At 43.7% G+C, this 71,486-nt stretch overlaps 1 protein-coding gene, 1 long non-coding RNA gene and 1 pseudogene across 3 annotated transcripts; 2 read left to right on the top strand and 1 right to left on the bottom strand.

The window, feature by feature from the left end:
- Positions 1 to 12,061: 12,061 nt before the first annotated feature.
- LOC123850515 (uncharacterized) lies at positions 12,062 to 42,074 on the top strand. Of its 2 annotated transcripts, none has more exons than XR_008506809.2 (3): positions 12,062 to 12,548; positions 35,141 to 35,216; positions 41,761 to 42,074. It is a non-coding gene; the product is annotated as an uncharacterized LOC123850515 (long non-coding RNA). The 2 variants fall into 2 exon arrangements; XR_006792363.2 differs by lacking the exon at positions 12,062 to 12,548 and adding an exon at positions 24,835 to 24,958.
- A 6,273-nt stretch (positions 42,075 to 48,347) lies between these two features.
- On the bottom strand, positions 48,348 to 48,627 carry LOC123850514 (large ribosomal subunit protein eL43-like; annotated as a pseudogene).
- A 5,940-nt stretch (positions 48,628 to 54,567) lies between these two features.
- EPCAM (epithelial cell adhesion molecule) lies at positions 54,568 to 67,772 on the top strand. Its single transcript, XM_045885047.3, has 9 exons — positions 54,568 to 54,917; positions 57,196 to 57,303; positions 57,587 to 57,833; positions 58,795 to 58,860; positions 60,532 to 60,595; positions 62,293 to 62,394; positions 63,623 to 63,823; positions 65,700 to 65,744; positions 67,319 to 67,772. Exons 1-9 carry the CDS (start codon positions 54,842 to 54,844, stop codon positions 67,358 to 67,360), a joined length of 951 nt encoding a protein of 316 aa, XP_045741003.1. The 5' UTR covers positions 54,568 to 54,841; the 3' UTR covers positions 67,361 to 67,772.
- The last annotated feature ends 3,714 nt before the right edge of the window (positions 67,773 to 71,486 follow it).

Below are 71,486 nucleotides of genomic sequence, written 5' to 3'. Positions count from 1 at the left end.
TTTGGGTTTTCCACATAGAGTATCATGTCATCTGAGAAGAGTTTGACTTCTTCTTTTTCAATTCAGATGCTTTTTATTTCTTGTTGTTGTCTGATTGCTGAGGCTAGGACTTCTAGTACTATGTTGAACAATGGTGGTGATAGTGGACTTCCCCACTGTGTTCCTGGCCTTAGGTGAAAGGCTCTCAGTTTTTCCCCATTGAGAATGATATTCACTGTGGGCTTTTTGTATATGGCTTTTATGATATTGAGGAATGTTCCCTCTATCCCTACACTGTGAAGAGTTTTAATCAAGAAAGGATGCTGTACTCTGTCAAATGCTTTTCCTGTATCTATTGAGAGGATCATATGGCTCTTGTCCTTTCTTTTATTAATGTATCACATTGATTGATTTGTGGATGTTGAACCACCCTTGCAGCCTTGGAATAAATCCCACTTGGTTGTGGTGAATAATCCTTTTAATGTATTCTTGTATCCTATTGGCTAGTATCTTGGTGAGAATTTTTGCATCCATGTTCATCAGGGATATTGGTCTATAATTCTCCTTTTTGGTGGGGTCTTTGTCTGGTTTTGGGATCAAGGTAATGCTGGCCTCATAAAAAGAGTTTGGAAGTTTTCCTTCCGTTTCTATTTTTTCAAACAGCTTCAGAAGAATAGGTATTAATTCTTCTTTAAATGTCTGGTAGAATTCCCCTGGGAAGCCATCTGGCCCTGGACTCTTTGTTGGGAGATTTTTTTTTTCTTCTTTTTTGATTACTGCTTCAACTTCCTTACTGGTTATGGGTCTGCTCAGGTTTTCTATTTCTTCCTGTTTCAGTTTGGGCAGTTTATACATCTCAAGGAATGCATCCATTTCTTCCAGAGTGCCTAATTCATTGGCATATATTTGCTCATAATATGTTCTTATAATTGTTTGTATTTCTTCGGTGTTGGTTATGATCTCTCCTCTTTCATTCATGATTTTATTTATTTGGGTCCCTTCTCTTTTCTTTTTGATAAGTCTGGCCAGGGGTTTATCAATCTTAATTCTTTCAAAGAGCCAGCTCCTAGTTTCGTTGATGTGTTCCACTGTTCTTTTGGTTTCTATTTCATTGATTTCTGCTCTAATCTAATTAATTATCTTCTCCTGTTGGGTTAAGTTTTATTTGCTATTCTTTCTCCAGCTCCTTTAGGTGTAAGGTTAGGTTGTGTATTTGAGACTTTCTTGTTTCTTGAGAAAGGCTTGTATTCCTATATACTTCCCTCTTAGGACTGCTATTGCTGCATCCCAAAGGTTTTGAAAAGTTGTGTTTTCATTTTCATTTGTTTCCATGAATTTTTTAAATTCTTCTTTAATTTCCTGGTTGACTCATTCATTCTTTAGTAAGATGCTCTTTAGCCTCCATGTATTTGAGTTCTTTCCAAATTTCCTCTTGTTGTTGAGTTCAAGTTTAAAAGCATTGTGGCCCGAAAATATGCAGGGAATGATCCCAATCTTTTGGTACCAGTTGAGACCTGATTTGTGACTTAGTATGTGATGTATTCTGGAGAATGTTCCATGTGCACTCGAGAAGAATGTATATTCTGTTGCTTTAGGATGGAATGCTGTGAATATATCTGTGAAGTCCATTTGGTCCAGTGTGTCATTCAAAGCCCTTGTTTCTTTGTTGATCTTCTGCTTAGATGATCTGTCCACTGCAGTGAGGGGGGTGTTAAAGTCCCCAACTATTACTGTTTTAATTTTATTACTAATTAGTTTATATAATTGGCTCCTCCCATGTTAGAGGCACAAATATTTACACTTGTTAGATCTCTTTGTTGGATAGACCCTTTAATTACAATATAGTGTCCTTCCTCATCTTTTATTACAGTCTTTGGTTTAAAATCTAATTTGTCTTATATAAGGAGTGCTACCCCAGCTTTCTTTTGATGTCCATTGGAATGGACACTTTCAATCTGGAGGTGTTTTTGGTCTAAAATGAGTCTCTTACAGACAGCAAATCAATGGGTCTTGCTTTTTTATCCAATCTAATACCCTGTGTCTGCACCCTGTTTATCTCTCTTTTTCTCAGCTTCTTTATTCTCCATCATTTTGTCTTCTGTATCACTAATTCTCTCTTCTACCTCATTTATCCTAGCAGTTAGAGCATCCATTTTTTATTGCATCTCATTAATAGACTTTTTTATTTAGACTTGATTAGATTTTAGTTCTCTTATTTCTCCAGAAAGGGATTCTCTAGTGTCTTCTATGCTTTTTTCAAGCCCAGCTAGTATCTTTATAATCGTTATTCTGAACTCGAGTTTCAACATCTTATATTCATACTGATTAGGTCCCTGGCAGTCAGTACTCTTGTTCTCTTTTTTGAGATAAGTTTTTCCATCTTGCCATTCTTGCAGGAAGTGGTTGCTTGTCTATTTGTAGAGTTGCAGCTATTCTTTTCTTGGATCTCTGGTTGAGTTTGCAGGTGTTCAGAATGATTTGATAGCTATCTAGCTGAATTCCTGGGATCAGACAAAACTAAGGTCTCCTACTCCTCTGCCGTCTTGGACTATCTCCTCTCTGTGCCTTTAGATGGAGGATGGGGCAGGGTATTAATAAGTGGTTCAGGAGCAACATCACAGGTCTGGGAATCAGTAGGCCTGAACTTTAGTCCTCTCTTGGAGCCATACGACCCTGGCCCAGTCACTTGCTCCATTCAGTACCTATAATCAGATGGGTCAGTTCTGAGTTTCAGGGAAATTAATAAATTTATGAAGTGACCACAGATGCCTCTGGTCCCTACCATGACTTTGTACAAATCCAAGTGAATTCTGAATTTTAATAGTCCCTCAGCTGCCTATTCTTATGCAATGAACAACCTGAAAAATTACACCTGGCCTGAATGAAACACACCTTAAAGGAAATTTAACTGGCCAAGAGAACACCGGACTGGGGCACCTGGGTGGCTCAGTCATTAAGTGTCTGTCTTCGGCTCAGGTCATGATCCCAGGGTCCTGGGATCAAGCCCAGCATTGAGCTCCCTGCTCTGCGGAGAGCCTGCTTCTCCCTCTCCCACTCCCCCTGCTTGTGTTCCCTCTCTCACTGTCTCTCTGTCAAATAAATAAATAAAATCTTAAAAAAAAAAAGAGAGAACACCAGACCTGTACCTTCACCTGAGATGAAATGAAGGGTCTGCAAATGGAAAGAATGGGGGACAGAGGAGGCTCCGAGAGCTGCTGCAGCCTCAAATGGCCCCCGTAAAGGGCTGGGACAGGCAAGAAGCAGACCACTCAGCGTGCATGCTCTCAGCCATCCAGTGGGGCTGAAAGCTGGTTTGCAAACCTAGCAATACACGCTTACATGCCCACAGTCACACTCTGCAAAAAGAAGCTGTAAAATTTTTTTTTATTTTAATGAAGATTAAACAGAATCACTGAAGCTATAGATGTTAATCTTCCATCTGAACATTTGTGAAATTAGGCAACTTTGAGATACTTCCATGCCCACTCTGCTTTTTTCTCCCCTTCTCTGTGCCCACTTAACTTTTTTTAAGATTTATTTATTTATTTGAGAGAGAGAGAGAAAGGGGCAGGGGTAAAGGGAGACAGAGAATCTCAAGCAGACTCCCCGCTGAGTGGGGAGTCCAATGTGGGGCTCTATCTCATGACTCAGAGATCATGACCTGAGCTGAAACCAAGAGTCCAATGCTTAACTGACTGAGCCACCCAGGCGCCCCTGCCTGCTTAACTTTTTTACGTGTCCAGCATCCCCTGTTCCCTGTCCTCAATCACCTCACCCTCATCCCATTCCGATTCTACCCTTCCAGTTAACATGAAAAGTTATTGAAGGGGCGACTGGGTGGCTCAGCTGCTTGGGCATCCAACTCTTGGTTTCGGGTTGGGTCATGATCTCAGGTAATGATCTCAGGGTCATGGGATTGAGCCCCACATTGAGCTCCATGCTCAACGGGGAGTCTGCCTAAAAGATTCTTTCCTTCTGCCCCTGCCCCCACTCAATCTCTCTCTCTCTAAAATAAATAAATAAATCTTTTACAAAAAAGTTATTGGAAAGACTACACACTTTGCAGTCAGACAGATCTGGATTCAATTCCCAACTAATTATGTGTACTTGGGCTAGTTACAAAACCCATTTGAGCCTCAGCTTCTTCATCTATAAAATGGGGATAATGATACTTAGCTGATATAATAGCACATAGTGGATAGGGTTGTTGTGATAATTACCCAAAAATCTGCACAGAGTATCAGGCATATAGTAGGTGTTCAATAAATGTAGATTCCACTATTTTTCTCTCTGGAAAGTGCTGCTTTCATTTATTTAAGTCCTAGTACAAATTTGAATCATATCTCCTTTTCCTTTATGTCTGGGCATTAACACTCATATTGTTGTTGGTTGTGGTTGTGAAGCATTGTTGTATCTTGAGCAGCCCCAGGAGGGCTTGTTTCCTGAAATGCACTGATCTTAGCAAATGCTCAGTCTTGGAGGGGCAGGCAGCAGGGAGGCCAAGCTGCGTGAAAGAGAGCAGGGTGCCCTGGCTTTATGCACACTTGACCAGTAGCCTGCTGGGACAAATGGTGGTGAGTCCTGGAGACACAGGTATGGATGCCTCCTTGGCATCAAAGGCACAATAGGATGCAGCCACCTGCCCTTGAGCCTAGCAAGCCAGGGTCTCCTGCCCTGCCCACCACTGAAGCTCCTCATTATTCTTCAACACCCCTGTTCTTGGGCACCTGGGTGGCTCTGTCATTAAGCGTCTGCCTTCGGCTCAGGTCATGATCCTAGGGTCCTGGGATCGAGCCCCGCATCAGGCTCCCTGCTCCTCTGGAAGCCTGCTTCTCCCTCTCCCACTCTCCCTGCTTGTGTTCCCTGTCTGGCTGTCTCTCTCTCTGTCAAATAAATAAATTAAAATCTTTAAAAACACAAAACACAAAACACCCCTGTTCTTTCCTGAAAAGCTCGGGCCACCGGTTTCCCACTGACTTTTTCAAGTGAGCTGCTGTCCCAGACTTCAACACAGAGGGAGTGCTGCAGCCTCCCTGAGCCTGGCATCCCAGGCCTTGCTAAAGGGAACAGCAGCATCTTGAAGCCACCAGATGAAGCAGAAGTGCCACGCAAGTGACATGGGCTTTCCCCTGGGGCAGCTGTGGCTCCCAGGTCCGTGTGAACACCTGCACCCTTCCGTGGGCAACCTCTTCTGTGTCTCCATTGTCTACTCTGCTTATAACCTCAAACTCTAAAACAGGACCTCTTAACTCCTTAGCCCTTGTTTGGAAAGAAAGTGTGAAATCTCTGTGCATTTTGAAGCAACAGAGCTGAGTCATAACCAGCAGAAAGCTCACTTCTTTCTGTCACACAACCGACCATAACTGTGAAGCCCCAAGGCTTTCCTCCCCCACCAGCTTTCACAACCTTTCACAACCAACCAGTCCGGCTTTTGAAGCTCAGAGTGTGCAGGTCAGAGCCTGCTCGATGCTATGGAAGGGGAGTAGGGGTGTTTGGTCTTTTGCTGGGGACAGTGGTTAAAATGTTTGAGAAGCTAGCTCTCCCTAAGAGGAAAAGACAGTTTCTAAAAGAAGAATCCAGGGGGGCCTGGGTGGCTCAGTCAGTTAAGCACCGGACTCTTAATCTCAGCTCAGGTCTTGATCTCAGGGTTGTGAGTTCAGCCCCGTGATGGGCTCCATGCTGCGCATGGAACCTACTTAAAATAATGATCATGATAATAATAATAACAATAATAATAATAATAAAAGAAGAATCTAGATGTCTTTCCCTGGTCCATCAATAAGTCATTTTTGTAATAGCTCAAAAGCAAATGTGGGTGTTAACACTTTTATTATCAAAAATCTTTTTTACTACAAAAGCAGTGCATGTTAATTTTCTGAAAACCCAGAAAAGCAAAAGGGAAAAATAAAAAACACCACAACCCCCCCCATCAGCACATTTACAGTAACCATCAGTTGTTGAACAGCGCAAGCTAGGCACAGTGCTCAGCCCATCATGTGCCTTTTTAAATTTAATCCACACAACCTTATACAATTGATACTATTTAAATCTCTAACAAATGATTGAACAGTCTCAGATAGGGTAAGTGTACAGCCAATAAGGAGAAGAGCTGGGATTTGCACCCACTCCCCTCAACTTGGACTGTAAGACTTTATTCTCTGTTAAGGGACCTTCAGGCAGCAGAGATGATATTTGGGAGCTGAGGAGCTCTTTCCAGCCCCCAATCTCAATGCTTCAGAAGCCTCCCACTCTGGAATTCTCTGCCTGGTTGGCCACCCCTGTCCACGCTCACCTGCCCACCTGTGCCAGCTTCTACAGTGGCTTCGTCTTTGCCAATTGCCACAGCAACACATTTGCATGTGGCCCTTGGGGCTACTACACAGCATAGACAGAGCTCTCGCTGGTAGGGCTGCTGATACAGGAGCCAGAGGTCCTGCCCATCACTACCTTGCAGGGTGACCTTGGACAAGATCCTAGAGAGTTTCCATCTCTCATAGGAATAATAGCAATCAGTTTTTCCTGTGGTTCTAAAGGAGGTAAAGTATACAAGACCAGCCAGATAGTTTGAAGATTTATTTATTTATTTATTTGAGACAGAGAGTGCCCAAAGGTGGTGGGGAGGGGCAGAAGGAGAGGGGGAGAGAGACTCTCAAGCAGACTCCCTGCGAGCATGGAGCCTGACATAGGGCTCCATCTCACGACCCTGATATCATAACCTGAGCCAAAATCAAGAGTCAGACACTTAGGGACACCTCAGTGGCTCAGTTGGTTGAGCATCTGCCTTCGGTGGGGTCCTGGGATCGAGTCCCGCGTCAGGCTCCTTGCTCAACAGGGAGCCTGCTTCCCCCTCTGCCTGCCACTCCCCCTGCTTGTGCTCTCTCTCTGAAAAATAAATGATTAAAATCTTTAAAAAAGATAGACATTTAACCGACTGAGCTTCTGGATCAATAGCCCAGGGAAGGGCAGCTGCTGGACCCTGTCAATGACTACCATGGAATTGCAGCAGATCATGGAAGCCCAGGCTGTGATGTTCGGCATTACCCTTCCCAGGCGCCCCAAGACCATCCAGATAGTTTAAATGTCATATAACAGACAGTTACTGAGAAGGCACAAGTAAGTTGTATATAACATGTTTACAATGTTCAAAGGGCATTTGATGACATGAGGCTATGAGAACATATGCAGGCAGACCAGCTGACACCAAAGGTGCCTTAGTTGTGGAACAGGGATAGGCAAATGCATATTGACAGAAGATTTACCTGACATGCCAACCCAGAGTAGGTAGGTTCCCTGTGACATTGGATGGGGGGAAGCTGGAACCCTGCGGATGAGACGGAGATTGGGCTGGAGTCAGGAGAGCCTGCGCTGAGAACCGGATCCTGATTTCTCATCTGCTCCGGGGTGGCCTTTCCTGGAAGAGGCTGAGGCCCATGATCCTCACCCATCTGTTTTGGACTTTCTGGAAGCTGGGGAAACACCCCTATAGGCTTTGTCTCTTTGGACTTCAAAATAAGACTTAACTGAGAAATAGGAGAAGAGAGTGGGCCAAGGCGTGACTGCCCAAACCAGGGGTGCTGCTGATTTCTGCATCTAAGCACGTCAGCCCCACCAGCCCAGAGTGCTAGATCAAACTGCTCACTTGTGGCCTCATTGCCTTCTGGGTCTAATGCCCTGTAGTTTTAAATAGCCATCTCCTGCAACAGGAAGAAGAAAGTACCATTTTCTTCTGGGCTTCACCAGGCTCTTAAAACAATGCTGTTTCTGTTTCAGGTGATGCTACCCTGAAATGACCTGCCCATGCCTACAGCTGCTCATGCACCCAGTCAAGAATTAATTGACAGACTAACATTCTTAGCAAGGACACTGCTGAAGACCCAGTGCTGTGCCGGGCCTAGGAGGTTACCCAGGGGTTCACAACCCTGTCCCTGTCCTCCAGGAGGTTAACCTCAGATGGTGTTTGAGTCACCTTGGAGCTCACCCATGGGCACCGGGAAAAAAAAAAAAAAAGTACAGGAACTGTGTTCCTTGGTGTCAGCCTGAGGACATTTGCCTGTTCTGGAAATGTTTACACAAACATTGCACTGTATGGAGCATTACACCACATGCATCTGCTTTTGTGGTTGTATTGTCCTTGAACATTTCCAGGGGCTGAGGAAGGGACGACAAGGAACATTCGTGGGCTCCCCCTGTGGGTGAGCACTGCAACAGCAGTCTCCGGGGGGTTACTCCTCCTTACACCACCTGATGGGAAGCTTCAGCCTTCTGCTCCGCGGGGTGGGGTTCTGGGGTGGGGGGGAGCCCGCAGCTCTCAGGGGCAGGGAGTGCTGTGCGCCGGAGCTGGGGCTGAGCATGCGGGTTTGTGCGCTGTTTGTTGTAGGCGTGGGCAATAAGGTGACATGGCACGTTCCAGCTCATGAGGGGCTTCGGGTGCTGGCTAAGGAGTGGGACGTTCCTGGGAGCTGCAGGAGCTGCTCAAGGGCGGTACTGATGTGATCCCATCTGCAGGGAAGCGCGGAGGCAGCTGTGTGAGGGCTGGCAGGGTGAGGAGGCCGCACTGCAAAATGAGACCAGAAGAGAGGGTTCTGGTAGGGCACATCTGTTGTCCCTTTCCTCCTCCCCACACACACAGAAGAATGGTCTCTGGACTCGAATAAACCATTTTAATAACCCACTTTTAAATTTTAGACCCAAGTCAGTAGCCTCTATGTTAATTTGGATAGTCAAAATTAGCTAAACTGAGTGAGGGAAGCTTATGCTATGGGCAACAGCCCTGGGAGGTGGCTGCTAGGAGGGCAAGCGTGACAAGATCTGGCACCATGGCTGAGGGAGTGCCCAGGGTGAGGTGCTAACTGTGGATTTAGGCTGACTTGAGTTTGAAATCTGGCTTGGCTGGTTACTAGCCATAAGACCTTGAAAATGTCATTTAATCTCTGATCCTCTCTACCTCGTCTGTAAAAGAGATTTCATCATCCCTCTCTTGCGTGATTATGGAAGTAGAGTATTCAAAGTGCCTAGCACACAGTTGGCGCTCAGTGACCTTAGCTGGTGTGTCACCTCTTGTCCTGGTTGCTCCACGGTGATGGCGGCCACCAGCCTGGCTCTGCCCTGTGGAGCAACAGTGCCCTTTAGTGTCTGAACTGGGAATGACAGGTCTCCCAGGTGCCCAGGTCCCCCTCCTGCTCCACCCCACATCCCACAGGTTCAAAGTCTCCTTTGTCCTCCACAGTCAGAGCTAACAACCACTCAGACCCAGCCAGCATGCGCCTCTCAGAAGAGCCCGAACTGCACTCTGGTCAGCAGGTGACAGGCTCCACTGTCCTAGAACTGAAGGACCTCAAACCCAGTGGGTTCTGAGCCTTGGGCTAGGAAGAAAACACAACCTTGAGTAGCCTGGAAACAGTTCTCTAGATATGGCCATGACCTCCAACCCCTCCTACCCCAGCCCCAAGGATAGTGTGAGTTGAAAGCAAAATGTCAGCTGCACAGCCAGGCTTTCCCCAGCAGAACAAGGAGAGAAGCCATTCATCAAACCCTGGGCACTCTCCAGGCCCCTGGTTCCACACCAGGCTGCAGATACCAGGGCCAGCAAACACAAAGCCCCGCCCCCAGGTAGCCGACTATTTAGTGGCATAAGGACATTGACCCAACAGTCACCTGCATACATAATTGCAGACCATAATAAGGTTATGAAGGAAAGGTTCAGGGTGCTGACTTCATCCAGAACCAGATAAGGTGTGGTCTTTACTGCTTCCATGGGCCTCATGAGCACCTCACTAGTTAAGGAGATGTCTCTAGGCTGGGTGCGCTTAGCATAATTTAATGTTCATTGCTTTTTGGAGGTGGGCTGAGGTAGCTCTGGGCTGTCTGCCCCTCTGATTGGTAGACAGCAGTCAGGGAAGTCACCAAAGGATGAACAGGCATTAATAAGTGCTGGTTTTAAAAAGAACATTTCCAGAAGCAGTTCAGAGGTCCTGAAGTGGGATCTCCTGGGGCACCATGGTGCACAGAAATCAAGGGGAGGGACAGTAACGCTAGAGCAGTAGGCGAGGGTGATAACCAGGAGCATAGATGCCAACTTTGGGGCTTCTGTCCCCCTGCCACCTGCCCACCCGCTCACCTGCCAGCTGCAACAAGCCCCTCTTGCTCCCTCCCTCCTCCCCTCACTGCCCGGGGTGCCTCCATCAAGTCTTTTCTGGACTCCAGCCTTTTTTCCCTTTTCTGTATAGCATCCTATCAACTGTGTCAGAGCTGTTTTCCCTTTCTCCCTTCTTTCCACAGAAAATCCTAAGTAAAAACTGGTCTTCAGAACCATACTCCCGTGCCTAAGCTGCAAGGATTTCTTGCCCGCCCTGTGTGTCCAGCCCTGTGCTCCTTCCTTACCCCTCAGAGGCTTCTCATCTTGTCCTGAATCCGGAGACTGGCTCTCAGCTATGCAGTTACATTCTGAGCCCTGTTGATGGAAACAACACTTAAACGTGTTCCCTCTCTTTCTGAACATTCAGGTCCACACAGGGGAGTCAGCCTGGGGGCCAGTCAGCTCATCTGGTGAGTGGCTTGAGATACACAAGGAAAGAGCGTGGCATCTGGAGTCTAAACCCCTGGGTTTGTAACCTGGCCCTGTCATTTTTTTTAAGCTGTGTGTCCTTAAATCTTCCCACTTCTCTGGGCTTTGGTTTCTTCATTGATGAAGTGGGGAACAATAAGACTTTCTCTGCTTCCCTTGCAGAGGGTTTATGAGGATCAGATGAGGCACTGCAGTGGTCCCCAGATGAGGCTCCTGAGACAGGTGCCACCCATGAGGACATTTTCACCAGCCCACAGTCAGCTGAGGAAAATGAGGACAATGGAGGGAGGTGTTCACAAAGGTAGATTCATTCAACGGGAAGGGCTGGCCTATATTCTCAGACTGTGTCCTTCTTTGCATTGAAATTGCATTTATCTGGGGGCCTGGGGGGTGCAGTCAGTTAAGCGTTCGACTCTTGGTTTCGGCTCAGGTCACGATCTCAGGGTCATGAGATCAAGCCCCGTGTGCTCAGTGTGGAGTAGTGAGTGGCTTGAGATACACAAGGAGTCTGCTTGAGTTTCTCTTTCCATCTGTCCCTCCCCTTGCGCTCGCTATCATTCGCTCTCTCTCTCCTGTCTCAAATAAATAAATCTTCAAAAAAAAAAAAAGAAATTGCATTTACTTTATGAAATGATGTTAGAACATTTTTTTATTTTAATGTTTTCACTTGACAGAATAAAAGGGTAACTATTCAATTTGGGGGAAACTTACTGCTCTGTGAAACCCCAAATCGACCCAAATAAGGGTAACCAGAAAGCCCTCTGCAGACCACAGGTACCGCTCATGCCGCCCCACCTCCTGGACTCCTGGCCGTAGCCTGTGTCCTTGGTGGTGGCCTTCTCATCCTGGCATTCAAAGTGAAGATTCTGGAATCTGACCGTTAGGGCTTCAACACCAGTCATGCACTTCCTAGTTTCGAGTGATCATGGACACATTGCTTATGCTTGAGTTTCGGTATCTATAGTGAAGATTTTTTTTTTTTTTTTTTTTTTTTTGAGTAGGGCACATAAGTGGCACCTGGATGGCTCAGTCAGTTAAGCATCTGCCTTCAGCTCAGGTCATGATCTCAGGGTCCTGGGATTGAGCTCCACATGGGGTTCCTGGCTCAATGGGGAGCCTGCTGCTTCTTCTCCCTCTCCCTCTGCCCCTACCCTCTACTTGTGCTCTCTCTCTCTCTCTCAAATGAATAAATAAAAAATCTTTTTTTTAAAAGGCACATAAAATAGCATGTAGCACATATGGGCACTCAGTGAATGTGAGCTGTGATTATATAACAATTTTTCCTCCCAGCCCCAGCTCCCAGGTCACAGCTGCCTGTACCAAGCCTTAAACCATCATGTGCTCTGCTTTTCTGTCTCCATCTCCAAACCCTTTCCAGATCTGCCTTCAGGGGCCAAGAAGCCATTGGCTTCTCCTGGAAAGTTCTGGGAAGGGAAATGTACAGGACTATTCCCAATAAGCAGAAAGAAGGGTTTTAACTGTACTTCTGTTTTTCCTTTCCTTCTAAGACTCTGCCCATTGACTTGCAAAGGAAGAATCGCTTTCAGGTTCAGCCATCTTTTGCCACAGCTAAGCCAGAAGGGGAACTTGGAAGCTGAAGACCCGGAGAGGAGCATCTGCTTGGCGGAAGCCAGGTGTTTTGGTTTGTTTGTTTTAAGGGAGTCCTTTTCTACTTCAGTTTCCCCTTCTCAGGACTTAGATTCACAGTCCCTTCCGCTCATGGCAGACACGCGTGCTCTCAGTCATTTGCTAAGAAGACAGCGCAGCATGTGTCTGCCTTGTGATTACAAATGTGCAGGGAGCACGCACCTGCCTCCAACACTCTGTTGCATTAAGAGAGAACTCACAACCGGCCCTGGGCTGGGGCCAGCCCATCCACATTTCAGCAGAAGAAGACAAGATGCTTGCTTGGTCCTGGACCTCCAGAACAAGCTGAGAACACCAGCTAGTCCCCAACTCCACGCTCTTGAGAGTCAGCTGCTGATGCCACCTGGAGCCCACAGAGGTAACGTGCTTTTGCTCTTGCTTATAGCTTGTGTTATCTGCATAATTGACAGTTGGAAGTTTGCATGCAACGGCATTTCCATTTTTTTTCATACTTTGACACCGCAGGGTCTCTACTGATTTTGTCCCTAAGTGCCCCAAAAATCATGTAGGGGGTTTTGCCTTTCAGAGTTGCTTTAATCAAGGTCTGGCTCCCTTTATCTGTAGTTCCCTAGGCTCTATCCTCTCTCCCTGATCTGCTCACACCCCCAGCCTGGTGGCCAGATGGTTCAGGTGGGCCGTAAATGTCCCCAGGAAGAGAGGAAACAGGTCCAGCCCAACATGAGAAGCAAGAATCCTAAGAGTCACCCTAATTGGACAGCTCAAGGGCACAGGGGCCCCCGTGAAAGCAGCGATGGTGCTGACTGGCTGTGCTGACCGGGGACCCCAGGAGCTGGGGCTGGGGTCCCCTTCCCCTGCCAGATGTGGGCTGTGTGAGGAAGGGGTAGACACAAAGCCTGGGAGGATCATCAATAATGCCCACCACACAGTCATTCTTGAGCTTTGGAAACTGCTGACAAAAACTTGTGCCTACAAATTTAGAGGATTTGTGGACTCTTGAAGTCCATCTCTGAGGGCCAGGAACCCCTACACGGTCCTTTTTGATTCAGCAGCTGCTACATGCTGCCTTGGAAGAGCGCACACCTTTATGTCCCACTCCCCCTCAGAAACCTACCGGAGTCCTCTCTCATTACCTGAACTCCCCGAGCTGGCGGTGGCCCATGTCCCCTCCACCTGGTGCCACTGTCCATCTCCACCTTAGCTCCCCCACCCCCTCCCAAGAGCCACTGCTCCTGGAGGTTTCCTGCAGGTGGCCTTTGAGCCTGCCACTCTCCCCACCTGGATTGCGCTTCCTGCAGTCTCCTCTAGCCAAATGCTACCCTTAAAGCGGAGCCCACTCAAAGGCCCCCATGCAGCCAGGCCTCATTGGAAGCCCATAGCTCCTTCCCTCGTGGCTCCTGTGGGACACTGTGCCCTGGTGGTCAAGTGGCTCCTAGAACTGAAGGATCTCCAACTTGCTCAGCAGCAGAACAGGCCTCCTTGGCTCCAGCAGGACATCAGTTACTGAAGGAGGGAACAAATGAGCAAAGGTCTACATTTATACAGCTCTGCCCTCTCGCAGTTTGTCCACATTTCCTCATTCTGTTTTCCCGCTCCCTGGCTAGACTGTGGAACTGAGCCAGAGGACATGTGCCTCTGGCCTCCCCGGCACAGGGCCCCAAATAGCGGCGCTAACAGGGTCTGGAGCACAAGGGCACATTGCTTACACTGACTGAGACCCCATATGACTATCCAGGAACTCAGATAAGTAGCAGATTAATTTTTAGAGAGAAAGGATTCTTTATCCCCCGAGTTACTCCCTTATTCTCTGACCCTGACAGGGCCTGTATCCTCCATGAACCACAAACCATGCAGTGGGACTTAAACTGAAATAAATAAGAATCTGTGGAACATGTTCTTTGTTTAATTCCACACGTTTTGTTAGGGCATCTGCTGTGTGCCCGTAATTGGTCTAGATGGTAAGAATATGTCAGCGAACAGACAAAATCACCATCCTTCTAGAATGTCCTTTCTGGAGAAGGAAGGTAAGCAATAAGCAAATAACTGTAATATTTAGTATGCCTGATGGTGAAAGCAGTTTGGAGGAAAATAAAGTTGGGGAATGGGAATGGGGACCAACAGGAGTAAGAGAAGGTTTGGAATGTTCACCAGGGTAGTCAGAGAGAGGTTCATTGATGAAGTGACATTTGAGCAAAAGGCCTAAAAGAGAGGAGGGATCAAGCCCTGCAGAGAGCTGGGGAAAGGTCTTTCCAGACAGGGGGGAGAGCAAGCGCAAAGGCCCTGTGGAAGGGACAGGTCCAGGGTGATGGAGGAACAGTGTGGAAGGCTGAGTGGCTGCAGCAAGTCAAAGTACTTGGTGTCCAGGCCTGGGCTTGGCCTTCAGAGCAATTCAAGGTAGGGGAAAAACACAGTCCTTGATCTCAAAGAAGCAAGGAGCTTCTAAAGCCCACACAGCAAATGCTAAAATAATAGCACACCTAGAAAAGTTTGAGTCCCAGTCCATGCTGTGAGAGTTCAGAAGAGAAAGCTCAGGGTGCTCAGGGCTTAAAGGGACAGTGGAGACCAGCTGGGTAGGCATTAGACAGGCAGGGAGGAAGGTGGCGTGGGCACAGTGAACACTATGGGACATTCTGATCAACTATCAGCATGTTCCCTGTGAGTAAGTCTCTGAAATTATTGCCACTTGGGATTTGGGGAGACAAATCAACAGAGGTTCATATTGTGCAGGTATTTTATCCCAGGAAGAGAAATTCTGTATCAAGGCCTCTTTTCTTTCTTTCTTTCTTTTTTTTTTAAGATTTTATTTATTTATTTGACAGAGAGAACACTAGCAGGGGGAGCAGGAGAGGGAGAAGCAGGCTTGCTGCAGAGCAGGGACTCCCCCCAGGATCATGACCTGAGCCGAAGGCATATGCTTAACCGACTGAGCCACCCAGGCACCCCTGGTAAAATTATTCTTAAAATTATCTGGTTTAATAATTCTTAAACTGATTAAAGGTCAAAGTAGCAAGACAGTGGCCACAGAGCATTAATCCCGAGTACAGACCCCTCCGAGTGGGACCCTTCTGAGCGTGGGGCCTGTGTGACCACCCTGGTTGCAACCTGTGGAACCATCTAGGCGACAACTTTCAACACATGTATCTTATGGTTTAGGTCCTCTGCAAAGTCTGTTGCTCCCAGTAGCTCCTATCAGAGCTGGGATGAGTCCTCAGACTGGTATTAGGAGAGGTGTGAGGCTCCCCATTACAGTAATAGAAACATGCAGCAAGGCCTCAGGAGTATCACCTGAGCATCTTCAGATTCGGATCACTGCTGCCTCATCAGCTTCTTCCAGATGCAAAAAGCACCTCAGGGTCTTGGGGGCCTCATTTGTTTGTGTCAGATATAATAACTTGCCTGGTGATTGCTTTTAAAAACTGGATATGCTTCCATCTGCCAGCCTCTGAAATCAGACCCATGTTTCATGTTTCCCAGTGTGCCTTTGAGAAAAGTCTATAAACCCATAAACACTTTCTTTTTTCTCTCCAAGGATCAGTTTAACTCTAATACTTAATACCACTGATTACTGAGGAATTGTGTGTAGAATACCTTCTCTTTGAGGCTCCATTTCTTACCCCAGGGGACTGGATGAATATGTACCCATACTTCATTATGGAAGATTTCAAAAGCCTCTAAAGAAAATGAAAGCAGTTTTGAGTTAAACCTATAAGGGAATAGAGAGGAAATACTGGCAGTAGAGTTTTCTATTTGGATTACTGATCCATTTGCAGAGATCTGGTTTTACAAGAGTAAAGAAAAGCCCCTAAGCGTAGTAGCTTGTTTTAATACCCAAACGCATTACCCGGCAACTAAGAGCATCTAACTTACTTGGTCATACAAGCGTATCTGAATAAATCCCAATTCTCTGCTGGGTCCTTGTCCTCTGCACAGAAACTGGCACCTGTGGGCTTGGCAACTGTGGCCGAGTCGGGAATCAGCAGTGCCAGGGTCAGCAATGTAGCCAGAGGAAAGTTCCATCAAAGGGCTTTTTGGCCAGGAGCTGTTGAGGGCCCAGGAGTCAAGAGAAGAGCATGGGGGACTCTCCAGGGTGCCCAGAGCCCCAGACCACGCGCCGCCACCCCCCAGAGCAGGGCAGAGTCTCCAAGGGGGCTCCGGGAGGGGCCCATGGCCCCACAGTAGGGTGGGTGGTGCTTTGAGCCATCGTTCTTTGAACATTGAAGCCGGTGCGACCTAATTCGCTAAGCACAGGCTGGAGAAGTTAGATATACCTGCTTAAATTCAAAGCCAAAGACACTCGGGGGTATTTTCTGAGGTATTTTCCTGGTGGTTGGACAATCGTTCTGGGTTTGATTTGCCTCCCGCCTCACGGTGAGAGTCTTTCCTCAGTCTTTCCCAAATGTGGGAAAGGACTTAGGACGCATCCTTGGTTTTGATGCGCTATACCACGCTGTGGCCAGCAGAGGGCAGCACTGCATTTCAGAATGGCAGTTTGAGAGCCTTTCAAAAACTCAAAAGAATTTGAGCCCCCCCACCTTGTCATTACTACCCCCTTCATATTCTTCGTTAATGCCTTGTTTCCTTCTGTTTCCTATTCTGGGGAACCTTAAAGCCATCTGAAATTATTCCATTGCTGCTGTGAGGGAAAAAATTGATTTCCTCATTGGGATGGACTTGAGCAAAATTATACCATAGTAGACCCCACCCCCACGCCAGGTAAGCCTGGCTGGACTCTTTCTTCCTCCTTCCCTCCCCCCCTCCCTCCCTTCCTCTCCATCCCTCCCCCTCTCTTCCCTCCCCCTCTCTTCCCTCCCCCCTTTCCCTAAATGCAAAGTTTGCTGCCCATTAAAATGAATGTCAGACATCAGTGAGCAGCCGAGGAAAACATTTGAGGAAGTAACAGGTCAAGCCAATAGTGTGAGAGTCTGAATCTCTGGTCCCAGAAATACCAGTGCCGCTAACGTGAAGTCTTGCCTCCTAGCCCTGGACCCAGCTCTCCTTGGTAATGCTAGTCATGGCTTCTAAACTGTTTCCTAATCATGCCCATGACTGAGTGAAAATGTGCCTTATGAGTGCCAGGGAATTTCCTCTGTGAGACCTGTTTTTCTTTACCCTGTCCCAATCCACAATTAGCCAAATCTTGGCCCACGCTACAGGCTGGTCTTTGGCTGTGAGACCCCTCCTTGCCCCTTCCTCCGCCTTCTGGCAACCAGTACCCTTTCTCAGGCTCCAAGGGAATCTGGAGGAGGATTTCCTCCCAGGCTGCTTTCCTCAAGTTTTACCTCTGCATCTCTTGTCTGCTGGAGTGTGGTTCTCCATTAGAAGTCCTACTGGGAAAAGGAAAGCTCATGCACCATTCACAACAGGATGTTCACATTGAGAAAAAAAACAACAACCTTTTATTTATTTTTTTTAAGCAATCTCTACAGCCAACATGGGCTTGAGGGACAATAACCCAACAGAATTGAATTCTAGAGGTGAGACGCCTAGTTTTGGAGCAAGATATATGGAAATAGAGGAGACTAGGTTACCATATAGGGAGCTGCCTCTTCACTGGTCACTGAAGCCAGCCTTCAATCTAACTAGCTGGTGCAGGGCCAAACACCCCCAGCCAGGTCTGGTAAGCAAGCACTTCTGCTAAGCACTGTTGCTTCCACAGAGCCAGAGGTGATCTCATCACAGCGGCTGGGTTCTCTATTATCTGTCCCAAGCACAGAAGCACCTCTAATAACCTTTGCAGGTGGCAGTCTATCCTGAGCAGCTCCTATCTATTCCGTACTGGGCTAATCTCTGAAGAGGATACAGTGAAAGAACCCTCAATCCCTCAAGGAGCCTGCCACCCACCTCCTCCCAGAAGCTACCTTCCCTTTCCACGTTTTTCTCACGGGCTTTTAATGGGTCATTTCAATAGTCCCACTCCATTGAGCAACATTGTATGCTCAGAATGGTGACGTCAGGCTTTATTACACACTCCCATTACAAACTCCGGCATATAATATTTACATACGCACTGGTTCTCACCAAGAAACTCAAAGCCATTTATGGATCCTGTCCCATTTGCTCCCACGGGAGCCCTGAAGGTAGAGAAGAAGGTGTGGGCTTATTCTATCTGGGAACAAAGAGACTGGAAGAAACTTCCAGGCCTTCTCTGATATAAGAAAAGATCCCTCCAAGGTTAGTCATGGTCACCCACCTGTGCTTTATCGACATTTTGAGTTGATAATCCTAGGGCCATCTCATGAAACTCACATCTTGCAGGATGATAATCCTCATTCAGGAGCCAGGGTTCTCCTATTAGTTCATAAGGCAAACTGAAACATTGTAGATTCTGTGACGAGGGGTCAGTATAAGGACCAAGGCTTAAGAGCTTGCCTGGGTGGCCAACCAGAGCCAGGCCTTGGCAAGTCCCAGAGGATGGGCATAGGGTCTCGGGTAAAATGAGAAGTTAGAAGAACCTAGACATTTTCATTCAAATGGCAATTCAGTATTGTACAGACACATGAGAAAAGGTGAAAATGCAGAGTGTGAGAGCATATCTGGGGAAATGACAACCGGGTCATGAGTGGGACGGGAGAGTGAGCGCAACTACAGTGTGAGAAGCGGCTGGAGAGGCCAAGCCATGCAGATCCTGTTCACTCTGCCAAGATGTGCAGACTTTATTCTAATGGTTCTCTGACTGGCTTACACAGGATGGAGACCTGATCAGATTTGATTTTGAAAGAATCCCTAGGGCTGTGATGAAGAGAGTAAGTCAGGGAGGCCAGAGTAGGTGCAGAGATTCGCACTGGAGGCTCCCACGGGAGTCAGGCAGGGCCAGGCATCTGGACTACGAATGCGACAGTGAAAGCAAAGAAAGCCAATGGATTTGAGAGCTATTTAAGAATGAAAATCCCAAGGAGGATGTGGAAAGAAGGGACCCAATACTAGAAATTGGATTTTCCCATATAAACTTTGATATCTAATACAATTTTATATCCTTTGAACTTCCGGGTATCAGGAGGGTAACAGAGTAAAGGGAGAGTCTAATATTTGAATTTTCAAATTCCTACTATGTGCCAGGCACTGCCTTAAGCTCTTATAACCCATAGGATAACAAGGGCTTTGGAATAAGGATTCCAGCTTTGTATTTATCATGTATTTGACATTGGACAATTTACTTAAACTTTCTCATCTATATAATGGGGTTAATAATACCTTTCATTCCGGGTGGGGGGGGATGGGCAGAATAGGTAAAGTGGGGAGAGGTTAAGTAATTTACCCAGAATTTTCACCTCTGGTCATAATGGAGTAACAGAAATTGAATTTACCTTCTCACCGTAAACAACCAGAAAACAAGACAAAAATGCATAGAACAAATGTGGTTAGATATTGGACAACAGGCAGCACAAGTCTGTGATCCCTAAGAGAAGGGAAACGCATGAAGTGATTGCCCTGGTTTTCTGCCTAGAGACATAGTCTAGACCGTGGCACAGGGAGAGCCCAGGGGACTTGCTGAGTTGTGAGAGCAATCAGCGTGCAGGGGTAGAGGGCGGATAATAGCTGGAATTTGTAGGGCAGAGATGGAGTTACAAGAGAGAAAGAGCTTGAAGGTCCCCTTGAATCTTTGCTCAGTAGTAAATAGAAAACATGAACACAGTCAGAAGAGAAATGGAAGGTCTGGGAAAAAAAAGCAAATGAAATTTCTAGAGATGACAAGTAATAAGAGTAGATACTGCAAGAGAAAAAATTACTGAACTTGAGATATTGCAATAGAAATAGCCAAAGTGAAGCAGAAGAAAAAACTTTAAAAAATGAACAGAGGGACGCCTGGGTGGCTCAGTCGGTTAAGCAGCCAACTCTTGATTTCCACACAGGTCATGATTATGGGGTCCTAGGATGGAGCCCCACATCAGGCTCTACACTTAGCAGGGTGTCTGCTTGAGGATTCTCTCTCTCCCTCCCTCTCCCTCTGCCCCTCCTCGTGCCAACTCTCTCTCTTTCTCTAAAATAAATAAATAGGGGCACCTGGGTGGCTCAGTCCGTTAAGCATCTGCCTTCAGCTCGGGTCATGATCCCAGTATCCTGGGATCGAGCCCCGCATTGGGCTCCCTCCTCCATGGGGAGCCTGCTTCTCCCTCTCCCTCTGCCTGCCACTCTCCCTGCTTTGTGTTCTCTCTCTGTGTGTCAAATAAATAAATACAATCTTAAAAAATAATAATAATAAAATAAAATAAAATAAATAAATATATCTAAAAAAAAAAAAAAGGAAGAAGTAAAACATGTGATTACAATAGCCCAAAAGGTGGATGGGAGTGAAGAATTGGAAGTTTATTCTTGTAAGGTTCTTAAATTTTATGTGAAGGGGTATAATAATATTTTAAAGTATTCTGGGATATGTAGTTTATCCAAGGTTGTACATACAGTAGAGCTGGGAGCAAATCAAAAATTCCCAATCACAAAGCCTTACATAGAGAAAGAAGATGGGAGAACAGGCTCACACAGCTGTAGAGTCCTATGGTGCTCCAAGACAGAGTTGTACCAAAGGCTATGGGAATTAAGCCCCTTCATCCCTGTAGCCAGTGGAATTGTGTCTTCTAAAAAGACATGTTCAAGTCCTAAATCTCTGTACTTGTGAATGTGACCTTGTATGGAAATGGGGGATTTACAGATGTCATCAAGTTAAGAGGAGGTTAGGGGCACCTGGGTGGCTCAGTTGGTTAAGCGTCTGCCTTTAGCTCTGGTCATGATCCCAGGGTCCTGGCATCGAGCCCCACGTAGGGCTCGGTGGGGAATCTGCTTCTCCCTCTACCACTCCCCCTGCTTGTGCTCTCTCACTCATGCTCTCTCTCTCAAATAAATAAGTAAATAAAATATTTTTTTTTAAAAAAGGTTATACTGGATTACAGTGAGCCCTAATCCAAAGATGGGTGTCTTTTTTTTTTTTTTTTAAGATTTTATTTATTTATTTGACAGAGCGAGAGAGAACACAAGTAGGCAGAGTGGTAGGCAGAGGGAGAGAGAGAAGCAGACTCCCGGCTGAGCAGGGACCCCAATGAAGGTCTTGATGCCAAGACCCCTGAATCATGACCTGAGCCAAAGGCAGACACTCAACTGACTGAGCCACCCAGGTGCCCGACTAGTGTCCCTTTGACAAGAGAGAAATTTGGACACAGAGGGGAAAGAGACACAGGGAAAGTGTTATGTGGCAGTGGAGAGGCAGAGCCTGGAATGATACTTCTATCAGTGTTGGAACACCCAGGATTGACTCAACCACCAGAAGCTGGAAGAGACAAGGAAGAATCCTCCACTAGGTTCCTCAGAGGAAGCATGGTCCTGCCAACACCTTGATTTTGGACTTCTGGCCTCCAGAACCATGAGAGAAGAAATGTCTATTGTTTCAAGTCACCAAGTTTGTAGTAGGTTGTTACAGCAGTTCTAAGAAACCAATACAATCCTGAAAACTTGCTTTTCCCTCATGTTCCCAGTCTTTGCAAGGTGAAAAGGCTCTGGGGGCCCAGGTAGGAAGTGAATGAGGACAGCAAAGCTCTAAGTTGAAAAAACAAACCAGCTTCAGGGTCTAAGAGCCATAAAGGAGGGAACTGGTTGGACTGGTTTTCTCATAAAACCCAGAGACTTTAATCCCAACCAGGTTGAATTTTAAAGTTAATTGACTCAGTGAGTAACAAGTAATGCTTGAACAGCTTGCTGTGGTGTGTGTGTGTGTGTGTGTGTGTGTGTGTGTGTCCCTGTGTTAGGCCCACAGAGGAAAGCCAGATGAATCAGATGCCCTTAATCTTGAAAAGCTCTTTCTAGGAGGACTCACCTCAGTGAAAGGTATAATGAAATAAGTCAATGGAATTAGTCAAGTAAGTGAGTAACTAGCTACAGGGGCTCAAAATCAAGAGTGATTCATTCCACCTAGAGGAAAATCAGCCAGATGACTTCAAGGAGAAGGAGGAGACACTGTACCCAATAATGCTTGAGAGTAGAGGCTGCTGCCCCAAGGACAAGCTGATCTTCTGTGTCCAATAGATACAAATGGAGGAGAGCAAATCTACCAGGAATGCTGGTGTTTTTCCAGGGAACGTCTCACGGTAATTAGGTAGTGGCGCTCTCTGCTCAGTGGAGCAGTATAAAGCTGTCTAGCCCTGGCTTGAGCAGGGGATGATTCTCTGGGCTCTCAGAGTCTCTTCTTTTCCTTCCTGGTTCTCCACATGGGGTTGGTGTTCATCACCACATTCTGCAGAGGCTGAGGAAGGTGGCGAAGGTAGGGGAGGGACAGAGTGATATGGAACTGCTAATAATCTCTTAGCAACTACCTTTTGTTCGAGAGCTGGTGGTGTAAGAAGGAGAGGGCAGAACTTTGTCTAAAATTTGCAGGAGTCAGGGTAAGCGTATAGCCTGCATGTCCCAGCTCCATCCACATTGACAAAAGGTAGCACCCCTTGGCCCCACTTGGGCCTCCCCCGTAGCATGGCCCAGAGTCTGGAAAAGGGACCCAGAGAAGAGGCTGTGTCAACCCTGAAAGCAAACATGACCCTTTTGAGCAAGGAATTTTGGTGTCCTGAGCACCCAGAATGTGGTCTAAAAGGAAGGTGCAGGCTCTAGTAGGCATATTCCCATGGCCCTCTTGACCCTTACCCCAGGGGGAAGAGACATGGCTGGAACAGGCCTGGAGCAGGACCCTCTAAAGCCTGGGACCTGAGCTCACTGACCCTTAGATTTCTCTGAGCCTAACGTAGAATTGGGCAGGAGCACTCTTCAACTCGACATGAACTGATACTGAGTTTCTTGGTTTGTTCTGGTAGCTGGACAAGCTAATACCAATCATCACAGCAGCCTATGAAAAGAATCTCATGGAGGGTAATGTGTCTGAAGCAGTGGTTTTCAACTGGGGGCAGTTCTGCCCTCAGGGCCATTTGCCAGTGTCTGCAGACATTTTGGGTTGTCACAACTGGAGGGTGCTACTAACATCTCATGGATAGAGGCCCCCCACAACAAGCAGTGATCCAGCCCCAAATATCAATAGTGCTGAGGTTTGATACATGAATTTTTCAGTATTTTGAGCATGTGGACTTGCCTGCTGCACGATGCTGAGGCTAGAAAATATGCGATCACAGGAGTTGGGGCTCCTAAAGAATGACCCAGAGTAACTGCTTCTAGAAAAATGGATCAACACCAACAGAAAAACAGCTTTATGGTGAACCTGTGACTGTACTATCAGCCTCAACAAATGGACTTGCGGCCCATACCAAGATCTGCTAACACCAACTAGTCCTGAACCATCAACCCCTTTTCCTTGTGCACCTTGCCACACACCACCCACATCACCTCCACCGTCCCCTAGTCTTTGTTCTTCACAGGGGCAGCTCTCCAACTAAAACTCTAATGCTTAAACTGAGTTTTCTTTGCAACTTAATACCATGCCTCACAATGTCTACTTTTCTTTTATCAGGCTATATAACTCAGGACCCAGGCAAAATTTGGACTTAGGTCTATGTGGTCAACTGAGCAATCAGTCCTAGTTCCCCAGAGCAGCCAGGGGTCCGGGAGGGATGCTTTGGGCGACATTTCACCAAATGTTTTTGGCCTCCCTCTAGCCAGAGCAGAAAGTGGCAGTCAGGACATTCTGAACAACAACCCGTCTTCTACCCCCACCGCAGGTTCATGATGAGCCGGCAGGGCCAAGTCCAAGATCATACCCCCTCTTCTTCATAAGGCCTGGGATCCCAGCAGTTCTGGGATCTAAAAGTTCTTCAGGCTCCTAAACTTTCCAATAATGTTTTCCAATAATTTCCAGTGATGTTTTCCTCAAAAAATTTCCCCAATAATAAGCTAAGAAAAAAGGAAAACCTGTTATTTTTATTGACTCCGTCAATTCTTGTTTATTCTGGGAGGAATTCTCCCATGTGAGAAATCCCCAGCTTCTCCTTTTCTCCCAGACTGTTCTTCATTCATTCCTTCATACATCTTTATCTGGCATCTACTAGATACCTTGGCATGCGTGTGTAAGGAGCTTGAGAGTAGAGGCTGTATATTTTCCTGTATAACATCACACAGGCTGATTCCCAGATTTACCATCTCAGTCTGGAAAGAAAGAAAAGTGTTTAATGAAATACTTGCCATGCAATTTCACCAGAGTAAAAAAATCCCAGGAAATAATTCCTGATACTTCAGTTATTTGAGGGCTCTGTAAAGGAGTCTTTAAAAAGGTGGTATCGGAGAAAGGAAAGGAAAAGAAGTTTCTGAGAGACTTTTTAAAAGCACCTTCGCTTGGTCTGGTGCTTTTCCTACAAATAAATAGTACACCCATCTTTCAAGATCTGAAAAGTGCTGGTGAGCATCAGTTTTAGGGAGAAATAAAACAAAAGAGCTTCCTCTATGCTGTAAGAATATATTAGCTTAACTTTTCTTTTCTTTTTTTTTTTCACTGACCTTAAAAACATTGAAATCTAAGAAACTGGATTCTGGAGCTTGAGGTGGGGGGAATCCCAGGGTTGTGGGCACACAACCACATCAACAACAAAAACAAAAGGGAAAAGAAAAAGTGGGGGCAGCCGCCCGAAATCCTAGCAAGCCTGGTCCCAGCAGGGAGCCCAGGGGACTGCCAGGAGCTCGGCCCCATTCGAGCCACGTGATTCCCCTCTCGGCCGGTCCCTGGGGCCTGGGGACGCAGGAGGGGCGGAGACTCGGGGACAAAGAGCAGAGCTGTAGAAACCAGCCTGAGGGTGAGGCTGCCACTGTCCCCGGTCGGAGTTTCTGCCTTTGTTTTTTACCTCACCCAAGGGAAGTTTAAAATTCACCCGAGCTTGTAAAAGGACTCCTGCAGTAAAGGTACCTGTAGGGGCCTCTAAGAATACCTGCTCGTCCGGTCTGTTCGCCGTGCTGAGGCTAGAGCACAGAGGGGAGGGCTTTGGCAGAGACCCGAGCCCCCAAACCCCACCCCCCACCCCTCAGGGCCTTCCCACCCCGGCCCCCCACCCCTTGGCCCCCCTGGGATCTCTGAGCAAACCTCCGGCTTCTGCCTCCATATTAGCAGCTGTGCGTGCCGGCGCCCAGGCCCAAGCCACCTGCCGGGTGGGAGAGGACTCTGTGCACCCCGAGATTGAGGCGCACCCACACAGCCGAGCGGCGTGAAAGAGCTTTTTGTTGTTGTTATTGGTGATGTTCCGAGAAACGCAAACAGCACGATGAGGAGGCCAGTCTGGAAGACACTAGGGGTTCGGGTGCTGGCGTGGCTGTGGAGTCCATGTCTTCTGGGCTCAGGGAAACGGGGTCCTCTAGCTTCAGGATTCCCATGATCTCCGTTATTTGAAATGTGTGTGTGTGTCTCTCTCTCACACACACACAATGAGAGCTAGATGAGGGTTTAGAAATCAAATATCTGTTGAATGGTGAATTTAAGTTTTGGAGAAAAGGAAAGAAAATCCCAGCTCTACAGTTCAGCCCTGAGTTTATCTGCCTAGTCTCTTTATTGGGAGTTCTGGCTCCTACTTGCTTCTCTCCTCTGATTTCTCTCCTGGCTGAAGGTGAGGAATGGTGGAGTCGCAGGCTCTGCCAACCTTTTTCCCATCAAAGGGCAAGGATGTGCTTCGATGGGAGTAGTCTCTTGAAAGTGGCCCGGACACAGATATAAGGAAACAGCACGTAATGTTTTCCTTGGTTGCTTATCAGTCTGCCCTTAGCTCTCAGGGCACCATTTTTCTTTACTTTAATTTTGTAAAAAACTGAGATATAACTTACATAAAATAAAATGCACAGATGTTAGGGCGTGGTTCGGAGAGTTTTGACAAGTGCATGTGCTTGTGTAACTTACAGCTCTATCAAAATAGCAAACATTTCCATTACCCCCCACCCCCCAAAATTTCCTTATGCCCTTTGCCAGTCTCTCCCCTCCCAGTCCCACCCCAGCCCCAGGCAACTTTGTTCTGATTTCTATCACCCTGGGTTAGCTTTGCCTGTTCTGGAATTCCATATAAATGGAATCATACAATAAGTACTCTTTTTATCGGGCTTTTATTGCTTAGCATAATGTTCTTGAGATGCATCCATGTTGTTGCAGGTATCCGTAATTTGTGTCTATCTCCCTGTATATTCCAGGCAAGTGTTGGCTACAAGAGAAATGTGTGTGGTATTTGGAAGATGCACATCAGCCATGATTTTAAGGGTCTAAAGGCAGGTGCAGGGCACCAGGCACTGATGCAGTCAGTGTGCTCAGCTAGTTCACCGGCAAGAGGCAGCACCAGGACCCACCGCACTTTCTGCTCCCACCAGAACTCCTTTAGCTTCTCTGTGGGCTGGCTCAAGTGTGTGTGGCTCCCGGGAAAGGTGCCAGGATCTCCTGGAGGGCACCCATAGCATCTAGGTTAGAAGGGGTAAAATAACACCTGGGTTTCAGTTTGTCCTCATGAGTCCCCATCTGTCCTCGCTCTCAGTCAAATCCAGCTTTCTTTCCTGGCAGCCGGTGTGGTGACCTATAGTGACTTCAGGCCAAACATTAGATCCAAAGGCAGCAGCTTTGCTGTGCTGTCTTCTACCAGGTCCCACAGTTGTGTAATTCTAAATAATCCCTGTAATAAATCCTTTATTCTATACCATTCATAAAGTTTCTGCTTCTCTGGGCAAACCCCGACTGATTCAGGAAGGACTAGAAGTCGAGATCCATGTGGACAATGCATCCAACATGAAACCTATGCTCCCAGCTCCTCGGATTTGGAACCCAGCAGTCCACTTCACCAGGCTTCTGCCGTGGACCCTGAGCTCTGAGAGCCCCTGGAATGTGCCACCTCTTCAGCTCCCAGCACACATTCTTGTTCTTCCTGTCTTCTCACTCTCCTTCCCTAACTACACCTGCTCCTGGACCTCATCTAGTCAGCCTGCTCTTGACCCCTCCTTTCTTTTATCTCCAGCCCTCAGCTTCCTCTGACTCCCCTTTTCTCTGCTCCATTCTACACCTCCTAGGACCACCTGGACCACTTTCTTGTCAGCAGCTTCAGTGCTATTAAGAAAAATTATCCAAATGTGGAAATAAAGCAAGACAACGCCTGCCCTTTCAGTGTTTAGCACTGTTTAACAGGCTCACTTAAGATGATTTCTTTATCTAGAAGAAAGAATCCAAGTTCGACTTTGCTATTTACTATTGATTACAGCCCAGACACTGTGAAGTTACGTGTTAGCTTACAGATTTTTATCCAATAGAGATGCAAATTATTTCTGTCCAATGGGAAGGATAAACTACAGTTGTGTTGTCCTGTAGGACATCAACCAGTTTTATATCTAACTTAGCAAATGTATTCTAACATTCCTTTTCTTTGCCTATAAATACCCAGTTTCTCAGTGCTCTTGGAACAGGCTTTGCTGTCTTACTGGTTTACTCATTAATTGATGAATCTTTAATGTGTGTTCATTTCATATTTGTATCAGAATCACATTTTTAAATTTTTGAAAATTATACTTTTAAAAAAAGATTTTATTTATTTTATTGGCAGGGGAGGGACAGAGGGAGAGAGAAAATAAGCAGACTCAGTGCAGAGCCCAATGTGGGGCTCGACTCACAAGCCTGAGACCATGCCCTGAGCCAAAATCAAGAGTCAGTGGCTCAACCAACTGAGCCACCCAGGCGCCCCGAAAATTATACTTTGACAACACCTTCACCTCTTGCACATTTGGAGCATCAGCTCTACAAACCACCAACCCTGGCTGCATGCAGCCTTTTGTAGCAGGCTGTTCTGTGATGTGGTTTCCTCCAACTGTGTCCAGCAAAGCCAGATGTGGGTGAGGCTAATTATGGTCGCTCTCTAGGAGCTTCATTGACTATGTCTCTTTCCTGTATCTTCACCTTCTTTCCTGACTCCTTCCCCTCAGCTGACAAATGGGCTCAAATTTTGCCCACCCTGAAAAACATATCTCCCTTGACCTGAGAACCTGCAAGCACAGGAACAAACATCATGGTTCTGCTTAGGTTATCACACTCTTGAATCACTGGCCCTTCTGCTCCGCCAGAGCGGGAAGAGCCAAGATTCAGGTGAGAAATGAGGAGAGAAGAAGGAAATGCAGGTCTGTTTGGGTTCTTGGCTTTAGGTCTCCCGTACCCCATGCAGAAGTGGTTCCTCATATGGTCTACTTTCCCAAAACCTGGGTTTTGAGGCCAAAGCCTCACTTACAACATATTTATTGTCTACATAAACAATGCATTGCATTACTTACTGAAGATATAATGGACAACAAAGACCTGGTCCTTGCTCTACAGAACTTAGTGTGATAGGAGAGATGGACATTTTTCAAATACTCCCCGAAATACAAAATTACATTGGGAAAAAGTACAACAAAAGATAGCTACTAGGGACTCTAGGAGGATCAGACCTGTCTAGTAGGGTCAGTAGAGGTTTCTTTGAGGAAACAGTGATCATGCTGATGTCTGAAGAATGAGTAGGTATTGATTAGACAAAACGAAGGGGACAGAACATTTCAGACTGGAGGGGTGGGCAAAGCATGGTCAAAGCCCTACAGGGGTAGGGCGGGGCAAGGGGGAGCACAGCGTGCTGGAGGAGCAGAGGGAAGAATAGGACTAGAGCAGCAAGGGCCCCAGGGAGGCTGGACAGGGAGCAGGGACCACACCATGAGGGCCTTGGTGGTGTTAGGAATTAGGGTTTTGTCCTTAGAACAACAGGAAGCCACTGGAAAGGGAATGGGGTAATGGGATTTGGGTTTTGGAAGATTCCTCTGAGTGTTGTGTAAAGAATGAGTTGGAGGGGGACCTGGGTGGAGGTAGGAAGGGGTGGCTCGTTGGGACCAGGATGCAGATGTTGCTGGGTACCCTGATTAAATGCATCTTCATCTCACACCATTCATTCCCATGCACCTTCATCCTTCCTCTGTTCCTCCTTGGTGGTTTCACCCCTACCTCGGTGCTTATTTTAGTGTATTGTTGTTGTCTCATTAACATGAGCACTTCACCATGGCAGTCTCCTTCACTCCTCTCCCTTCCTCAGCCCCCCAGTGTTTTCAGCCTGATGACTGATGCATAGTAGCTTCTCAAATAAATGTTTGTAGACCTGAAGAGTATCTTCCTCCAGTTTTCACTCCAAGGTGAGGGAGAGGCCGTATTCCCTGCCTCCACCTCTTCATGTCCCACTCATTCCCACCTACTCGGTATTCTGCCCCCAACATTCCACTGAAACTTCTCTCGCTAAGATCACCACAGCCTCCTGGTGGCCAAACACAATGGACAATTTTAGTTCTTGCCTTAGCTTGACCTCTGCCTATCAGTTTCTTTTAACTGTTCCATAGCTCGACTGTCCTCTGCTAGTTTAACCCTCCCATTGTTTCTTCTCGATATTCCTTAAGGGCTCTAGTTCCTCCAAATATCAGTGTTCCCAGAGATCCACTGTCAGCTTTCTTTTCTTGTCTTCCTGGCTGATTAATTCACATGTACTTACAATTCCAATTATGACCTTAGATTCTGAGGACTCTAGTATCTATCCATGTACCTATCCCAAAACTTTCTTCTTAGCCCCAGACATGTGCTTTTAAATATACTAGATATCTGTGCCTACTTGTATAATGAGCACCTCAGACTCAGATATGGACTCATTTTCCCCTTGGTATCTACCACCAAACCTGCTCCCTCCCCTTCACTCCTTGCCTTTGTAAATAGGACAACCATTTACCTCATTACCAAGTCCCCAAGTCCCCAGAGTAGAATCATCCTAAATTGCTCCTCTTTTTTTTTTATAATCTCCTACATCCTATTGGTTCTACCTCCCAAGCCCCTCACGGGTTTACACTTTCTTCTCCAGGACCTCCTCTCCGCCAACATCAGTTCAGGCCTCTGTTTGCTCTCTACTCTGATAGGGTCTCTCTCGTCTCAGTCCTCTGCCCCTCCAATCTGTCTTCTGTATCGCTAGCAAAGGAATTTCTCCCCATCTCTGACCACATCACTCCCTGGATTACTCATCACTTGGATAAAATCCAAACTCCCCAATCATCTGGCTCTTACCTTCAGCCCTATCCCCACCATCTCCCTGGATGCCCCCTGTGATCTAGCTCTATGCAACTACTTTTGGCTTCCCAAACTTGTCACACAGCTTCCCCATTTTTCAGCCTCTGTGTCAACTGTCCCCTCTGTTCCAAATGCCCTTCCCCACTTGCTTGCCTGACAAATTCCTGTTCGCCTCCTGGACCGTTCGAGCAGCCCCTTCTCTGTAAAGCCATCTCTGCTCTCCTAGCACCCTGACATTTCTATACCACACCCCTTATCTTTCCTGTAGTCCGCTCAACCTGCCTGAGTCCTGAGCTGTGAATTCCCTGAGCAGATTGACCCTGTCTTGTCCCTCTGAAGATCCCCAGTGCCCAGCACTGCAGATAATCCAGTAGACAGTGATTAGAAAGACAGGTGACTAAGTAAAAAGAAACCCTCTTTAGTCAAGAAGTTCACTATTGGGTAAATAAAGCTAATGTATAAATAAAAGGGGGGAAAGAATGTAGAGCTATATACAAGTGAATGGAAATTAATAAAATGCCATTAGACTAAGACCAGAACTTACTGATGAGACAAGTATCATGATTCCTTTTTTTTTTTTTTTTAAGATTTTATTTATTTATTTGACAGAGAAAGACACAGCGAGAGAGGGAATACAAGCAGGGGGGAGTGGGAGAGGGAGAAGCAGGCTCCCCGCCGAGCAGGGAGCCCGATGCGGGACTCGATCCAGGGACTCGATCCAGGGACTCGATCCAGGGACTCGATCCAGGGACTCCAGGATCATGACCTGAGCCAAAGGCAGTCGCTTAACCAACTGAGCCACCCAGGCGCCCCAAGTATCATGATTCTATTGGAAAGGGATGGATACTTCATTAAATGATATTGGGAAAATGGGTTATTTTTTAATGTATTACTTTAAATCCTGACCTCATGCCATGCCCCAAGATTAAGTCCATATGAATTAAAGAATTACTGCAAATATAATATCATTTTTAAGAACTAGGAGAAAAATTTATCAAATAGTTATGTGCTTTCTGGATGAGAAATCTGTTTCTAAGCATAACAGTCATGGAAGAAAAAACCTTAAAAAGGCTGATAGATGTGACCATATGAAAATAGAAATCTTCTGTAAATCCAAAAAATAAGAATATGAGTCAAACAACAAGCTGGGAAAAACACTTGTCAATAAATATGACAAAGTATTGTCACATAGCTGCTTATAAAAATTGATTTTAAAAACCATTAAGATTTTGGGGCACCTTGGTGGCTCAGTTGGTTAAACGTCTGCCTCCCACTCAGGTCATGATCCCAGGGTCCTGGGATAGAACCCTGCAGGGTGGAGGGGGCCTTCTCAGCAGGGAGCCTGCTTCTCCCTCTGCCTCTGCCCCTCCCCCCACTTGTGCTCTCGCTCACTCTTGATCTATCTCAAATAAATAAATAAAATCTTTTAAAAATAAATAAAAACCATTGAGATTTCAACAGAAAGTAAGCAAAGGACACCTACACATAATTTAAAGGAAAGAAAGTGTCATGATTAATAAAAAATTAACATCATTAATTATCAAGGATATACAAATTATAATAATGGTCAGATAGTTTTGGGTTTTTTTGTTTTTTTTTTGTTTTGTTTTTTTGCCTATCACGCTGACAAAGATTTACAAGATGATAATAGTCAGTGGAAACAAGGGTCCAAGGAGGCACACACTCATGCTGAGCAGGGGGGAGCTTAAACAGAATCACTTTCAGAAGAGCAAAGCACAAATAAGGAACAAAAGGCTAAAAATGCATCCGACTGAGCCACCCAGGTGCCCCTGATTATGGTTTTCTTCTTTACGCTTCTAGATATTCTTCCAAACCGGCACAATTTTTATAATTACAAATCAGTTTTAGGGTTTTTTGATACATGTAGGTTTGAGGGGAACCTGAAGTCCATGTGGAGACGAGGTCCATCCAGTAAAGCTGACTGCCCTGCAGGGGTTTGAGGTGATGCCTTCCCCTGCCCTAGAGATTCATAAGTTACCAGCCTCAGAAAACTGTGCTTCTGGGGTGCCTGGGTGGCTCAGTCCGTGAAGCATCTGCCTTTGGCTCGGGTCATGATCTGAGGGTCCTGGGAGCCCTCTTCTTCATCTGCCTCTGCCTTTGCGCCTGCTCACACTCTCTTGCTCACTTTCTCTCTAAAAAAAAAAAAAAGAACTTTAAAAAAAGAAAGAAAACTGTGCTTCTACCAACCAGACATGGATTTTGGGTAGAGCTAGCTTTGGGGGGAAGTGGTATTTCTCTACCTACTGCCTCTACTCTTGGGAAACTACCTGACTATCCTCCGTGTATTTATAAAATGGAGGCAATAAGGCTAATACCCATTTCAAAGAATGAAGGTTCCTGTAAAGATGAGCACCCAGTTACAAGCTCCTTTTAGAATTAATTAGAAGTTATTAAGTGCCAGAGTTTATCTGAAACACAAACATTTCTCTCCATTTTCATGACTAAAACAAACACTTTAGGGCTGACAACAGCATTCGATGAGTTAATGCATATATGCTAGTTATGATTTCACAAATTATTGAAATGTTATCGCTTACGGTCCAAATTGTTACCATTTGTTAGAACTGGACTTGCATGAGAAATTAAAATATAATAATAACAAGCTTATTTTTTTTTAAGATTTTATTTATTTATTTGACAGAGAGAGAGACAGCGAGAGAGGGAACACAAGCAGGGGGAGTGGGAGAGGGAGAAGCAGGCTTCCCGCCGAGCAGGGAGCCTGATGCGGGGCTCAATCCCAGGACCCCGAGATCATGACCCGAGCCGAAGGCAGTCGCTTAACCAACTGAGCCACCCAGGCGCCCCAACATGCTTAATTTTTAACCAAAGTGTTCTCTTAGCTAAATGCTTTCTTGTCGGTCTGCCATAAATATGTTCAAATAATAATCATTTTCCTTGGTGTTCAGGAGATCAATATTCAGACATAACTTTGGAGCCTAAAGAAAAGCAATTAACATTCCCTGAAAGATTCTTCTGGAGATTAGTTTATGGACTCCCCAGACCCCAGTCTCATGATGGATTTGGACACCATGACTTATCTTTCTTCTGGAAAGCTCAGTGCTGTACTCTAGTTTTATTGTCTGTTGTTAATATGTAGCCGTTTATTTTTTAACTTCACATGTTTCTGATCTCTCTCAACTGGGCTGGAGTTCTTGAGAACAGAGCCTATGTCTTTTACTTCTTGGATACAAATAATGCTTAGCATAGAGTTGCATAGCTTAAATTAAGTAACTTATAAGTGCTCAGTAAATATGTATTAAGTAAACAAGTCACAAATTAATCCCCAGCCAGCCCTGTGCTTCAGAGGGGTGATCTGACAGGTAGCAAAGGACCCTACTGCCTCAAACACCTCCCTCAAAACCAACTTCTGTGCCTCTTTTGGATGAAACATTGTCTCCAAGAAAACTGTATTAAAATGGAAATATCTAACCTGGGAGGTTTCCATCACTAGTACATTGTCTTTATCATTTCCTAGCAGGGAGCTTGGGCCTAGGATTGAGTCTGGGGAAAGGGCCAGAGAACCTAGGGTCCCGTTTGGGGTTGTGAATTAGGTGGAGCCGTGCAAGGGCATCAGTCACAGATGAGGGAGGGAGCATAGAGCTGGAGTCCACTGGGCTGGGTCTCTGTGGGGTGGGGCAGGGAATACCTAACTGGGTTAGAGTTTATCTCCACACAACCAGAACTGATCTGTAGTAGAGAGCCTTCAATGAGAACCAAAGTGGGGCAACAGAGGAGAAAGAATTTCTGGGGGATCAGAGGGTTTTATTAACTCAAGTTTCCATCTGGAATTGCCCTCAAAAATGATGAGAGGAGGGGCACCTGGCTGGCACAGTCTGTTGAGCCTCTGATTCTTGGTTTCAGCTTAGGTCCTGATCTCAGGATTGGGAGATAGAACCCCACATCAGGCTCTGAGCTCAGAGTAGAGTCTGCTTGGGTTTCTCTCTCCCGTTCCCTCTGCCTCTCTCTCTCTTGAAAATAAATAAATCTTTTTTAAAAATAATGGGGGGGCGCCCTGGGTGGCTCAGTCAGTTAAGCATCTGCTTTCGGCTCAGGTCATGACCTTGAGGTCCTGGGATGGAGCCTCTTGTTGGGCTCCCTGCTCAGCGGGTAGTCTGCTTCTCCCTCTCCCTCTGATCCTCCTCCTCACTTGTGCTCTCTCTCTCTGTCTCAAATAAATAAATAAAATCTTTAAAAAAAAATGGTGGGAGGATGGGTCAATATAGTATGGCTCTTGACCCACAACCAACACAGCTTCTGAATTCTGAGCAATCTGGATGCAAACATACCTACATCCACGCACAACATACCTATGCTTCAGTGCTTCCATGGATATAAATCCAGGATATTTTTTCTATGACTCGTTTGCTAGGAGTCAGAAGTCAGCATCATCCCAAAGTGAGTGGGGAATCATGGATACCAGGCAGGGTCCCCTCTCCACTACCAACCCCCAGTAGGAAGCAGACAGGGAAGGTTCCTATGGTTACAAAGCCTTGACTGCTTTATTGCTTTCATTCTTCTGGGTGTTTTTACAAGAAGTAAGCAAAGTACAAATATTTTATAGCCCTTTGGTTGGAAAGTATGATATCCCATCTCAAAGAATGAAGGCCCCTATAAAGGTGAGCCCCTAACTACAAGCTTCTTTGGGAATCAATCAGAAATTATTAAGTACCAGAGCTTATCTCATATACAAATAAATATTTCTCTAGGTTTATGACTGCGAAGACCTAACCCTGAGGGCTGATAGCACTGAAACTGTATGGGGAAAGCATATGGGTTTTGGAGCTGTATAGCTTAGGGTCAGGCCTTAGCGCCGCCATTCTCGGATTGATCATTCAGCCCATCTTGGGCATTCCCTTACTGTGCCTAACCAGTCCTCTCGTTTGTAAAATGGAAATAAGAAAAACAGTCTCCGTGAAGATTAAATAAGATAATGTGAAAAAAGCACATTGGGAGTGCTTACCAAATATTCGTTTTCCCTTCTCTTCCTTTCTTAGCTGGTCAGCTGAATGAACTACGTGGTGAGGAAGATCTCTGATCAGTAGCCAAATAAGGCTCTGAAAACCCTCGAGGGTAAGAAGAATCTAAAAAATAAGCTGCAAAAAAGAAAGTAATCTGTTTCATAAACATTTTTAATAATTTAAAGAGAGAGCAGCTAGACCAGTCCTGATTCTATTAATCCTGGGCACTGAGTTCTCTGTGTGGGTATCTGTCTCACCCCTGAAGCTAGACACTCCTCAAGGGAATGCATGAGAACCTTGAACCCTAAGAGCCCTGTCTTGTTGAACCTGAATCTCCACAGAACTAGTGTGGAGCCTCCCAGTTTGATTGTTGATTAAAACGGAATCATTTTATCTCCCCTCCCTGCCAGTTGGTTCTGAAATACGATTCTCCTTAGGTAATTTTGGGGCCCCTTGAGTCTTACTTATAGGCCAGCTTTCACATTTTTGCCCCCATTTTATGCCCAATAACATGCATCAAATAAATTTACCTGTGCTTTTCAACAGATGATTTCTATAGGAGTGAGCCAGCTTGGGTGATGTACAAACCAAGCTATGCCTGTGTTCTCCTATACTCCTATAATTCCACTGCTTAGCCGCTGCCATCCAAAGGGGCCACTGCTTTCCCTTACAAAGCCTTTTGCACCCAAGGATAGAAGCAAAATGTGATGTCCTCCATGTCAAGATGGCTTACTAACCCACTGGTCTGAGATATTCTATGAGTTATTGTAGCATTTAGACCCACATCCTATTTTTTTTCTGGGCTTTTTTTTTTTTTTTAAGATTTTATTTATTTATTTGACACAGAGAGAGTATAAGCAGGGGGAGTGGCAGGGAGAGGGAGAAGCAGGCTCCTGCTGAGCAGAGAGCTGGATGTGGGGCTTGATCCCAGGACCCTGGAATCATGACCTGAGCGGAAGGCAGACGCTTAATGACTGAGCCACCCAGGTGCCCCCTGGCTATCTTTTTGACATAATAAATCCTGCATGGAAGTGGAAATGTGATAATTACTTTATTGGTTCATACTCTTCTCTACAGATTTCTGGAAGTTTCCTTTTTTTTTCTTTATAACAAAGAGGGAACCAAATAAGATATGACATATCCTCCTTCCTCCTCTACTCACATTCCTTTATGTCCTTCTTCTTTCACATTCTTCTACCAATTCATGGCCATAATTCTCCCTCTAATGCACCCAGTCCTCAATGACTGCTGATCCTTAGCACTGCGCCTGGGGACAGCCTGGAATTTCCCAGGAACATTATCAAACTGGGTACATTCTGAGTCAGTATTGTACACGGTGATGTATGTTATGAGAGGTTCATCTGGGCCATGACACTTGATAACCCACTCCCCTGAATAGCAGTGCCAGTGAAATTAAGTTTATGATACTTTTACCTCATTCTTATCACACACCTTGATTTTCTAGGACATCTCAGGAGGCCCTATGAGGACAGATAATTCCAGAAAGGAAAGCCATGTATTTGTGTATTTTTCCTTTGTTGTTTCTTTCTCGTGCCTTGCAAGCTGCCAGTGTGTTCCTTCTCAACCAGCAATGTGAGAACCCAGGTGGCAGTCCTGTTTGACCCCGTCCAGTTACTGGGACAGGGAACTTCCTCAGAATCATGAATGTACACCTGGTTGCTTTGGAGATGTCATTAAACTTGAACGCTGTCTGAAATAAGCTCTCAGGTTCATCAGGGCTCTTGCATACACTGTATATGACCATCATAAAGATCCCGCCCCTCTCTGATTCTGATAAGGCGAGGGTAAAGGTCCATCTCTGTTTGCCACACTCTAGTTCCTTCCGTCCAGGCCACTCTCAGAACACTGTTGGTGTTGAATGGTTAAGTCATCCACAAAGTAAATGCACGGTACTTATTAATGATCATGACTCAATCATTCAGGTGGTTAGTAAGCTAAGACTGGTCACCCCACAGCCCCTACTTCAACTTTATCCTCCCCGAGAGAGCACCTCCACCCCTCCCTCCAGGATTGCCACCACCTGCCGTGATACTCTTCAGGGCAGGGCAGTCATCCTGAAGTTACTCGACCTTTGTATTAACATTCAAACTCTGCACCTCAGGCTGATTTCCCATCTCCCTCCAACAGCCTGTCAGGCTAGTCAGACCATGCTTTATATCCCATTTGCCTCGGTCACTGCCAGAAGAGCGAGACTTTTAGGTCACCCAACGTCACGTTGGCCATTCATCCCGGGACCACTGAGCTCCTCACCTAATCTTATCCAGTCCCCCTGTGCCCTCCCCACACTCTCCCGTGGCACTCTTACTGACTCCTGCTCTGTCACCATCAAACACCCTGGTAGCCTCCTCTTCCTTGAATATCCCTTCTGCCTCCAGACGGTGAATGAACCTGGCTCCCCCAACACGTGGAAGCTGCTTTTACTTTTCCCCTCACCTCCCAGGCACCTCAGGGCCAGGGGGTGTCCTAGGTGTTCTGCTTGTCATGTCCAAACTATTTCTTTACTCCCGTCCTTCTAAACAGCCAGCTCCTTCAAATCCCCTGCTGTCACCCCTTGTCCTTTCAGCTCCTCGCTTATGAGCCCTGTTGTTGTCGTTCTTCTCTTTTGTCTGACAGACACTTCTGTCACCTCTCGTCCTTACTTCCGAACCCTGCTTAGGTGCCATGGCCCGCCATTGTCATCCCACTTCTGCAAACACCTTCCACACTCATCTGGTCTTTCTCTTATTTGTCCTGTTGGCCTGGAATATCCCATTCTGTTGACCCCAACTCCCTGGCTCTCCGAACTTGTACCTGAGCAACTGGTTATTGCTAGAGGAAGTCGCACAATGTAGCTGATGGATTTCACTTTGTTTTTTTGTTTTTTTTTAAAGATTTTATTTATTTATTTGACAGAGAGAGACACAGTGAGAGAGGGAACACAAGCAGGGGGAGTGGGAGAGGGAGAAGCAGGCTTCCTGCTGAGCAGGGAGCCTGACCTGGGGCTGGATCCCGGGATTCTAGGATCATGACCTGAACCGAAGGCAGACACTTAACTGACTGAGCCACCCAGCCCGCAGGGATTTCACTTGGAATTGTGACCTAAAACCTCAGAGGAACACTCACACTGCCTGGCAAATACTATCACGTTTTCCAGGAAAGTTCACTGTCCCACTCTAAAATGACACTCTCGGGGCGCCTGGGTGGCTCAGATGGTTAAGCGTCTGCCTCCGGCTCAGGTCATGATCCCAGGGTCCTGGGATCGAGCCCCACATCGGGCTCCTGGCTCAGCGGGGAGTCTGCTTCTCCCTCTTCCTCTGCTTCTCCCACTGCTCATGCTCTCTCTGTATATATATCTCTGTGTCTCAAATGAATAAATAAAATCTTTAAAAAATAAATAAATAAAATGACACTCTCAGGGGCACTTGAATGGCTCAGTCTGAAGAGCTTGTGACTCTTAATGTCGAGTTCATGGGTTCAAGCCCCACATTGGGTGTACATTAGTAAAATAAGTAAATAAATTTGTCAGAGATTTTGCTTTAAAAGCTTTTTAGGGCGCCTGGGTGGCTCAGTTGGTTAAGCGACTGCCTTCGGCTCAGGTCATGATCCTGGAGTCCCTGGATCGAGTCCCGCATCGGGCTCCCTGCTCAGCGGGGAGTCTGCTTCTCCCTCTGATCCTCCTCCCTCTCATGCTCTCTGTCTCTCATTCTCTCTCTCTCAAATAAATAAATAAAATCTTTAAAAAAAGAAGTTTTTAAATCATCTTTGTTTAAGTTTTATTTATTTAAGTAATCTCTATACCCAAAATGGGGCTCAAACTCACAACCCCGAGATCAAGAGTCACTTGCTCCTCCAACTGAGCAAATGGGGCACCCTTAAAAAAAGTTTTTTAAATAAAAAAATAAAATGAAGAGGGCGCCTGGGTGGCATAGTAGGTTAAGTAACTGCCTTCAGCTCAGGTTGTGATCCCAGGGTCCTGGGTTCGAGCCCTGCTTTGGGTAGGGAGCCTGCTTCTCCGTCTGCCTCTGCCTCTCCCCCACACTTGTGCACTCCCTCTCTCTCTCTCTCAAATAAGTAAAATCTTAAAAAAAAGAAAAGAAGATATCACACAAACCTCAACTGACGGACATTCCACAAAACTGTACTATACTCAAGAGTACTGGGCGCCTGGGTGGCTCAGTTGGTTGGGCGACTGCCTTCGGCTCAGGTCATGATCCTGGAGTCCCTGGATCGAGTCCCGCATCAGGCTCCCTGCTCGGCAGGGAGTCTGCTTCTCCCTCTGACCCTCCCCCCTCTCATGTGCTCTCTCTCTCATTCTCTCTGTCTCAAATAAATAAATAAAATCTTTAAAAATTAAAAAAAAAAAAAGAGTACTGACTAGTAGATTTTTTTTTTTAATGATTTTATTTATTTATTTTTAGAGAGAGAGAGCAGGTGAAAGGGCAGAAAGAGAATCTTGAGCAGGCTCTGCATTGAGAGCAGGGCTGGACACAGGGCTCAATCTCACGACCCTGGGATCATGACCTGAGCCGACCAAAAGTCGGATGCTTAACTGACTGAGCCACCAAGGTGCCCCTGACTAGTAGTACTTTTTATTTTTTTTTATTTTTTTTTTTAAGATTTTGTTTATTTTTTGACAGAGAGAGACAGCAAGAGAGGGAACACAAGCAGGGGGAGTGTGAGAGGGAGAAGCAGGCTTCCCGCCTAACAGGGAGTCCGACGTGAGGCTTGATCCCAGGACCCTGGAATCATGACCTGAGCCAAAGGCAGACGTTTAATGAGTGAGCCACCCAGGTGCCCCATAGTAGTACTTTTTAAAAGTGTCAAGGTTATGAGAGAAAAGGAAAGACAGAAATGGTCACAGATTGAAGGAGACTAACGACATATGATGATTAAATGCAATATGAGATCTTAGATCAGAACCTGGAACAGTAAAAGATCATTAGTGGAAAACCTGGGAAATCCTGAATAAAGTCTATAGCTTAGCTAATAATATTGTACCAATGTTTAGTTCTTATGGGCCTATAAGGTGTTAACACTAGGAGAAACTGGGTACAGGGCACTGAGGACTCTGTGCTACATCTTCAACTCTTCTGTAAATCTAAAATTATGTCAAAATAAAAACATAAACTAATAATTTTCCCATCTCATCTTCATACCCTTCTTTCAGCCAGTGACCTCACCTCATACATCCGTGATCAAATAGAAGAGTGGGAATGGAACTTTCATTCTCCCACCACCACATTAGCTGGTGTACCTGCATCTGCCTCCATCCTTCTGGAAGAAGAGCAAAGCTGCCCCTGCTCTTCTCCAGGGCTACCCCTTCCTCTCCGGGTCCCATTCCCTTTCCCTTCTCCCTTTCTCAAGGATGCCCCTTCCTCAACTACTCCTCTTCTGTCCTGCATCAGTGACCCCTCCCTCCTGGGTCACTCCCATCACCATGTACATGTGTTGTGCTGTCTCAGATTAAGAAGACCCTTCCCTGTCTCTGTCTCCCATTGTGCTACCCCATTTTCCTCGTCCCCTTGGGAAACATTTTGCAAGACTTATCTGCACATGTTCTCTCCTCAATTGCTATTTTCTGTCAATTTCTCTCCATGCTTGCTGTGACTCTACCAAAATTACCAAAATCCAATGGACTCCTCTATGTCATCTCATTGATTTCTCAGTGTCATTCAGCACAGTTGACCATTAACTGTATTTTGAAAACCCTTCTCTCTTGGCTTCTGTGACGCTCCTTCTCCTAGCTTATTCCTACTTCATTGGCCACTGCTCCTCAATGTTCTTCCCCGGCTCCTCCTCTTCAGCTCAACTTCTAAATGATGGAGTACCTTAAGGTTCCTTCCTCTTTTTTCTACCTACACTCTCCTTAGTTACTTGGTATACTGGCTTAGCTTTAAAATACCATCTTTATACAGATCACTCTGTATGAATTTAGACTTCCATATGCCATGCCCTACTTGACATCTCTGCTTGGATGATTAATGGGCCACTTGGACATTTCCCCCCCAAGTACTCCTCCCCAGTCTTCCCCTTGTCAACAAATGGCACCATTATCTTCCTCAGCTGCTGAAGCTAAGAGCCAAGGAGTGATCTTTGATTCTTTACTTACCCACATGTCCTGCATTGGCATTAGTAAGTCCTATCTGCTCTAACTCCAAAAATGCATCCCTTACGTATTGGTACTTCTCTCCACCTTCATGGCCACTAGTCTTGTCCAGGTTAACATAATTTCTCACAGAGACTACTGCAATGGCTTCTAAATTCATCTTCCTTCTTACACTCTACACACCATGTATCTCTACAAAGCATTCAGAAGTGATCTTTCTACAGCATAACCCATGTTTGTCCCCTGCTTCTCTCCCTACAATAGAATAAAATCCTTCCCATGCCTCAAGGCTTTGCCTGAGCTGACTCCTGCCCTCAAGCCTTTCCCCTCTCAACCACAAAATTCTAGTCCCATTGACCTCATTTCTGTTCTTCCAGCATACCTTTTGTGTAGTCCACTTTCTCTTTTGTTGTTGTTTTGCTTTAAAATATTTTATTGGAATCCTTTTGATAAAAACAGGTATTTATGTTAAAGAAGTCGAATTGGTCTAAAAATATTTAAGTGTCTCAAAATTTCTTTTTTTAAAAAGATTTTATTTATTTATTGACAGAGAGAGACACAGCCAGAGAGGAAACACAAGCAGGGGGAGTTGGAGAAGCAGGCTCCCCACTGAGCAGGGAGCCTGATGCGGGGCTCGATCCCAGGACCCTGGGACCATGACCTGAGCCGAAGGCAGATGTTCAACGACTGAGCCCCCCAGGCGCCCCCATCTCAAAATTTCTGGGCAGTTTCTTTCCTCCAGTAAGTTGACAGCTGCTCACATATGTTGATGCAGGAAAGCTGGATGGAAAGTCCTAGGATCTGCCCACCAGCAGACAGGAGATATCCTCTGCCTTAACATGGTCTACTTTTTCTATCTTATCTTATAGCAGTACTGAATTAAATAAAATATCTTGCTGAAACCAAGGTGTGCTGTAATTTAAGGCTGTAGCTCTTAGAAGTGGTACTGCCTTGCCCAAAGGGCTGGAAATGTATGGAGGCCTTTTTTGAGTTGTCTAAATGACTGAGTAGATTAAGTGGGTGGAGGCTAATCTCCTTGAAATATTTTGAAGAATATCCCATCCAAAAGTCCAATATAGTGCCTCATGTTAAGACAGCTACTCTAAGGCATTCTTGTGTCCATAAAATACTTGTAACAGTAATGTTTATAGCAACTTTATTCATAATAGCACCAAACTGGAAACATCCCACCTGTCCACCCATAGCAGAATGGATTAAAGAAATTGTGGCATGTTCATACAGTTCAATACTTCTCAGCAATAAAAGAGAACAAATTGTCAACACATGCAGCATGATGAGTTTCAAAAAATTTTTATGCTGAGCAAAAGAAGCTTTGCACAAAAAATGACATATGGTTTGATTCCATTTGTATGACAGTTCTAGTGAGACCAGCTACATAAATTCCAGGGCCCGTTACAAAATGAAAATGTGGACTCCTTGTTAGAATATTGAGAATTTCAAGATTGTTACAGCTCGCATTATGCAAAGTATGTTACCCTTCTAAGCATGGGGTCCTGCGCGATTGTACGGGTTGCATGTCCATGAAGCTGCTCTTCAGTGCTGGAGTAGGCAAACTAATGTATACTGGAAAACAAATCAAAATTGGGATTGCATCTGCAGCGAGGTGGGATTGACTAGGAAAGGAAAAATAGAACTTTTTGGAAATGATGGTTAGTTTTTTTTTTTTTAAGTAGGGTCCTGACCCAGTGTAGAGTTCAATGTGGAGCTTGAACTCACAACCCTGAGATCAACACCTGAGCTGAGATCAAGAGTCAGATGCTTGGGGCGCCTGGGTGGGCTCAGTGAGTTAAGAATCTGACTCTTGGTTTCAGCTCAAGTCATGATCTCAGGGTTGTGGATTGAGCCCCAAGTCAGGCTCCATGCTCAGTGCAGAGTGTGTTTAAGATTTTGTCTCTCTCTCCCTCTGCCCCTCTCTCCCTCCCTGTCTCTTTCTCTCTCTTAAATGAACAAATATATCTTAAAAAAAAAAAAAATTAAAGAGTCAGATGTTTAACTGACTGAGCCACCCAGGTACCCCAGTTATATTTATCTTGATAAGAGTCTATATCACAAGTGTATGTATTTGTCAAACTTAAATTTTTTTCTTCTTCTTGTTTTACTGAAAAAAAAGAACAAGCTCTAAGTGAACATTGATCTTCAATTAACGGTACACATATTGAAGCAGTTAGAGAAAAATGTATACAAAGTTTTCAATTAACTTGGAAATGCATCAGAATAATGACAGATGGGCAGATAGATAGATAGGTATGTGATAAAACAAGTACAGTAAGCATTAATGGTATAATCTAAGTTTGGGTATTTCAATACTCTTCTCTCAATAATTGAAAGTAGTGGACACAAAATCAGAAGGAATAGACAAGACCTGAAAAACACCACCAACCAACTTGAACACTCCACCTAACAAAATTCTTTTCAAGAGCACATACAACATTCATCAAGATAGACCACGGGCTGGGTTTTGAAACAAGTCTTGATAAATTTAGAATTGACATCACCCAGAGTTTATTTTCTGACCCCACTAAAATTAAATTAGAAATCAATAATAAAAACGTATCTAGAAAATCTTTAAATATTTGGAAATTAAACAACACACTGCTTAATAATTATGGGCCAATAAAAAAATCATAAGGGAAACTAGAAAATATTTTTAATTGAATGATAATTATAACAGTATAAAATGTGTGGAATGCAGCTGAAGCTGTGCTTAGAAGGGATATTATAGGTTTAAATGCTTATGTTATAAGAGAAGAAAAGTCTAAAATCACTGACCTAAGCTTTTACATTAGGAAGTTAGAAAAGGGAGAGCAAATTAAATCCAAAATAAGTGGAAGAAAGGAGATTATAAAAATAAGAGAGAAAACCAATGAAATAGAAAACAGACAAGCAATAAAGCAACATCAGTAAAAACAAAGTTTGGCTTTTTGAAAATAGCAATATAATTCATAAATCTCTAGCTAGATTGGTCATTTTAAAGAAGGAAGAGGCAAATTACCCATAACAGGAATAAAAGAAAGACATCTCTAAGTATTCTACAAATATTAAAAAGATATAAGGAAATGTTATAAATAACTTTATGCCAATAAATTGGATAATGTAGATGAAACAAAAATTTCTTAAAAGACACAAGTATTAAAACAGACACAAAAAATAGAAGATCTAAATTGCCTTCCATTTATTAAAATACTGAACTTGTAATTAAAATTTTTCCTACTGGGACACCTGGGTGACTCAGTTGGTTAAGCATCTGCCTTTGGCTCAGGTCATGATCCCAGGGTCCTGGAATTGAGCCCCGCATCAGGCTCTTGGCTCAGTGGGGAGCCTGCTTCTCCCACTGCCTGCCATTCCCTCGGCTTGTGCTCTCTCTCTTTCTCTCTGACAAATAAATAAATAAAATCTTTTTTTATTTAAAGATTTTTATTATTATTATTTATTTGTGTACCTGAGCCAAAGGCAGACACCTAACTGACTGAGCCACCAGGCATCCCAAATAAATAAAATATTTTTAAAAAATTTTGTTTTCCTACAAAGAACCTCCAGACCCAGATGGCTTCATTGGTGAATGCCAACAAACATTCAAGAAAGAAATATATGCATCTATAAAAACTCTTTCAGAAATTAGAGGAAGAAAGAATACTTTCCATCTCATTTTAAGAGGCCAGCCTTGGGTGCCTGGCTGGCTCAGTCAGTGGAGCCTGTGACTCTTGATTTGGGGTTTTGAGTTCGAGCCTCACATTGGGTGTGGAGATTACTTAAAATAAATCTTTAAGGGGCACCTGGGTGGCTCAGTCAGTTATGCATCTGACTCTTGATTTCGCATCAGGTCATGATCTGAGGGTTGTGAAATCAAGCCCCATGTTGGGAATCCGCACTCAGCAAGGAGTTTGCTTGAGATTCTCTCTCTCCCTCTGCCCTTCCTCCCACTCACATGCATGCTCTCTCTCTCAAATAAATAAATCTTTTAAAAAATAAAATCTTAAAAAAAAAGAGGCCAACATTAACCAAAGTGACAGGAAAACTATAGACAAATATCCTTGATGAACATTGTTACAAAACTCTTTAACAAAATATTAGCAAGTAGAATTCTAATTTATAACAAAAATAGTACATTATGATGAAGTGAGATTTATCCCAGGAATGCCAGGTTAGATTAACATTCAAAAATCAATGTAATTAAAAAAAAAAATCAGTGTTGGATGGAGCTGGAGTGTATAATGCTAAGCAAAATAAGTCAGTCAGAGAAAGACAAATACCATATGATTTCACTTATATGTGGAATTTAGGAAACAGAACAGAAGAACATGTTGGGGGGTAATAAAAGGAAAGACAGGGACGCAAACTATAAAAACTCTCAATGATAGAGAACAAATGAGGGTTGATGGAGGGTGGTGGGTGGAGGATGGGTTAAATGGGTGATGGGTATTAAGGAGGACACTTGTTATGATGAGCACTGGGTGTTACATGTAAGTGATGAATCACTCAATTCTACTCCTGAAACCAGTATTAAGTATAATGTTAACTAACTAGAATTTAAATAAAAATTTGAAAGAAAAAAAAATTTTTAATTAAAAAAAAATCTATGTAATTTGCCAAAAAATAGAAAACAGAAGAAAAATCGTATGATTATCTCAATAGAAGCAGAAAAAGCATTTAATGAAATTTAACTCCCCCAAAAAAATAGGGTGCCTGACTGGCTCATTCGGTAGATTGTGCAACTTTTGATCCCAGGGTTGTGAGTTCAAGGCCCCCGTTGGGTGAAGAGATTACTTAAAGTCTTTAAAAAAAAATTTAACACCTGTTTATGATATTCCCAGGAAACTAGAATTTTTTAAAGTGTTTCAACCTGAAAAGGCATCCATAATAAAAAACCTGCAGCTAATATAATACTTATATTTGTTAAGATTCATTTATTTGAGAGAGAGAAAGAGAGATCATGTGGTGGGGGAGTGGGCAAAGGGAGAGGGAGAGAGAATCTCAAGCAGACTCCTCACTGAACACAGAGCCTTACCAACCAAGAATTGGACGATCAACCGACTGCACCACCCAGGCACCCCAATATAATACTTAATAGTAAACAGTTGAATGTTTTCTCTCTAGGATCAGGAATAAAGCGAGAAGTCTACTTTCATCACTTCCGTTCAATATTATACTGGAGATTCTAGTCAGTGCAATAAATAAGATTTAAAAGAAAGAAGTAAAACTTTCTTTGACATGATTGTGGGGCTCCCGGGTGACTCAGTTGGTTAAGCATCTGACTCTTAATTTCAGCTCAGGTCATGATTTCAGGGTCCTGGGATCAAGCCCGTTTGGGGCTCCATGCTCAGCAGGGAGTCTGAGGATTTCTCTCCCTCTCTCTCTGCCCCTCCCCCCCAGCATGTGCTCTCTCTCTCTCTCTCTAAAATAAATAAATCTTAAAAAGAAAAAGATGACATGATTGTGTACATATCAGATCCTAAGAAATCTACAAAAAAAAAAAAAAGCTGCTAGAACTACTAATGAATTTAGCAAGTTTGAAGGATATAAGTCAATATATAAAAATGCATTGTATTTATATATACCAGTAATGAACAACTGGAAAATGAATTTACAATACAATTGACCCTTCAATAGTACAGGTATGAACTGCACAGGTCCACTTATAATGTGGATTCTTTTATAGTACAGTACTTTATTATTTTATTTATTTATTTGACAGAGAGAGAGAGCCCAAGCAGGGGGAGCGGCAGGCAGAGGGAGAGGGAGAAGCAGGCTCCCCGGCTGGGCAAGGAGCCCGATACGGGGTTCGGTCCCAGGGTCCTGGGGTCATGACCTGAGCCCAAGACAGATGCTTAACTGACTGAACCACCCAGGCACCCCCCCTTATGACTTTCTTAATAACATTTCTTTCCTCTAGCTTACTTTATTGTGAGAATACAATATCTAATACATATAACACACAAAATTTGGTTAATCAACTGTTTATGCTATTGATAAGGCTTCCTGTCAACAGTAGGCTATTAGTAGTTAAGTTTTGGGGGTGTCAAAAGTTACACGGGGGATTTTTGACTGTTGGGGGTCACACCCCTAAACCTTGTGTTGTTCAAGGGTTAGTCATAGCACCAAAAGCTGAAATGCTTATGGTTAAATTTAACAAAATATGTGTGAGATCGCTACACTGAAAATGAAAAAACACTTTGAGAGAAATTAAAGTGAGATACAAATAAAAGGATAGACCATGAACATAGGCTAGAAAACTCAATATTACTTAAATGTTAATTCTCCCTAAATTTGATATGTAGATTTTTTTTTTAAGGTTTTATTTATTTATTTGACAGAGACACAGCGAGAGAGGGAACACAAAGCATGGGGAGTGGGAGAGGGAGAAGAAGGCTTCCCGTGGAGCAGGGAGCCCGATGCGGGCTCAATCCCAGGACCCTGGGATCATGACCTGAGCCGAAGGCAGACACTTAACATCTGAGCCACCCAGGTGCCCCTGATATGTAGATTTAATATGATCCCAATCAAAGTCCCAGGAGTCTTCTTTATAGAAACTGACAAGCCTACACTAAGATGTATATGGAAATGCAAAGGAGCAAGAGTAGCTGAAACATCTTCATAACATTGGAGGACTTCTGCTTCTTGATGTCAGGATTGCCTTAATTAAGACAGTGCAGTCCTGGAGCAAGGATGGGCACAGAGATCAAGGAAACAGGAGAGTTCAGAAATAGACCCCACTCACTATGGCTAACTGAGTTTTGGTAAGCAGCAGGTAATTCAGGGGAGAAAGAGTAGTTTTTTCACTGTATGATGCTGGAACGGCTAGCCAGACATCGAAGTTAAAAAACAAAACAGGAGCTCCTGGGTGGCTGGGTCGGTTAAGTGTCTGTCTTGGGCTCAAGTCATCTCCAAGGGTCCTGGGATCGATCCCACCATCGATCCCCCCATTGGGCTCCCTGCTCAGTGGGGAGCCTGCTTCTCCCTCTGCCTGCCGCTCCCCCGGCTTGTGCTGTCAAATAAATAAAATATTAAACACACACACGCACACATGTGCACACACACACACACAAACCTTAACTTTTTTTTTTAAACATAAATTAACCTATTGATTATTGGCTAGCAATGTTTCAAATGGTGTAGCTTCTACTGGTCTTTCAATTCCTTCAGTCTCCTGATAGCAGATTTTACTGTGATGGCAAAAATGGTGTCATAGGTCCAGGCACTACCAGCCACTGTTTTCATGAAAGAACCACAATGCCAGATTCCCCAGAGCTGGTCTTTTCATCTGGGTTTTTCTACAGAAGGAGCAAGTGTACTCAGTGTGCTGGCTTATTTCAATTTTCTTCACCATTTTCCTGAGGGAGGCACTATAATGGGTCTGCTATTTACTGATGGCTCCGACCTTCTTGGTGCGTTTGGCCATGTCGCCCCAAACTAGGTCCCAGCCCAGGGAGTCAAAAATTTTGACTCTTACATCATACACAAAAATTGACTTGAAACAGATTATAGATCTAAACTTAAAAGCTAAAACTATAGGGCGGCTGGGTGGCTCAGTCAGTTAAGCGTCTACCTTCGGCTCAGGTCATGATCCCAGGGTCCTGGGATTGAGTCCTTCCCTGGGCTCCCTACTCAGCAGGACGTCAGCTTTTCCCTCACCCTCTGTGCCTCCCTGCCCGCCCCGCCCCCGCTCATGCACACTCTCTCTCTTGCAAAAATAAAATCTTTCTTTTAAAAAAAGCTAAAACTGGGGCACCTGGTTGGCTCAGTTGGTTAAGCAACTACCTTCAGCTCAGGTCATGATCCCTAGGTCCTGGGATCTAGTCCCACATGGGGCTCCCCCTGCTCAGCAGGGAGCCTGCTTCTCCCTGTCCCTCTGCCTGCCACTCCCCCTGCTTGTGCGCTTTCTGTCAAATAAATAAAATCTTTAAAAAAATAAAATAAAAATAAAAAATAAACAAGCCAAAACTATGAAAGTTCTAGAAGAAAATGATAAGACAACAAAACGTGGGATGATTTCCACATAATAATGGAGAGATGTGGGTAAGGGGCTTTGTAAGAGAGGAATAGTCTTCTACCGTGGAATATGAATAGATACCACATGAAACGGGAGAAAAAGCAGCTAAACAAAGTGGTTGCCTCTAGTGGAACTAGAATCGGGATGGTGAAGGGAGCTCCTATTTTTTATTTTAAATTTGTAGGACTACTTGACCTTTATACTATGTACATGCATTTCTTTGTTAAAAGTAAAAAAATCTACTGTATTATTTTTAATTACAATAGATATCACCTAATAAGCATCTGCATATTAATGTACTAAACAGTGTACTAAGTATTTATTATGTAGTGCTTTATATGTTATAAAAGAATTTCAAGGGTCCAAAGATATGAAAAAGGGTTTTTTTGTGGTTAGGGGTTAAAAGTTTTGCTTTGGAAACAAAGTTAATTTTTTTAATGACAGATAAAATGACACTTGATAAAAATTATACCCATACATATATGTATATATTAAGGGGGACTCTAAATATACAAATGCAAACTCGTTTTATAAACCTAAACCAAACTAAGTAATATCCTCCATTTTACAAAGAGTAAATCCTATGAACCTGATTCTTTAGGATATGTGAGTAGAATTAATGAACAGGTAGAATGAATACCAAACCATTAACAATGATTATCTGGGATTTCCTTTTCTGGATAGTGGTCAAGAATAACTTTCATTCTTCATTCTTTTTTTTTTCTTTTTTTAAAGATTTTATTATTTTCATTTATTTATTTTTTTTTAGATTTTATTTATTTATTTGACAGAGAGAGACACAGCAAGAGATGGAACAGAAGCAGGGGGAGTGGGAGAGGGAGAAGCAGGCTTCCTGCCGAGCAGGGAGCCCGATGAGGGGCTCTATCCCAGGATCCTGGGATCATGACCTGAGCGGAAGGCAGACGCTTAATGACCAAGCCACCAGGCGCCCCTAAAGGTTTTATTTTTTTAAGTAGTCCCTACACCTAACATGGGGCTCAAACTTACAATCCCCAGATCAAGAGTTGCCTGCTCTACTGATTGAGCCAGCCAGGTGCCCCTCATTCTTCATTTTATATAATGTACTTTTGTTTTCTACCAATATATTACTCATGAAATAACAACAAAAAAATTTTTAAGAGAGGGAGGCGAGAAGCAGAGGGAGAGGCAGAGAGAGAGAATCTTAAGCAGGCTCCACCCCCAGTGCAAGCCAGACACTGGGCTCTATCTCACAACCCTAAGATCATGACCTGAGCTGAAATGGAGTCTGACAAACAGACTAAGCTACCCGGGTGCCCCAAAATAAAAAAAAATTTAAGAACTAGCAATCCTTTACAGTAAATGTTTACACATTACACTTCCCTTTAGCCATTTTCAAGAATAACATTTATCCCATTTAAGGTTTCATTAAATTCACATATTGTAAGTACGCACAGGCACGCATGTGCACACACACTCTAAAATCTATGTGAAGAAACTAACTATAGGATATTAACTAGGTAATTTTCTTTTTTTTTTTTAAGGTTTTATTTATTTATCTGAGAGAGAATGGGAGACAGAGAGCATGAGAGGGGGAGGGTCAGAGGGAGAAGCAGACTCCCTGCCGAGCAGGGAGCCCGATGCAGGACTCGATCCCAGGACTCCAGGATCATGACCTGAGCCGAAGGCAGTCGCTTAACCGACTGAGCCACCCAGGCGCCCCTTAACTAGGTAATTTTCTTAAAGAAAAATTAGGTAGTAGTTAGGTAACTAGGTAATTTTTCTTAAATTTTCTAATTGTTTTTTAAGCAACGTGATTCTTTTCTGCAATGCTGATTATATGTAATATGATATAGTTTTACTTTAGAAGTATCCCTGGGGCGCCTAGGTGGCTCAGTTGATTAAATGTCAGACTCGGATCTCAGCTCAGGTCTTAATCTCATGGTTGTGAGTTCAAGCCCAGTGTTGGGCTCCATGCTGGGCATGGAGTCTACTTAAAAGAAAAAAAAAGTATCCCTTACATAGTCAAGAAAAAGTCATAACCAAAATCCCTATTCAATCAATATTTTGTACTACCCATATATATACATTGTACTACATATATATATATATATTTTAAGATTTTATTTGTCAGAGAGAGACAGAACACAAGCAGGGGGAGTGGCAGGCAGAGGGAGAAGCAGGCTCCCCGCTGAGCAAGGAGCCTGATGCGGGATTGGATCTCAGGACCCTGGGATCATGACCTGAACCACAGGCAGACACTTAACAGACTAAGGCACCCAGGTGTCCCTTTTTTTTTTAAGTGAGCTAAACAGGTGTGACCCTCACGACCCTGAGATCAAGACCTGGGCTGATATCAAGAGTCAGATACTTAACTAACTGAGCCACCAGGTGCCCCTGTACTACCCATTGTATTTTTATTAACTAGTTTCCCTTCATTTCCATCTATTCTTTGGCTTTGATGTTGGTTTTTTAATTTGGTTCTTATTTGATGGCCTGCAGGAGTTTGGTCAGAAAAGTTTGATTTTTAATCTTGTCATATTTCTTTTTTTATTTATTCATTTGAGAGAAAGAGAGAGGGAGAGAGCGAGCATGAGCAAGGGGAGGGGCAAAGGGAGAGGGATAAGTAGACTCCCCAGTGAGCAGGGAGCCAGATGTGGGCTCCATTCCAGGATCCCAGGATCATGACCTGAGCCAAAGGCAGATGCTTAACCGACTGAGCCACCCAGGTGCACCCCCCCTTTTTTTTTTTAAGATTTTTTTTTTTACAGATATTATTTATTCATTTGACAGAGAGAGAGAGAGAAAGCACAAGCAAGGGGAGTAGCAGGCAGAGGGAGAGACAGAAAGGTAGGCTCCCTGCTTAGCAGGGAGCCCGATGTGGGGCTCAATCCCAGGATGCCAGGATCATGACCTGAACCAAAGGCAGCCGTTTATCCAACTAAGCCACCCAGGTCCTTCCGACGTGGACCCTAAAGATTTTATTTATTTGAGAGAGAGAGGGAGAGAGAGAGCACAAGCAGGGGGAGGGGCAGAGGGAGACAGGCTCCCCGCTGAGCAGGGAGTCCAATGTGGGGCTATCTTGTCGTATTTCTTTGTCAAATATTATATAGCAAACTGGCTACTGTCAAATTTTTTTTTAAATTTTATTATGTTATGTTAGTCACCATACATCATTAGTTTTTGATGTGGTGGTCCACGATCCATTGTTTTCGTATAACACCCAGTGCTCCATGCAGTACGTGCCCTCCTTAATATCCATCGCCAGGCTAACCAATCTCCCCTCCCTACTGTCAAAATTTGAAAGCAACATCTGTAAAATTTGAGAATAGTTTTAAGAATATACTTGGGTATGAAAACTTATAAAAATATTAAGATATGTTCTTCAATATGGCACTGGTACCCAAAAAGATTCATAATCAAAGCATAAAATGAGAGTGATTTTGAGCAGTAAGTGACAAGCTGCAGAGGTGTTAAAGCGCTATAAAAATAAACAATATCTTGGATGTATACTCAGATACAGTGAGTCAGAGATTAGTGTGGTATTTTGTCATTTAATAATCATGTTTACTCAATTCACTTTATTGTGATGAACAATTTAATAAACATTCTTCAAGTTGTAAGAAGACAAGAAGACAAGTTTCTTTTTGATTAGGTAATAGACCTGGCAATGGAACATTTTGCAAATAAAGCCACAAAAATCAGTGAGATTATTCTTGGGAAAAGTATGTATGGTTTGGGGGTTGGCAGTGTGTAACATCCAAATGCAAACACAACAAAAATCGGGTTGATAACTTGTTCCTGATTTGATGCTACTATTCTTTTCACTTAAATTGCTGAACAGATTGCCAAGTTCCAAAACCAGGTCTAGCAACTCAGATTTACAGGTTTAAAAGACTGATAGGATTTCCTTACAAAGTCAACCATCAAATAGTTAAATAGCTTATTTAATGTTCAAGTAAAACTCAAATTTTACAGTTACTCACTGTAACGTTACTATTTACATTAATCAACTGGCAACAGGACTACAACTTGTATTATTGCTCAATAATTACTGCTCATAATTTTTTACTTGATATACACTTGTAAAAATTAATCAAATTTAGTTGAATCTTAAAATTGCTTTTTCATCTTTCCTCTTCTGAACTCTTACTGATTATTTCTTTTTCTTTTCTTTAAGATTTTATTTGACAGAGAGAGACACAGTGAGAGAGGGAACACAAGCAGGGGGAGTGGGAGAGGGAGAAGCAGGCTTCCCGCCGAGCAGGGAACCAGATGCGGGGCTCAGTCCCAGGACCCTGGGATCATGACCTGAGCCGAAAGCAGACGCTTAACTCACTGAGCCACCCAGGCGCCCCTTACTGATGATTTCTAAAACAGAAAAAAAAAAAAAAAAAAACCTTTTAAAAACAGGTTATCCTATTACAGCTAGTCAAAATAACATCAAAAACACTTAATACTTAGAAAGCCTCAAGTCATTACAATTATTTTAAGACTGTAATAATAGCGTGTTGTAATTTGAATTCATTTGCACTGAAACAAATTATTGTCCTTCGTTTCTACTTCAAAGGACTCATCAACATTGTTCTGCAATATTAATCGAAGCCAAAATCGTCTCAGTTCTCAGCATTTGGCTCTATGGGAACATCTTTTCTTACATCCTCAAGTGCTGAAAGTGCTTATAAAAAAGGTAGAAGAATGAGAATAATTATAAAGAACATGAATTTGTCATCCCCAGAAAGCCAGGGAGAGTTCTCTTTTTCTAGTTTCAAAGGAGTATGACTGCCAGGTGAAGCTCAAAGGTCTACTTTTTTTTTTTTAAGATTTTTATCTATTTGAGAGAGAGCGCGCGCACAAGCAGGAGAAGCAGACTCCCCGTTGATCAGGGAGCCCAATCCAGGGCTCGATCCCAGGACCTCGGGATCATGACCTCGGCCGAAGGCACTTGCTTAACCGACTGAGCCACCAGGCGCGCCCGTCAACTTTTTTTTTATTGTGGTTTGGACGGTACTCCTGCTTTCCTTGGTATTCCATTTTAGCTTCCACCTTCCTCTTCCCAGACCTCTCACTCTTTCCTTCAGGCCCCATTTCTTCCAGGTTTCAGCATCGTGCTCCCTCTAGTAAAAGGAAGACTCGGTTTTTCTCCGTGGCCACCAAGGGTCCTTGCCAACTGTCACGGCCGCCGCCCACCGCCCTTCCAGCCCCCACGGGCTGCCTCGGGAAGAAGCGCCTGCTGCCGCGCGGGGTTGGGCACCGCCCGCGAACACCTGGGGAGGGGGTGGCGCCCCAGCGGCCGCGCCGGGTGTGGGGGAAGGGCGCTTGCTCCCTCGCGCCCGCCCCCCGGCGGTGACTCACCGCCGGGGACCTGCGGACAGAGGTGAGCCGCCCGGGCAGGGTCCGGGAGGCGGGGCCGCCAGGTCAGGCAGGTCTGCTCCGCCCCGCCGCGCCCGCGGAGTGCGCAGTCCCTCGGCGAGCTCGCGCCGTCCTCCCGCCACACTCGCCGCGGTCCTTCCGACGCGGACCCGCGCGTCCCAGGCCTCGCGTCCCCGGCCGGCCAGCGGGCCCCCGGCGCCCGGCTCCCTCCACGCGCCTTCCCGCGAGCCCCCAGCCCGCCTCGCGCCCCTCTCGCCGACGCGCGCGCACTATGGCGCGCCCCCAGGGCCTCGCGTTCGGGCTCCTGTTCGCGGCGGCCACCTTCGCGGTGGCCGTGGCTCAGAAAGGTAAGGAGCAGAGCTGTGGGCTTGGGCCGGGCGGGGGCGTCCCTCGGCATCCGAGACGGAGATGGTGGTGAAGGGGCTGCCGCAGCCCGGGCCCTCCGCGCAGGAGGCGGCGGGAAAGCGCGAGCGAGCCGCCTCGCTTCGCCGCTTGGCCCCGCTCTCCAGGAAAATGGCCCGGAGCAGCGGCGGGAGGCAGGCGGGGAACGGAGTGGCCACGTCCGGGGACTTTTCGGCCTCGGGACGGGCCAGGAGGGCCTGGGGCGGCGCGGGGGCCGCGTGCCGTCTGGGCGCGCCCACCTCCTCCGGCCGGGCGCGCGCTTGGGGTCCTAGCGTGGCGGAAACTAGTAGCCGCCAGCCGCGGGCCCCCCTCTCCCCCTGGGCACCTGTGGGTCTCGGGCGGGGACAGGTGGCTGCAGGGAGGCCGCCGGGGCCGCCACGCACCTGCGCGCGGGAGCGAGTCCTCCTGGGCCTTCACGACCTCGCGTGTGAGTGTGGGTGTTTCCCCTTTTTTAAGGATCGTGTAGCTAATGCCAAGTTTATTGTAGGGAACCCAGAAATACCGATACCTGTACGGAGTAAAAACAAAACAAATCCACAATCCCAACACTTCCAAGAGAATCCCATTATTAATCCCAGTATATTTTTCTTTTAGACATTGCTGTAAACATTGCCCTAAACCGAAACACAGTTTTATATCTTGTGTGTGTATATGTGTTTTTACTCCCACATAACATCCAGAGTTTTCCATTTCTTTTAGTCTTGGAAACCGCGATATAAGTGGTGAGGGAACAATCTCTGGTGTGGAAGGTCGCGCCCTTATCCATATATTGGGCATGTGGTTTGATTACAGTTTTCTTAGTTTGGAATAAACATCTTGTCTGCCATCTCTTGATTTTTTGTAAGAAAGTGGCAGTTGGCCAGAGCTTTCTGGAAAGGAAACCTTCACCAACAGCGCATGGGCCAAATTCATTACACTTTCAAAATAATGCAGTTTAATCAGCTCCTGTTTTTCTAGCTCCAGTCCAAGGCTAAGTACTTAATCTTAAATTGCTTTAAAGTGATGAAAGCTGCTATAGGTTCAGAAAAATCTGTACCTGATTGGTCTGTTTTAAATTTCACATCCCTTGGGCACGGAAAGGTGCTTTTGAGCCTCGGTACTCCAAGGCTTTAACTCCTTGAGGACAGCCACTATCCCCTTTTGTGATCCCAATACTGAGTTGAGTGCTGGACGGATTATAGAGGTGGTTCATATTAATTATAACTTAAACAGGGAATAACTAAAGCCAACTTGAGATATGAAGGAGCAATACAGAAATTCTTTGTTTTGTCACTGTTTTTTGTTAATGATTGGGTTCTCTTAGCTAGACAATTAAAAGGAATTAGAGGGGCTTGCCAATTTGAAGTTAAAACAGCTTTTGAGATAGTCAAAGATACAACTGTTTTTTCAAAGATTTATTTATTTGAGAGAGAGCGCACACGGGAGAGAGAGAGAGGAGCAGGCGGAAGGGCAGAGGGAGAGGGAGAAGTAGACTCCCCCCTGAGCTGGGAGCCTGATGTGTGGGACTCAATCCCAGGACTCAGCCCAAGGCAGTTGCTTAACCAAGTGAGCCACCCAGGTGCCCAAAGATAAAACTATTAAACTGGCATTAATATCCAGGATAAGCTGTGTAATCTCACTTTCAAAGTTGGGTGCTAGAATTTAATTTGGTTAGGAAGGCCACAAACAAAACAGCCCCCAAGTTCATGTGAAAGTATTAATTTTTCCAAGATACAAAATTGTCCAAGGGTTGACTGTGTTACCAGTAAGCTCAAAAGCAAGCATCTCTTTTTAAGAAAATGGGCTGGGAGGAGGGAGGAAATGTGAGTTATTCCAGATCCTAGAATTGGAATTGTTGTTTTTCGGGAAAAGAATCAGTAGCTAACAAGCAAGGTTTTGTCTAGCAGTACCCGGGGAGGGAAGGATCTGAGACTGGGAGTAGTATCATCACGGAGGCAAAGCTGAATATGATGTTTAGAGGGCTGTATTATTGGCTTAAAAAAATCAAAATGGGAATGCATGCAAATTAGACTATGTATAATATATAAACTATTCACCATAGTATCAGCCACTCAAATTACAGCTGAAAAATAAGACAAATTGCAGCTGAAAAATAAAACATTTTAAGGCTTTGTGGCCCTGTAACTTAGGCATTATTGTTAGAGTATAATTTAGCTAAGACACCAGAGTTCCATAGTCGGATTCACATTTTAAAATGGGATTTTGTTTTTTTGATTTATCTAGCATGTGTCTGTGAAAACTACAAACTGACCACAAACTGCTCTTGGAACACAAATGATCAGTGCGAGTGTACTTCACTCGGTGCACAGAATTCCGTCATTTGCTCAAAACGTGAGTAGAATTATCCTCATTGCCTTTAAGTTGTATTTTGACTTAGCCTTCTTTAATTGATGTGTCTCGAGTCGGGAGGTGTTTTTTGGGCTCAAATTTGAATCGTGTTGTTTTGTCAAAATTGTCTCATAGCTGAAGCTTCTTAAAATTTAGAAAGTGAATGTGGGAACACGTAAGTCTGCAATAATCTTTGGCTCTGGGAGTTTGGAGTTAAATTAAAATTTTTTTCCTTAAGCATAAAACTGCAGTTATTTTTCAGTGTGACATTAAGCTTTCTTTACAGTGGCAACCAAATGTTTGGTGATGAAAGCAGAAATGACCCGCTCAAAGTCTGGGAGAAGAGTGAGACCTGAGGGGGCTTTCCAGAATAATGATGGGCTCTATGATCCCGACTGTGATGAGAAGGGGCTCTTTAAAGCCAAGCAGTGCAATGGCACCACCACGTGCTGGTGTGTGAACACTGCGGGGGTCCGAAGAACAGATAAGGATAATGACGATGAAATCTCCTGCTCCGAGCGAGTGAGGACCTAGTGAGTTGGGCTGCCCATGGTCTTGTTTTCATGCTTTTCAGTTTCATTTAAGTACATCTATTTTTGAATCTGTAATACGATTTGGTGGTTTAGAATTCAAAAGAGAGGAAAGGGTATGTAAACAGTGCAAAGTTTCCATTTTATCTCACCCCCCCATACCCAGTTTACCTCCACAGAACTGGTCACCAGTTTATTATAGAACCTTCCAGAGATATCTAATGAATTCACTAGCAATATGTTTTTCTTATTTAAAAAATTTTTCCTTGTGGTAGCATACTAAACATGGTTTTCCTCTTCAGTTTTTCCTTAACACTGATCAGATTTGAAAGTTGGATTAGTGTTGAATGTATATGAAAAATTTAAGTTGTTTATATATTTGCTCATTTATTGTTTTAAAATGAGGTATGGTTACTCCTGAAACCATTATTGCACTCTATGTTAACTAACTAGAATTTAATTAAAAATAAAAATAATAAAACCAAAGTATGGTTGTCTCAGATTTATACAGTAAAAAGGAACAGAAACACACTCAAGCTAGCTTAAGCAAAAGAGGTTTTATTAAAAGTCACTAGAGCTAAAAAGTCATCCAGACCAAGGCAGGCACTCTCTCCTTTGGTCTTCTGGAGCCTCATGGTCACTTTTCTGTTTCTCTCTGCCTTTTTGTCTCTTCCCTTGAATGTGGCCTAGCATGACCAGCTAAGCCTTGGCTTTACATGACCTTGAGTATTGTGGCCCAAAGCCAGAGGTTGACCTGTTGGAAAGGGTGTTTTCTTCTGGATGAGTGCTTTATGAGCAATGTGTGGGGGCCAAAGAAGAAATGAAGGGCAAACCTATTGCATGAATCCTTTTCCGTTGACTGTACTGTAGTTCCACTTGGGAATTTTGCTGTTAGCTTATTAGGAAAATACTGTAAAAGGCTGAGTTATAGTCAGTCATTAAATACTGTCTTTTTACTTTACAGCTGGATAATCATTGAACTAAAGCACAAAACAAGAGAAACACCTTATGATACGGAGAGTTTGAGGACGTACGTACTGTTAAGTGCATTATATTTGCACAGTTGGTACTTAGGTCTTCATTCTAAGCCATTAGAAAAACTAAAACAAGTCTCAATGCTTTTTTATATTTGTAAAAAAATAAAATACTATAATGTTTTAACCTTATTTTGAAGTAGAGTTGCAAGAATAGTAGATTCCTGTTAATACTCTTCACTCAGATTCACCAATGAACATTTTGCCCCATTTTCTTTTTATGTGTGTGTGTACTTTATATATCTACCTGAACATGTATAGATATTTTTTCCCAGAACCATTTGAGAGCAAGATGTAGATGTCATGCCCCTTTACCCCTAAATACTTCAGTCTGTCTTTTCCTAGGAATAAAAGTCACTCTCTTTTTTTCTTTAATTTCTTTCATTCTCTTTCTTGTAATCTCTATGCCCAATGTGGGATTTGAACTCATGACCCCAAGATAAGAATCGCATGCTCTACCAGCTGAGCCAGCCAGGCTCCCCAAAAGGCACTTTGTTGTGTAACCACTCTACAGTTACCAAATTCAGGAAATTTAATGTTACACCATATTGTGCCAGTTTGCCCAATGTTGATCTTTATGGTAATTTTTTTTTCCCCTTTCACCCAGAACCCAATCTAAGATCATGTATTGCATTTAGCTGTTGTGATGCTTTAGTCTCTTTTAAGTGGCTACTTAAAAGACAGTGGAACACTGTCTTGGCCTTTCTTGGTCCTTCATGATGTTGATATTTTTGAAGAGTATAGGCAAATTATTTCATAAAATGTCGCTCAGATTTGGATTTACCTGATGTTTCCTCATAATTAAATCCAGGTTAAGCATTTTTTTTTTTTTTGAAGATTTTATTTGAGAGAGAGAGAGTACACGAGAGGGGGTAGGGTCAGAGGGAGAAGCAAACTCCCTGCTAAGCAGGGAGCCCAATGCAGGACTCGATCCCGGGACTCCAGGATCATGACCTGAGCTGAAGGCAGTCGCTAAACCACCTGAGCCACCCAGGCACCCCAGGTTAAGCATTTTTGACAGAAAAACTACATAAGTGATCCTATGTCCTTCTCAGTACCTCACATCAGGAAGCACATGATGTCTTCTTCTTGTCTCTTTATTAGTGATGTTAACTCTGATTCAGGGGATATCTATCAGGTTTGTAATGTAGAGTTACTGGTTACCTCTTTGTAATAATTCTTTTTTAATTTTTTAAAAAGGTTTTATTTATTTGAGAGAAAGAAAGAGTGCACAAGCAGGGGGAGGGGCAGAGGGAGAAGCAGACACCCCGCTGAGCAGGGAGCCCAACACAGGGGTCAATCCCAGGACCCTGGGATCATAACCCGAACTGAAGGCAGAGGTTTAGCCAACTGAGCCACTCAGGTGCCCCACCTCTTTGTAATTGATAAATATAATCTGTGGGCAGATACTGGGATCCTGCATAAATATCCTGTTTCTAATCAGACTAGAACTGAACAGTTTTAGGATCAATGGATGATTCCAGCATGAATCAATTATTATGATAGTTGCAAAATGGCATAACATTTTTAAAACAAGTTTGATTAATGACAATTCTAGAGCTTGAACTACCTGCTTAGTTAAAAAGTAGTGCTTCCTAAAAAAATAGTGCTGCTTAATGTTGTGTAATACACTTCTTTTTTAAACACAGATTTTTAATTATTTACAGTGCACTTAGGAAGACAATCACAACTCGTTATCAGCTGGATCCAAAATATATCACAAATATTCTGGTAAGATTTTTGTTTTTAATAAATGAGCTCTAGCAGAAAGTTAGTGGGATAGAATGGTTTGGGTATGACTTTTGGTAGTGCTTAAACTGCATTTGAATACAGTTTAAACCCTGGACACTTAATAATTCAAATTTCCTTGAATTTTGTTGTTGTTTTCCTTCCATAGCCTTTGAAAACCTCAGTTTTACCCTTAAGGAAAATGTAGTATCTCTGGTTGAAAAATACTTGAATAATGTGATAGAACTTTTTTAAGGCAGAAATTTTTTTTTTTTTTTTTTAAGATTTTGTTTATTTATTTGCGAGAGAGAATGAGAGACAGAGAACGTGAGAGGGAGGAGGGTCAGAGGGAGAAGCAGACTCCCCGCTGAGCAGGGAGCCCGATGCGGGACTCGATCCCGGGACTCCAGGATCATGACCTGAGCCGAAGGCAGTCGCTTAACCAACTGAGCCACCCAGGTGCCCCTTAAGGCAGAAAATTAATGTCATTTTTAAGGACAGGAGGGAGTATACTTTTTTGCTCCTTAAAAGCAGAACATGGTAAATGCATATTGCATTTTGGATTGCATTTCTTTAGCACTTTTTTTTTTTTAACATTTTATTTATTTTTTGAGAGAGAGAGAGAGTGTGCAGCGAACACAGGGAGAAGCAAGACTCCCCACTAAGCGGGGAGCCCAACGTTGGGCTCCATTCCACGACCCTGAGATCATGACCTAAGCTGAAGGCAGGTGCTTATCCGACTGAGCCACCCAGGTGCCCCTAGCTTTTTATTTTTAAAGTAGTTCTAACCAAATAAGATACATTTTTTTGTGTGTGTTTTCTTTTGTTTTTTTAAAAGTAAGCTCTACAGGGATGCCTGGGTGGCTCAGTCGGTTAAGCATCTGCCTTCGGCTCAGGTCATGATCCCAGGGTCCTGGGATCAAGTCCTGCATCAGGCTCCTTGCTCAGCAGGGAGTCTGCTTCTCCCCCTGCCTGCCTCTCTCTCTCTCTCTCTCTCTCTCTCTGTCTCTCTCCCTCTGACAAATAAATAAAATCTTTAAAATAAATAAACAAATAAATAAATAAATAAATAAATAAATAAAAATAAAAGTAAGCTCTACAACCGATGTGAGGCTTGAACTCACGACCCTGAGGTCAAGAGTCGTATGCTCTAGGGACTGAGCCAGCCAGGCACCCTCAACTAAAATGTTTGTTTTTTTTTCTAATAAGATACTTTATTTTTAAAAAAAAAAAGATTTTATTATTTATTTGACAGCACAAGCAAGGGGAGTGACAGGCAGAAGAGAGGGAGAAGTAGGCTCCCCGCTTAGTAGGGAGCCCGATGCGGGGGGCTCCATCCCAGGACCCTGGGATCATGACCTGAGCCCAAGGCAGACGCTTACCTGACTGAGCCACCCAGGCACCCTCAAATAAGATATTTTAATACCTTGTTTTAAATTTTTTTTCAAGGGAAGAAAATACTTTTTTGAAAAGAAAATGTACATCATCATTACCTTTAGTTGCATTGCTGTCTTATTTCCCTTGGATAGATTTTAAAACCTCCCAAAGATTTGTAAATTATTTGTACCAAGTGGAAAGGAACACTGACACATGTAGATTACAGAAAATCAAAAACTGAATATTCTGATTTTTGAACCATGATATTTTTACATGATTTTGGTTGTATTGATATTAATTTGTATTTTTTATTTTTCACCCAGTATGAAAATGATCTTATCACTATTGATCTGAAGCAAAATTCATCTCAGAAAACTCAGAATGATGTGGACATAGCTGACGTGGCTTACTATTTTGAAAAAGATGTGAGTATAATCTTCCTCATTTTATTCCTGTGTTTAGAAATGTAATGTCTGTCATGCCTCGATGGATTTAAGATCTTTCATCATCTTTTTCTCCACTTACACATCAACCACACCTCTGTTCTCCAGGTGGTTCTTGTGCTGCAATGAACTTTGTCCTCATCCCTCCCATGCGTCTTTCTCACCCACCTTTCTGACCTGTTTGTTGTATATTTATGCCTTTTTTTCTTTTGTTCTTTTACCTAGAATATTTTCTCTCATAATTCTTACCTATTGCATCCTTGATAGTTACTTAGGGTGTGTGTATAGCCTTCCCCATTATAATGTCCATGAACAAGAAGTTATGTAAGAAATGCTGTGTAACTAGTGTGATTAAAATAATTTGTTTCTACTTTAATATATTATCAAAAAAATAAATAAACTTTAGGGGCGCCTGGGTGGCTCAGTCCATTGGGCATCTGCCTTTGGCTCAGGTCATGATCCCAGGGTCCTGGGATCAAGCCCCACATCGGGCTCCCTGCCCAGCGGGAAGTCTGCTCTCCCTCTCTCACTCCCCCTGCTTGTGTTCCCTCTTTCGCTGTCTCTCTCTCTCTCTCTGTCAAATAAATAAAATCTTTAAAAAACAACAACAAGTAAATAAATAAACTTTAATATGTTCTAGTGAGCCATTTTCTGATGAAGCCTGGAATTTTCTTCAAAATAACTGGCCCAGGGGGAGGGGGAAGGGAGGAAGGATGAAACCAAGAATGGATTGAAGAAGGTTGGCCATGCATTTATATTGTTGAATCCGGGATGATAGGGATAATGGGACTTCATTATACTATTCTTTCTACTTTCATATATGTTTGAAAATTTGCCACAATAAAGTTTTTTTAAAGTTTGAGCGCGTGAGAGTGTTACCATTGAAACCACAAAGATCCTTGACAGCGGTTCTTTCAGTGTACAATTGACAAGTAATTCTGTGTGGCCATGGTGGGTTTTCTTTTTCTTTTTCTTTTTCTTTTTTTTTTTAAGATTTTATTTATTCATTTTGAGAGAGAGAGAGACAGAGAGCACAAGCAGAGGGAGAGGGAGAAGCCGATTCCCCGCTGAGCCCTATGTGGGGTTCGATCCCAGGACACTGGGATCATGACCTGAGCCGAAGGCAGATGCTTAACTGACTGAGCCACCCAGGCATCCCATGGTGGGTTTTCTTAAATATTTTAAATTGCTTTTCTCCTTCTCAATACAGGTTAAAGACGAATCCTTGTTCCATTCCAATAGAATGGACCTGAGAGTAAATGGGGAACAATTGGATCTGGATCCTGGTCGAACTGCAATTTACTATGTTGATGAAAAACCACCTGAATTTTCAATGCAGGGTCTACAAGCCGGTATTATTGCTGTCATTGTGGTTGTGACCCTAGCAGTTATTGCTGGAATCGTTGTGCTGGTGGGTATAGAACTAGTCAACTTTCCCTTGAGGGCATATTCTTCCAAGAAAAGGCTACAGCATGAGAGAGCTACGTTCTGGAACATATTAATGAAACAAAAGCTTCATTTTTTTATAATTCGGTATAGTGAACAAATCTCTTGCATCTGGTCCTTTTTTATAAAACAGTCATTTTCTGAAGCAAGAAAGGATACTAATCTGAGAAAAGCTCGTAGCCAAGCCCCTCACAGGTCAGTTACGTGGCCATTAGGCGACAAATGTCCATCAGTTCTCTTGCTGCAAACAGTCTACCAGTCCTGCCAGCGTCAGTGCAAAATCCCTGAACTCCCAAACTATTCAACGAAATGCAACAACAGAACCCAATTAACGTTAGCATGGAAAGGATTGAAAGTGGTAAATGTGAAGAGCAACTCTAAACAAAAGATTCGCAAATCGAATTTAGCAGTGCTTCAGCAGAACAAGGTACTACCTGAACAGACAGGGTTTATTTTAGATGTAAGGATGCTCGAGCATTAGAAATCTTAACAACATAGCAGAATTCAGAAATATATTTGATGGTATGTGGGAACTTAGATTTTCGGTTCAATGGAATTATATTTGACTCTCCATCTGGAAGAAAAAAAATGTTCCATTCCTATTTCACCCCACCACAGTGGGCCATATTGCCCACCTGTGTGAATGGCACGTTATGGAGCTGTGCACCCACTTTCAAACCCAAATTCCAGGTGGATTATAGTCCAAAATGTTAAAAAATTAGAACAAATATCAAAATTAATTTAGGAAATATTTGTACAACCTTGTGGTAAAGGGAACCAAGTAAGGCAAGAAATCTGGAATCCATGAATGAAAAGATACATATTTGACTGAGTTGAAATTAAATATTTTGTATGGCAAAGATACTGTAAAGTGAAAAATGTCAGTGCTCGGCTGGGGGAAAATCTCCATGATACATAAAACAAAAAAGGTTGTTATGTATAATACGTAATTAGTTCTTACAAATTGATGAGAAAATTAAACAGTAGCAAAAGGCATGGATAGATGATTTACAGAAGAAATCCAGATGGGAAATAAGCATGAGAGAATCATAGAAATCAAACTGTTCTGTAGAAACAAAAGCACAGGTTCATAAGAAGCATGGTCAAGGTTATGTACTCTGATGTTGCTGGTACGGATAAATCTGGAAAACAACTTGTGTACATCTGTAGGAGAACGGATGAGTGGATTGTGGAATATCCATGGTATGGAGTAAAGTTATTAAAAAGAATGAGTACAATCTATAGTTTTTGATCTGGAAAGGTTCCTGTGATGTGGATACAGGCTGTGCAAAGAGAGAAATGATACTGTATTATCCCATTTTTTTAGACTGCCCCCCCTTTCCCAAAACTCATGCACGTATGTTTTTGTGTATATTTGTATGAGGATGGAACAAAATGTGGAAGGCTGCATACCAGGCTGTTAGATTTTATTAAAGATTATTCATGGTTTTCTCAGTGCAACTTTTTTTGTTTCACTGGTTGTGTTAGGCTTTTTGTTGTTGTTCCAAAAGATTTTGGTTTAGCAGGGGAGGAGGTCTTGAAAGTTTTTTTGATTTTTTTTTTTTAATATAATATTCAGTGTTACATTAGTTTCAGGTGTACAACGTAGTGATTCAACAATTCTATACATTACTCAGTGCACCTCATGATAGGTGTAGGCTTTTTTTTTCTTTTAGTTTAGTAGAGAAATTTTATTTAAGAAATAACATCTGTGGATAGATTTGTAAGTTAAATTTGTTCAGATAGGAATTATGTCCATTAAAAGCATTTATGTGTCAATTTGGATCAGCTTTTTCTTTCGATAGCAGTTGTAAAATAGTAATCATTTTTCTTCCATTCAGGTTATTTCCAGAAAGAACAGAATGGCAAAGTATGAGAAGGCTGAGGTAAATGGATTACTTTATAAAAAGCCCCTCTTTTAATCTCCTACTCCTGATAATCACTGTACCTTCCAAGACACTGATGGGACTCAATTATACTGGAGCCCCTTTATAGCGTAGTTCTTAGGGTCTGTCTTTCAAAGCTCCCTTACTTACATTCCTTTTTTTTTTTTTTTTAAGATTTTATTTATTGAGAGAGCAAACAGTGGAGGGGGAGGGGCAGAGGGAGAAGCAGACTCCCCGCTGAGGGGAGACAGGACGCAGGGCCCGATCCCAGGACCCTGAGATCATGACGTGAACCAAAAGCAGACACTTAACCAGCTGAGCCCCCCAGGCGTCCCTTAAATGCATTCTCTTGCATGAGATCCACAGCAGGCCAGCTGATACTGAGTTCTGTCTCAGAGTAGTGGGATAGGAAGCCTGAGATTTTTGTTTGATGAAGTGTCATCTTTTAGTGGGGTCTTTTAGAGGCATACTCTATAGATTGACGTTAGAGAAACTCCATGGGACTGAAGACCCGATTCACTGTCTGTGCCAGTGAAATCATCATTAAAAAAGACCTTAGTTTATGTCCTAGTGGGTCAGTTGCATGCTAACTAGTCATGTACATTAGTGTGGAAACAAACTGTCAGATCGTTAGTGTGTCAGCCACTTGGAATTGGATGTGAAACATAGTTGTTCCTGAACCCTGTCAGTAACATTTTCAGTACACCCACCAATTTTTACATATTTATGTATTTATTTGTAATTGTATATGTACTTTTTACTAATATTTTACCAAGAAACACAGAAATGTAAAAGAATATTGAAAACAACCCAATAGAACTAGAAAGTTGTAAATTTTTTTCCCATACCATAGTTGATTATCTGGCTTACCTGGTTTGGTGACCACAGGTCTAGGGGATAGACTCTCCCTGAACTGAAGCATAACAGAAAGGTGGAATGACAATGTACTATATGGTTAAGAGCAATTTAGATGGGGGTTTGACCACTTGTTAGCTGGGTAGGCAAGTTATTTAACTTCTTTAAGTCTCCATGTTTCCTTATCTATAAACTGGGGATAATATTACAGACCCATTATAAGGATTAAACAAAGTAGAGTGTATAAAGTACTGGTCCCATGCATGCCACATAGTAGAATGTTTGCCAGCGTTGGTAGTTTCCATCATCTTGTCTCAGCTCTGCCCGTAACTAATTGTGTGATCTGGGACAAGTCACTTAATTCTGAACTTCAGTTTCCTCATCTATAAAATTAAAAGATTGATGATAGAAAATAAGATTCTTACTGGATATAAAAATGGCATACATTTAATAAAGACCTTATCCATTCTTACAGATCTAGCTCACCTGCTACTTCCCCCATCACTTTGACCATCTTACCTCCAAATAGCAGTTTGGGTCATGCATTCAGTGTGTGCTTCCTTGTACTACATTTTTTTCTTTTTCCAAATAAGGCTCATAAATGTGGGAGATAATCATCTTGCTTTCCTTTTTTTTTTTTTTTTTTTTTAACTATTTTCAGGATGAACAAAAGGTTGGAAAATTATTTAAAATTTTTTTCTCTTTTTCTTCTATTGCAGATAAAGGAGATGGGTGAGATGCATAGGGAACTCAATACATAATGACTATAAATTGAAGAGTACTACAAGAAGGGAAATTAGCAGATTGCAAGTGTATGAGCATGGGACAAAGAGATCTTTGAGGACTACTATTTTGTTAGTTAACATCTCCTATTTGTAATAGTGAAACCTGTACTGAATATATAAACAGCTTCAAATTGACTCTACCAGTCTTAAAATGTGACCATAGGGTCCTATCTTTGCAGATCTGATATAAAACCCAGAACTTGGACTGCATAGTTAAAATTTTTTATGCCTAACATTGAGGTTTGTGCCTTAAGTATGCTTCCACAGTAGAGTTTGAATGACGACTGTCTCATCCATTTGTGATTGAAAGCTGCCTGTCTATTTACTTTGAGTCTTGTACATATAAACTTTTTTTACAAACTGTGAAATAAAACATTTTAAAACTGAATTTCCTAACTTTGAACCATTGAATCAAATTTCATAGTATACACATAAGGTTAACAGGTTGAAAAATGCTCTGAATCTGAACTACAAATTAGAGTTTTATATGAGTACTTATAATCATGTGTATTTAATAGAAAATGTATAACCTAAAATATGTAACTTCTAACAGGAAAATCAAACAATTTTATTCTGAATGAATCGAAGTTTCTATTTTAAACAAATCAGCACTTTGGCAAACACTTAAGCCTTGGGGCGGAACTGATGGAGAATGTTGTAAACCATGAATGCTGTGCTTGGTTGAATTAAAGCACCAGTCATTCAACCTCTTACGTAATGAGTAATTGTAGTACAAACACATTTTACATGAAGTTAAGTATCCTGAAGTATTTTGCTTTCAATAGGAAATTCTTTAAAACACTTTGAAAAGAACAACATTAAAGAAAATGTAAAAGCTAGATTGAATAAAAATTTTTATCCCTTCTGTAGTAGGCAGAATTCTAGGATGGCCCACAAGATTTCTTATCTCTGATGAATATGCCCTATATAATCCCCTCCCCTAGAGTGTGGGTAGGGCCTGTGCATGTGATGAACTGCCACTCCCAAGATGAAGTTACCCTTTATGGCAAAGGCCAGGAGATTTTTAGGTGTAGTTGTGATTAAGATCCCTAATAATTCGACTGAATTAAAAGGGAGTTACAAAAGAGTGCCCAAAGGTAGGAGACAAGTAGAAACTGTAGATGTGTTCTGTTAGCCTTAAAGCAAACTGCCATGTTGTGGGAAGGGTCACCTACCAGCAAACCCCAGGCTGGCTGAGGGGAGGGCCTCAGTCCCACAACCTCAAGAACTGAATTCTGCCAACAACGAGGTTAACTTGGAAAAGGACCCCAGCTCCAGGTGAGATCACAGCCCTGGCCAACATCACTGTAATCTCGAGACCCTGAGAAAAGGATCCACTTACATAATGCCTAGGCTCCTGGCCCATGGGAACGGAGATAATAAAGGTTTATGGTCATCAGATGCTAACTTTGTGGTAATTTGTTAGGCAGCAATAGAAATTGATACAGCTAGTAGGAAGTAAAGAGAATGGGAAAAAATAACAAGGAGCAACCATGACCCCTAGGGCTGAGAGAGCACCCAAGGAAGAGCTCTACTTTCTCCTAAACCCCACACCCTGGGCTGAGATCCGGACCTTGTGGGAGGGCACCGGGGCTCCCTGAAGAGCAGGGAAGTGGCAGTGAGGCTTCACTGGAGGGGCTCAGCTGAAAACCTGCTGGCTAGGACAGGAGTCCTCAAACTACAGCCTGGCCCACCACCTGTTTTTACATAGTCTGGGAGGTAAGCATGGTTTTGCATTTTCAAATGTTTGAAAGGAATGTTCCCTGGTATGTGCAAGTGACATGACACAAAAATGTCAGTATCTATTAACAAAGTTCTGTTGGAGCAGAGCCGCGCTCACTTATTGTGTGTGGCTGGTCTGCGCTACAGCGAGAAGAGTTGAGTCGTGTCAGACCCCGTGGCCGGCGCAACCTAAAATACTCATCCTGGTCCTTTACGGGATGAGCTTGTGACCCTTGCTGTAGGGTGCTGGGGACAAGCTGTTCATGAGGAGGTGTCCTCCCAGACACCAAAGGCCCTCCATAAAGCTGCCTTCTATAACTTGGGCGTGGGAGCAGGTACTCAGGGAAGCTGCTGACTACCGTCCCCTGCAGGAGCAGCCGTGTGCTGGAGAAGCCCTGAGGGCTGTGCACTGCGGAGATAGCAGGTGTTGCCAGGGGAGCGAACTACCCTTTCTTCTTGCACGGTCTGTCCTGCGCCCTCCACTGACAAAGCTTCAGGTGCATTTTTACAGAGCAGGCGAAAAGAGTGAGTTTGCAGGTAAGAGGCAATAAATCGATAAGGACACGTTCTTCAACTCCATGCCCTCAAGTTTCTGTCCTATCTCTTCTGAAGACAACACTGACCTACTAATTGACAATGGCCCTTTTTCCACAGTGTTTAATCATGTGATCTCTCCACAGCTTATCATGATGACTCTCCCATTTCCTACCCCAGTATGTTGTTTACAGATTTTCTTCTTTGGCATGACTGGCATTAGTCTCCCATGATTGTTTCCCTCTTCCACTGACTCTGAAACACTGATGTTCTCAGGATTTGGCCTTATTACTATTTTCTACTACTGTGGATATAGTATTACTAAAAACTGTGCCTTTTCTTCTGTTAATCTGCCTTCTGTCAGTTTAATTCACATACTCCCAGTAACTGAACCTAAGAGGGTAGAGGAAAGTTTGTCCTCTACAAATAAAACACTTCTGTAGATAAAACATAATTTCGTAACTCTTTTCCGTCATCCTAAAACATGCCCCCAAACTCCTCTAAAAATTCCCACTGGGTGCCTGGGTGGCTCAGTTGGTTAAGCGATTGCCTTCGGCTCAGGTCATGATCCTGGAGTCCCTGGATCGAGTCCCGCATCGGGCTCCCTGCTCGGCAGGGAGTCTGCTTCTCCCTCTCCCACTCCCCGTTTGTGTTCCCTCTCTCGCTGTGTCTTTCTCTGTCAAATAAATAAATAAAATCTTAAAAAAAAAAAAAAATTCCCACTGACCTCCCTAACAAACTACCATTCCTTTGTCCTTTCTTATCAAACTTTTAATTTTTTTAAATTTTAATTCCAGTATAGTTCACATACAGTGTTATATTAGTTTCAGGTGTACTATAATTCTGTACATTACTCTGCTCACCACAATAAACGTACTCTTTATTTTTATGTAATCTCCACACCGAACGTGGGGCTCAAACTCACAACTCTGAGATCAAGAGCCACACACTCTTCCGACTGAGCCAGCCAGGTGTCCCATTTCTTGTGTTTTTTATTTTAGCCATTCTGACAGGTGTGAGATGATATCTGATTGTTTTGATTTGCATTTATCTGATGATAAGTGATGTTGAGTATCATTTCCTATGTCTGTTGGCCATCTGTATGTCTTCTTTGGAGAAATAAATGTCTGTTCATGTCTTCTGCCCACTCTTAAATTGGATTGTTTGGTTTTCTGGTGTTGAGTTATATAAGTTCTCTATATATTTTGGATACTAACCCTTTATTGGATATCATTTGCAAATATCTTCTCCTATTCAGTAGGCTGTCTTTTAGTTTTGTTGATAGTTTCCTTTGCTGTGCAGAAGCTTTTTATTTTGAGGTATAGTCCCAATAGTTTATTTTTGCTTTTGTTTACCTTGCCTGAGGAGATGCTTCTAGAAAAATGTTATTACAGCTGATGTCGGAGAAATTACTGCTTGTGTTCTCTTCTGGAATTTTTATGGTTTCAGGTCTCATATTTAGGTTTTTAATCCATCTTGAGTTATTTTTGTGTATAGTGTAAGAAATTGGTCCAGTTTCATTCTTTTGCATATAGCTGTCCAATTTTCCCAATACCATTTGTTGAAGAGACTGTCTTTTTCTCATTGGATATTCTTGCCTCCTTTGTCGAAGATTGACTATATAATTATGGGTTTATTTCTGGACTTTCTATTCTGTTCCACAGATCTATGTGTATTTTTGTGCTAGTACCATACTGTTTTGATTACTATAGCTTTGTAGTATAACTTGAAATCTGGAATTGTGATACCTCCAGCTTTGTTTTTCTTTTTCAAGATTGCTTTGGCTATTCAGGGTTTTTTGTGGTTATATACAAATTTTAGGATTGTTTATTGTAGTTCTGTGAAA

The sequence above is a fragment of the Mirounga angustirostris genome, unplaced genomic scaffold (genome assembly GCF_029215605.1).
Source record: "Mirounga angustirostris isolate CCGP_5_RB_7025 unplaced genomic scaffold, mMirAng1.0.hap1 SCAF_10, whole genome shotgun sequence".
NCBI classification, from domain to species: Eukaryota; Metazoa; Chordata; class Mammalia; order Carnivora; family Phocidae; genus Mirounga; species Mirounga angustirostris.
This window is presented reverse-complemented; position numbering and strand designations above follow the sequence as displayed.

What these genes read in the sequence shown, in the direction of transcription:
- EPCAM (XM_045885047.3), top strand. Translation starts at nt 54,842, where the DNA reads ATGGCGCGCCCCCAGGGCCTCGCGTTCGGGCTCCTGTTCGCGGCGGCC. An exon ending in TTCCGTCATTTGCTCAAAAC is followed by an intron (nt 57,304 to 57,586) that starts GTGAGTAGAATT and finishes CTTTCTTTACAG; the next exon opens with TGGCAACCAAATGTTTGGTG. An exon ending in AATATATCACAAATATTCTG is followed by an intron (nt 60,596 to 62,292) that starts GTAAGATTTTTG and finishes TTTTTCACCCAG; the next exon opens with TATGAAAATGATCTTATCAC.